The sequence below is a fragment of the Capsicum annuum genome, chromosome 1 (assembly GCF_002878395.1).
Source record: "Capsicum annuum cultivar UCD-10X-F1 chromosome 1, UCD10Xv1.1, whole genome shotgun sequence".
Lineage (NCBI taxonomy): Eukaryota > Viridiplantae > Streptophyta > Magnoliopsida > Solanales > Solanaceae > Capsicum > Capsicum annuum.
Genome location: NC_061111.1, coordinates 46,089,881 through 46,145,721, shown reverse-complemented (window position 1 = coordinate 46,145,721; position 55,841 = coordinate 46,089,881). Strand labels below are relative to the sequence as shown.

The following is a 55,841-nucleotide window of genomic DNA, read 5'->3' as shown; positions in this document are numbered from 1 at the left end:
GACTATCAGATACAGTCACTCAGTTTAGTACGGAACTCAGCTAGTTCCATTAGAATCAGGACTATCAGAAACAGTCACTCAGTTATCAGTTATTAGTAATCCATGTTATCAGTAAACTCAGTATTCAGAATTTTTATTATTTTAGTTACAGTTATGTATTCATGTATATATCCTCACATAGTCATGTTTATGTTATCAAGTCAGTTTAGTTTATGCATATGAACCCTTGCATTTATCCTTACCTCACTTTGCTTACTAGTACATTCACATGTACGGATGCATACTTTTCTTTTGTGATATGGTGTTTTATACCATAGGTTTGGATGCTCAGGTTCTCTATCGTGCTTAGCAACTCAGTTATCGGCAGTCAGAGTCAGTGGTGAGTCCTCATATTTTGAGGACACGATTATTTCATTCTTTCAGTATTTCAGTACTTAGTTTGTTTTAGTAGATGGAGTTAGTTGGGGACATGTCCCATCAACTCCTTATTCAGATGGTTTAGAGGCTTTCAGACTATAGCATGTTCATACAGTTATTTCAGTCTTGGTATTATCATACCTTGTTCAGACATTGTTTTATTCAATATTGTTTAGTATTTGAACCTTACTGCAAATTTTTTGCTAGATTTCTGCATTTATTTCAGTTATATTGTTATTACAATATTACTATTATCTAGTGCTCAATTACAGATATCAGTCATAGTTTAGCTAGTGGTCCTTCGGGATTGTTAATACCATGTAGTGTTTGGGGTACCAGACTTGGGGCGTTAGAACAACCGAGGTTAAGATTTTCAAAGTTCATGTTATGCCTTATTCCCTACCCAAGCATGTCATATTCTATATACATGTATATGTATTTTATATGACGTTATGCTTTGGATGTTGTACTGGCTTTGAAATATTATCATGGTATTATTTTATTCCTATATCCCTGAGTTACATACGAGCACTCCAACCCCTAATCGTCTCCGAATATTGTATCCCCATGCGATGCAGGCATCAGAACTTCTTCTACTTTTCCTACGTAGTGATAAAGTGCTCGAGTAGTTCGGAGGTTGACATTGAAATGGTGAGATTTCATACTTTAGAAGGCTTCATTTCATGGTCCTTATTTCTTATGTCTTAGACCTTTTTTAGACTTTGATTTGGCTACTGTCGGAGGCATGTCCCAATATTTTATTGACTTTGATTTTGTAGAGGCTTTGTTGGATTACACTGGACTTGGGTGGTTTGGTTGATTATTTGACACGGCTCAAGGCTACCCCCTAGTCGCGACAATGGTGTTTACGGTGACAAGTGATTACAAGCTAACTTGTAAGCTGTTACCTGCTGTAAGCACTGAATATCATTATAATAAAGGACATATATGGAAAATAACTGATAAATCCATAAGGTTAGAATACTGAAAATACGATAAATTCATAAGTTTGTAACGTCTGATAAAATACTAAAACACAACTGATAAGATTGATAAACTGACTAGCTGTCTATCTGAGTGTCTGAATATCTGAAAGCCTCTAAACTGACTGAGGAGTTTATGGGATAGTCCCCAACTGACTAGATAAAAAGAAATGTAGAAATAACTGAATAAACATAACTCTTCCTTGATAAGTGAGGACTTACCACTGTTATTATTGCTGAATCGCTGGACTATCTAAGTACATTTGGGAAACTGAGCTTCCGAACCTATGATAAAAGACATCACATCACAAAGAAGAGTATGAGGTTAGTACTTTGAATGTACTGGTATATAAGATGAGGTTAGGCTGATATACATGGGTTACTATACATATGGAATATGGAATAACTGAATAGCATGAGATAATAGAATATGAATGCATGGAAACTAAAATATCTGAGAATGCAAGACCAAGCATATATATATATACACACACACACACATTGCTGAAATAATCTATAAAATGAAATACTAAAATTTGATAACGGAATGACTGATGATCTGTATGCTTTGGTCAAGCAAACCTAAATTAAATTCTGGAGTAAGTACTACACTAAGACTGTGTAATGCCCTGAAACTTGGTTCCGAGAGGTCATCTAGTGCTCAAGACTACGAGTAGCCTTAAGCTAACCCTGACTACCTTTTTCTAAGTCTGAATCTCAAAATAAGGGAATATAGATATAAAATCACACTAAATGCATAAAACTGTCTGAGTTAACTGAGAATATCTGAAAATACTAATTTTGAAAGTTTGATAAATCAATACTAAAGATCTAAATCAAATCTAGTAGTCTGATAAGCCTCTACTACTACTGCTAGAGATTCACTGGGAAAAACCCCTAGCTGACTCAAAATATATGAACAGTACTGAAATCGTCTATACTAGAAAGCTAAAAATCTGAATGAATAAGTCCCCGGATTGAGAAGACTCACCAACTGTCGGGATGTAGATGGAGATGCTCGAAATCACTCATGCTACCAAAACTGAGCACTTGAACCTACATTATGACATAATGTAGCATATAGACATATATGTTGATCAGTACTTTGAGCATGTACTGAGTATATGGGGGTGAATGCATAAGTAATACATTATCTCAATATTTATATCAGTTTGTAAAGGAATGCATGCTAAATGTAAATAACTCACATAAGATGGAATATCTGAAAGAAAACTGAAATTTGTAATCATGAATAGCAAATCATAATTTATAAATCTAGTGAGTTATGACATTTAGTGCAAAATTTGTCCTTGTATTCACTTTTTGAATCATACTGTTTAAGTGTAGAAAGGACTCACTCTTATATCTAAAATTTGAAAACTGAAATTTATAGCTAATAACGTTCTTTAAAGCATAGTCTAAATAGAGTTGTGAGCCTTACACTAAGTTTTCTGAAAACTTTTCTGTCATTCTTTTCTGTTAGGATTACTCTATTTTGTAGGTAGATTTACTTAAAGCTGTTTATTTACTTTTACTAGTAGGGAAAAAAATACTTTTTGAAAATCTTATTTGTATGGGGGATTCTTCTGACCGACATAAATCATATGAGCTATGATGGATTCTAGCGTCTTATTCTCCTATGGCAAAAACCTCACTATCGAGAGAGGTGTCATATCGAGAGAGGTGTCATACTCTTGCCAAGGAGTATAACCTAATCTAAGTGATCACATTTGTAACTGTCATCCATATAGAAATGGTAATAATCTGAATCTGTACTTATGTTGGCTCATAGTTCTGTGGAAGTAGGATGCGCTAAACCCACACTTCCTGCTCGGTGCTAAATACTAATCTCTTTAATCTATATGCTCATTCTATTGGAAATCCACTTTTAAAAACTAGCATAAGTGTTTATTATGAAACCAATTATGCATTTGTCTGATTTAAATTTGTAAATAAAGCTAATCTAATTCATGTAAACTGTAATAAATATGTTAAGTGGATTCCAAATCTTATCTGAGGATCAATGGTCAAATTCTTATTGAAAACCTAAAATTAAACTGACCATATGATACTTAAAGCATAATCTTTCTTGGAATAATAATATTCAATCTAGGGGTAATAATCCATGCATCAATGTCATGTACAAATATCAATAATATTCATGCTTGGTAATGAAAATAATGGTAATTCAACCCAAAATCTGGAATTTAATGCAATACGAATGAAAATATGTAAATAGACATGCAATTCAACATCAAAATGTCTCAAAAACTCAAAATCTTGCAATTAACCATAATGGGTAAGAATCCTAATTTAAATCTCATGTATATTCATACAAAATCATGTAAATTTGTAGTTAAAAGCTAGTTTTGGATACAAGGATGAAAGAGGAACCTTGTCCATAAACCCCACATTCCTTAATTGATGAAATTTCTAAGGAAGCTTGAAGTTGAATCTCTATATATGCTCTTAAAGATGAACTCTTAAGTATCTTGATTTGGGAACCCTCAATTTTGAGTTTTCTTGGAGAAATAATGGAGGAAATTGGATTTCTTGGAGCTTAAGTTTTGAGCTCTAGGGTTTTCATTTAGAGAGAATTGATGAAAATATGCATAAAGTTCTTAAGAATGAGTTTAATTCTTTGTTTTTGACGAATTGGGGGCTTGAGGATTGACCTAATTGGCCCTTTTAAATTTTTAATCGAAACTAGAATAAGGGAAAAAATCTCATTTTTACATGCCACCACAACGCATCGCGGTGGCTCACTGGAAAAGGGGCAACTAGGAAATTGAGCACCATCGCAATGCGGGCCAATTGAGTTGGGCTACTGGATAAGGGACGAGTCCCATTTTGGCCATTAATATGACGTGCCACCATCGCGGTGAGCCACTAAAAAGGACGACTGGTACCTGGGACTTTAACGCGATGTGACACAATCGCGATGGTCTACTGGAATCGTACAATTTCCAATTTTGTCTTCTCCACGATGCGGTGCTTGCGTAAATGGCACACTGTTTTACTAAAAATGCCATAACTTCTCAACCGAGTATTAAATTTAGGAGAAATTGGTATCGTTGGAAAGCTAATTCAATTTTCTACACACTGGAGGGTCTAGAACTAGAAATTCCATATGTATCAAAGGTTATTCATTTTTTTGAAGCTAAACCTTGACATTCTAGAAGCTAAGGTATCATCTAACTCTAAGCTAATCGGGGTCCAACCTGTAACCCCAGTTAGAAGGGTGTCAGTACCGTATCATGGTTACTAACACTGGTTGTATGGATCAACAAACTAATGTCTCGAAGGACTAAGGAGTCACCCTATAATGGCAGGAAACTCATGTGATAAGTGTCAACCTTAAACTAGCAGGAAGACATCTCAAACCTACACTAGCTACGTAGTTCTGTAACTCAGGGATTACTACTAAGGATCAAACCCTAAACTGGCAGGAATGCCCCTATCCCTAGGTTCACTCGGTGCTGAATCCTACTCTCGACTCTCAACTGAATGACACTGTTTAATGGACTGAACTAAGCTTAACTGAGCAAACAACTAACTGAATGACAATGCTCATGATTTAACTGAAATCATTCTGAAGATACTAAAATTATATAAACAACTAGGTATCGGGTATTCATAACCCACCAGCACTAAATGAAACTAACAATGATGACATATAAAGCATTAAAATCCATAGCAGAGGATCATTGCTCAAAACCCAAGATTTAGATATTTCATCAAACACATGAGAGTCATGAATTTAAGCATGGTAATGGGTAACGCATGCAGGGATAACATGACTACAATACTAAAACCATGAATTAGAGATTTCCATATGAATATTTCAACATTCAAAACATGTAATGGCTCATCCCATCGAAAACACTTATAAACATAACTCCAAATCAAAATCGATAATAGCTTCATGGAGATAATCAACTTGAACATGTAAAAACTCATAATTTAAGAATAAAAAGGAATTCTTGGACTCCATTGGTGAAAAGGACCCATGGATGCACATCACACATACCTTAAACCCTTAAGTTTGAAAGAGAAACACCAATCTTGATGCTTTCTTGAAGGTTCTTGGATTTGGAAACATGAATTCTTGGTTTTCTTGGAGAGAAAGTAATGGAAATTGATGTTCTTGGGAGGTGAATAGGGTTTCTTTGAGAGGAGAATTGAAGAAGATGGGCAAATAATACCCTAGATAACATTATAATTCGTGAATTGATGAATTGAATTGAGAGGGAATGACACGATTGCCCCTCATATAATTAAATTTGTCACTGAAATACGGTTTACAGGATTACCTCGACACGACCCTATCGCAATGAGCTGCTGGAATCATCATCTAAACATGATCCAATCCTCACCCAAAAAATCCAAAACTTCTCCGAGACATGTACCTTACACCCCTGAACATGAATTAACTAAAAAACCAACGTATCAAGGTTGGGAAGACCAATGTAAAAATCCTTGAAGTTAAGAGGCCCTAAAAATGACTAAGTCCCCAACACTTAATGAAATTTTCAGTATTAAGCCTCTTATGCATGCAACTACGAGTTGAATTGAGATAAGAATAATATGGGGTATTACATTATTTCGGAGAAGGACGGTTGTCCGATTACCGGTGAATGGTATAGACATTTCATGAATTAATATTAGCCCTACTTTACACTATCTTGTTATATGTTTGGAATACATCTGACACTTGAGGTTGTTGTGCTTATTAGGTTAGGTAAAGAGGGTGGTCTTCGGTCCATGTGGGACTTGAGATACCTGTCACAGCCAAGCCCTGATTTGGGTCATGACACTTATATAGAGAAATTTGGTCTATTTATCTTTCGGAAGTATATTTATTCACTTGTCAATATTTAAAAATTCAAAACTTTGCATGTAATATCATAGGATTTCTTTCACTTAAAATTCGATTTGACCCGAAGACGGAGATTTGAAGGTTATCAAATCATACATAGAGCCATAAAATATGAAATGGTAGACCAACAAATAAAAATAACAGAGGAAATTTTATTATTAAATTAAGCTTCTTCGATGAACTTATCTTGTGCAAAATTTGATCATGAAATATGAATTATAATGAGTAATGTAATTGATAGTGCATGGTTTTTCATACATTAGATTAGTACAAGGTATAATATAGCATAGAAAAGATTAGGTCAACTTAATTGATCGTCGTATTTCTTTTATTCTTCTGTTTTAATTATTTAGTGAAACATTTTTTTATAATTTATAGTGTAATTCAAATAATCTAGTGATGCGAAGGATTAAATGAATGTAAGAAAAGGGTATTTCAGAATACCTTATATCTGGACTAATTTTCATTGATACGGATTTTGAACCCTTGACTCAGCGAAAAATTTAAAGTATTTAATCTACCACTAAGGTCAAGAGAGGCTCGTTCTCAATATCTAAACATTAATTGTGAAAAAGGCCACACTCAAAAAAGATTAAAAAAAAGACTTCACATAAATGTTAGGACTAATCTTCGAATAAAAATAAATAAATAAAAAATATCAAAAATACAATTATTTGATTTTAAATTTGTAATCAAATATTTTTTTATTTATTTAGCAATCAATATGGTGAAATTTCCTATATATTTTACATAATTACATGTAAAATCCTCATATTAATTTTTTATTTTTGGTGTATTTTTAATGTTTTACCCTACCCGTTAGGTCTAGGCATACAATATTGAAAATTAAATTACCAAAATGAATGAGTAAATATGGTAATTTGGTATTCGGTACTATAGTCAAGAGTAAGATTTCAAAATTATGATATTCATGTTCATATTTGATATGACGTATTAATATCATTTGGTTATCGATATTTATGGAATATCAAGCTAAGTACAATAGTCGTCAAGAGTACTTAAGGCTTCACAAACTAAGCTAAAGGTAAAGACTATTACGGGTTTAAGCTATGTAATCGATGGTGTTCCAAGAGGGATAAACAAAACCTGTTACTATTTATTGGTAACTTCTCATTTTTATTGGTCAATATATCTAGGAATTCACTTCATTTTGGGAGACAATGGAACTCGTTCCTGGAGACAAGATAGAGACATCTACACAAGGTGGATTTAGTTCTTCTGTAGATCGTAGAGCTAAGAAGGTAGGATGGACTTCATGGTTTTGTCGATGTGTACCGACTATTATTTTTAAGGCTTGGAATTATATAACTCTCAAGCTTTAATTCCTTTAATTTTTGCTGAGATTGTTGCTAAGAACATTATGTTATTTTAGATTATTCGTTTCAAACGTCAAAGAGTTGCCAAGTCGAAACTACTTGAGATGACATAGAGAGTCGTGGGCGATCAACTAAAGGAGCTACATTGTCAAGTCCTGTTGTCACTGTAGAAGATGACATGTTGGATGACGATGGCGAAGAAGAAAGGGAGGTTAGTAATTCCCCAAGTTGTGTCATGGGCATTTGTTGGATTACGGGTCATGGGTTGCCCATGTGGACCGACCCGACCCAACACGGAATTTTGTTTTTGGATTATCTCAGAAATAAGAGGGAAAAGAAAAGATATGGAAGAATTTGAAAAACTTGGAGGAACAGTTACTATTCCACTTCCCCATATCTCTTCCTTCCAAAGATAGAAAGACCAGTGACAAAAATAGAAAACAACAACACTCAAATTAAAGGGCATTTAGTTTGTGAATTAACATTTCATTTCCAAGAGGAATGAAATCGACTTGGACCAATTCTTTCGGTGGCAAAATCATCTTCTTCCGCTGCATCAGAAAAAGGTAAACACTGATTTTGCTCCGTAATTTACTAACAATAGCATTAGTGCCTAGGTTTAATTGCCATGTTTTTAAAGTTATTTCTCTAGTTAAGTGTGCAAAAACTCTTCAAAATATTGTAAATTAACAATACCTAAAAAATTTAGTTTTCGGTCAAATACGTCGTCGGTCTCTGGTCAGACACACCGCTAGTCCGGTCAGACACTGCTAATCCGATCAAACGCGTCACTACTCCTATAAGATGTGTCATTGATTCAATCAGAAATTCTACCAAGATCTTGTAAGATGCATCGGTGAATTATTTTTTAAGAATCCCAGAAAGAGTTAATCGTTTTGCCGGCGATGGGTGGTGCTGAGGCGGGCTACACTGGAAAAATGGAGACGGCGGCTATTGGTCACTGATTATGGTATTTAGACTATTTTCGAGGATGGTTTTTGCATTGGTGGGTGGATCCAGTGGATCGAAGTGGATTTCGAGTTTTGGGGATGGCTGAATCCGGCAAGGAACGGATGATTCCGACAAAAAATTTGTCGAAAATCTTAAAGACTGTTTGCGTGAAAATTGGTCCTTTACTTATTTTTTGTTGGTTGTTGTATAGTGCTTTATAAGTAAGGTATATGAAAAGGGTATTGTTGCTCAATAGTCTTTCACCTTTTTTTTAAATTAAAATTAAAAAAGACTTTATAATTTCTTTAATAAAAGGTGTGATGTTTTTCCACTAGTATAGTCACTGTATAATGAGAAATTGTATAGTGTATAAATTAGACTTGATATAACCCTTGTCTAAATTAATTCTTAATTATTCGTAAAAATATTTTGTCTTCTACAATAATTGTGACATAAGTGTCACATTGATTGGTTAATTCATTCTTATTGTTTCTTGGTTCCTATTTCAGAAATGGCTGAACAGGGACAAAATCGAATCACTCCAAGAGGAAGTTTTGGATGTCGAGCAAGGAGACAAAGTGGAAGAGCACACAGTCAGAGAATATGTTTTTGAGGTCATGAGATCATACGAAATGGTGTCCCCGAGGCGACAAAAAACCTTTTACGGAATGAAAGGGCTATACGAAGGGAATGAGTGAAGAAACTAAAAGAGTTCAAGTCTTTTAAGATGTCACCTAGTATTTTAGTTGCTAGTTTTATACATTTGTTAGAATTAAAACGTGTAAAACTAGAAAACTATAGAGAAATCTCAGATTGGGAAGCATTAACAATTTTAGCAAATTCTCTCCGTGATCCTTGGGGCAAGAGATTAATTGATGTTTACCACGAGATTTATCCTAGAAAGCCTTTTTGGGTGTATATAAGTCGTCTAGAATATTTTTGGAATGACTTTTATCTTTAGATTGATTTGTAAGTTATTTATTAACTTTATATATATATATATACATTATATATATATATATATATATGTTGAGTTGTTTATATCAGTTTATGTGAATTCATTCATTTATTTGTGTTTAAAACGACTTAATTAAAATCTACCATTCTAATACACATTAATAAATTAATTTCTATTTTTTGTCAAATGTTTAGTTCTTAAAAGATGATTGGATTCTTAAGTATCCTTTCGATTATACACTGAACATGAAACCTTTATGTGAAATAATTTGCTTGAATGTGTAACTTTTATGTATAATTGATAAAATACTTGTGTGATTATCCCTAAATAATAGACATAGCATAGAAAAGCATAATTTCTGACTTAAACAAAGGAGAAAAACTTAATGGTGAAAATTATGACATTTGGAGTTTTAAAATGTGGTATGTGCTAGAACAGAAAAATGCTCTTGAAGGTATTAACATATCATATGTCTACCAGAAAAGGGTAACACTGCATAACACAGAAGAGACCTTGAAGCTTATAAGGCTTGGAAAAAGATTAATTCCATTGAATGTGGAATCATTGTAAGTTTGGTGGTTGATGACCTCATACATGAATGTGAGAAATTTCTTACTGACAATGCCATCTGGGCACATTTACGAGGAACATATCAGGGTACTTATGTCACCTACCTCAGATAGCTGACTATCAAGTTTGACACTTATAAGAAGTGTCATGATCAGAACATCAAACAACACCTTAGGGTGATGTCGAGTATGATAGCTTAACTCAAAAATGTTGGTCATGTTCTTTCGGATGAGTAGAAGGTTCAAGCAGTGATCTGATCACTTCCCAACAGTTGGGAACATTTGAAGGTCAACTTAACCCATAATGATAGCATCAAAACTTTTTCTGATGTTGCCCGTCATGTTGAACTTGAAGTTGAGTGGCTTGGCACTGCTAAAGCTACTTCTAATGCCTTTATGGAAAATCAAGTGGTAAGAACTCTTCAGGATTCAAGAATAAGAAGAAGTGGAAAAAGCACAGAAAAGGTAAAGAGACCAAAGAAAGACCCTCTAAGAAAAAGAATAAGCCAAATTCCAAGAAGGGAAAAAGGTTTTTCAAGAAGAAAGACAAGAGCAAGATGAAGTGCTATAATTGCCAAGTTCTGGGGAATTTTGCTTATGAATGTCCTGAGTAAAAAAATGTAGCATTTCTAAATGTAACTCTAAGTGCTACATAGGTTTCTAGCACTGCTTTATAAACTGAATCTTATCCTATGTGGATTGTAGACTCAGGAGCCACAGACCATGTGAGTCGAGATCGAGAAGAATTTATGGAGTTTCGTCGAGTTTCACCTGGATCAAGGTGGATCTATATAGGAAATAATGCAAGACTGTAAGTCAAAGGAATTGGCACTTGCAAAGTAGATTTGAGTGGAGGCTGATCTTTAATGTTGCATGACGTCCTATGTGCTTCAGAAATTTGACGAAACTTAGTGTCTGTGTCTGTTTTTTTAGATGTTGGTTTTCATTTGTTTATTATTCGTGACATCATTATAATCTCTTTATAGATTTAGATTGTAATCCTTTAACTTATGACTATTATGTTGACCGTTGTGTAATGTCATGTTATTCTAGTAATAATGATGTTGATATACTTACATGGCATGCTAGATTAGGTCACAGGGGGCACGACCGAATGATGACATCTAGGTTCTTTCTCCAAGATTGCAATGCCAACTTGTCAAAATTGTCTTGCCGAAAAGCTTACACTTAAACCCTTTGGGAAGGATAAAAGAGCTGAATTCCCATTGCAGTTAATCCATTCTGATATATGTGGTCGAATGAATATGAGGGCAAGGACTGGTGCTTCATATTTCATTACATTTATTAATAATTTCACGCGAGTTGGTTATGTTTATTTGATATCTCATAAATCCGAAGCACTTGAATGGTTCAAAATATATATGAACGAAGTTGAGAATCAATTTGACAAAAGTATAAAGGAATTAAGAACCAATAGAGGTCGTGAATATTTGTAAAAATAGTTTGAAGAACCTTGTATTAAAAAATGTATTATCAGACAATTAACTACTCCTTATACACCTCAACAAAATGGTGTAGTCGAAAGAAGGAATAGAACATTATTGGATATGATAAGGTCTAAGATAGCGCAGGCAAATTTACCAATCTCTTTTTGGGGAGATGCATTATTAACTACGGCTTACATATTGAACAAAGTACCTTCCAATCAGTATCTTCTAATCCTTATAAACTATGGACTGGTAATAAATCAAGCTTTAATTATCTACAACCTTGGGGTTATGCTGTATATATTAAAGACCATTTTGGTAAGTTTGTAAAACTAAGTCCAAAAGGAAAGAAATGTATCTTTATAAGATACTCAGAACACTCCAAAGGATATGTGTTCACTGGTGAATTAGAAGATAAAAGTACTATTGAAATTGAATCACGAGATGTCATATTCCTGGAAAATGATTTTTCAAAAAAAGCTGAAATAAAGAAAAATAAGCCTTTTTACAAAATATTGAATTCAGATGATCAAATAATGTCGTCGGATATGCTTGATAATTCAATAGAATAAGAAATGATTCTTGGTCCAAGTAGGAGTTGTGAATCCCAAAATCCTATTGAGGAATTTGAACTTCCATTATGTAAGAGTACAAGAAAAGGTGTACCTAAACTATCTTATGACACTGAGGATTATATCTTCCTAGTACCTTCCACAGAATTGGATGAACCTAATTCCATGACTGAGGCTTTATCAAGTCGTGAAAAAGATGAATGGACAAAAGCAATAAAAGAAGAATTAGAGTCCATGAAAACCAATAAAGTCTGGGATCTAGTTGACCTTACTTCTTTCCATAAAGCCATTGAGAATAAATGGATTCTCAAAGTTAAATGCAAATCAGATGGGTTAATAGAAAGTCATAAAGCACGGTTGGTGGCAAAAGTTTTTACTCAAGAAGCTGAAATAGATTATGAGGAAACCTTTTCACCAGTAGTAAAATTTACCTCAATTTGCTTACTTTTGGCTATAATTGCACGTTTAGATTTATAATTACACCAAATGGACGTGAAGATCGTTTTTGTCAATGGAGAACTAAATGAGGAAATATACATGGAATAACCTGTAGGTTTTGTTGTTAAAGGTCAAGAAAAGAAGGTTTGTAAATTAAATAGATCAATATATGGCCTTAAGTAGTCTTTAAGATAGTGGTATCTGAGATTTCATAAGGAAGTGATTTCATTTGATTTCACCATAATCGATGAAGACGATTGCATCTATGTGAAAAATTCCAATGAAATGTTTTTTATTCTTTCGCTCTACGTGGATGATATTTTATTAGCTGGCAATATTTTGGAGTATGTAAAAATTGTTAAGTTATAGCTTTCAAAGTCATTTGACATGAAAAAATGGGTGAAGCAAACTATATATTGGGTGTTAAAGTCCAAAGAGATTGTTCTAAGAAAATTTTGAGTCTATCTCAAGAAACATACATAATGAAAATTTTCAAACGTTTTTGAATGAATAGTTGCAAATCCATGGATACTCCTATAGCAAGAGGTTAAACTTTAAGCCTTGACATGTGTCCAAAGACTGAAAAAGATAAAAAAAAGACATGTAATACCCCACACTTTTTCTAGCTTAATTTCGCTCCTAGAATGTCCAAGGTTAGCTTCAAAAATGAATAAATTTTACTATATGTAGAATTTTCTAGATTTAGACCCTTCATTATGTAGATAATTGAATAATCTTCCCATCGATACTAATTTCTCCCAAATCTGATACTCGGTTGAAAAGTTATGGCATTTTTAGTAAAGAAGTATCCCAACTAGAGAAGCATCGCCCCACGGTGAATTGTAAAATTGCAATTTTCTGATTCCATCAGACCTCCGCGATAAGCCCACATTACGGTGAAGCCTTATTTCATAATTGTCAATTTATAGTGGATCACCGTGATAGTGGCGCATCGTGGTGATGGCCAAAATGGCATTTCAGTAGTGCACCGTGATAGCTCCGCATCGCGTAGAATGTCCAATTCCCAGTTGTCGAATTTCGGTGAGCTACCGCGATTGTGGCGCATCACGGTGGCATGCAAATTCAAAAAATTTCTCTTGTTTCCAGTTCTGATTAAATTTTAAAAGGGTCTCATTGGTCAATTCTCAAGCTCCCAATTCATCCAAACTAAGGAATTAAGAATATCCTAAGCACTTTATGCTTATTTTCATCCATTCTCTCTCAAAGCAAAATCCTAGAGCTCAAAAGCTTACTCTCTAAGAAATTAAATTTCCTCCGTTGTCTCTCCAAGACCACTCAAAATTGAGAATTCCCAAATTAAGATAATCAAGAGTTCATCTCCAAAAGCACAAATAGAGATTCAAGTTCAAGCTTTCTTAGAGATTTCATCAATTAAGGTATGTCGGGTTTATGAACAAGGATACTTCTTTCATCCTTGTGCCCAAAATCAAGATTTTATTTTAAATTTATATAATTTTGAATAATTATACATGAGTTTTGAATTAGGATTTATACCCATTACTGCTATTTTCAGGATTATGAGATTTCAAGTGTTTATGAAGTTGAATTGCATGTCTATTTCTATATTTTTCGTGCCTATTGAAGTAAATTTCAGATTTTGAATTGAATTATCATTACTCTCAATATCAAGCATGAACATGGTGATGTTTTGACATGAACTTGATGCATGGGTTATAAAGCCCAAGAGTATATGTTACGGTTTCAAGAAAGATTATGCTTTAAGCATTCTATAATCAGATTATATTTAGATTTTAAATAAAGTTTTTATTTTTCAATCTTCAGATAAGTTTTAGAATCCATATTATAGATTTATTACAGATTTCAAAAATCAGAATAGTTTTATTCACAGATTGAATCAGATAAATGCATAATTAGTTTCGTAATAACCTTATGTTAGCTTTTTAAAGTGAATTTCCAATAAAATAAGCGTGAGTAGTATTTAACATCGAGTGGGAAGTGTGGGATTAGCATGCCCTAACTTCTACAAAACTACGTAGCCAATGTAGGTACAAATTATCAGATTATTTCCATTTTGTATATGGATGACAGTTATAGATGTGATCATTTAGATTAGGTTATACTCCTTGGAAAGAGTATGACACCTCTTCCCATCGTGAGGATTTCCCCGTAGGGGAACAAGATTTTGGACTCCATGTTAGCTTACATGATTTATGTCGGTTAGAAGAACCTCCCTTCCAGAACAGTTTTTAAGAGAATTCCCTACAAATAAAGAAAAGCTTTTAGAAAACCAATTGTAAAGGCTCTCAATTTTATTCAGATTATGCTTTACAGAAATATATTCGCTACAGACTTCATCTTTCAGATTTCATATATAAAAGTGAATCCTTTCTACACTTAGGCAGCATGATTTATAGAAAGATCACTAGTACAACTTTTAGAACTAAATGGTATGACTCACTAGATTTATAAAGTATGATTTAGTACACATGAATTATGATTTTCTACTTTCAAATATTCCAGCTTATGTAAGTCAATTATATTTAGCATGCATTCTTTTACAAATTGATATAAATAATGAGATAATGTTTTACTTATGCATTCACCCCCATATACTCAGTACATCCTTAAAGTACTGATCCACATATATGTCTACGTGCTATATTATCTCATAATGTAGGTTTAGGTGCTCAGTTTCAGCAGTGAGAGTGATTTCGAGCATCTCCATATATATCCCAACAGTTGGTGAGTCCTCATAGATCGGGGACATAGTTATTCAAATTTTTATCTTATCAGTTTAGATGATTCAGTGTTTTCAGACAATTCGAGTCAGCTGGGGGTTGGTCCTAGTGACTCTCTAGATATTAGTAGTAGGTGCTTGTTAGACTACTAGTTTTGATCCAGATTATTCAGTATTGAGGTTTTGAATATTATTTTTAGATACTATATTCAGTCATTTTCTTGCATATAGTATGACTTTTATGTCTACGCTTCCTTTATAATAAGATTCAGACCTAGTAGAAGGTAGATAGGGTTAGCTTAAGGCTACTCATAGTCTTGAGCACTTTGTGACATCTCAGGGACCTATTTTTGGGGTATTACAAACTTGGTATCAGAGCCTAATATTTATAAGAGTTCTAGGGAGTCTAACAAGTCGCGTTACATAAATTCTTGATCATGGGTGTGAAGCACACCATATTTATGAGCAAGAGTCTATGGGATGTCCTTAGGAAATCATCCTTTTCTTTCATGATCTATCATGCTTACAGTATCTCTATCTGCTTTTAACTCATGCTATTATATGACAGTTGAATAGACCTCCTCACCAAGCTAATGCCCATAGAAATAGTAACCAGCCACCCTAGCCCACCGATTCTCTAAATGGGAACGTATCCCATGATAAGTTTTGGGTTGCCTTTTCTGCATTGGCCCAGGCAATGACTACTAATGTTCAAGAAAACTATTAGGTTGTAGTCCCACTTTAGCAGAATGGTGATTTAACAGCAATCAGAATTCAAAAATTCATGAGAATGAGTCTGCCAGAGTTCTTTAGGTTAAAAGCAGGTGAGGACCCATAACTTTATTTAGATAAGGTGAAGAAGATCACCCAGACTATGCATGTTTCTGTAGAGGAGAGTATAGAGTTAGCATCCTATAGATTGAAGAATGTAGCGTATGATTGGGTGGTTATGTGAAAGAATGGTAGAGGTGAGAATGCAGCTCCCATAAGTTGGCAGGTATTCTGAGATGTATTTTTAGACAAGTTCTTTCTGCTTGAAATAAGAGAGGCTAAGATAGAGAAGTTTGTTAACCTGAGGTAGGGCTCAATGATAATGAAGGAGTACTGTCTTTAGTTCAATCAATTGTCTAAGTATACCCCTGATACGATGGTTGATGTTAGGGTAAGTATCAGTAAGTTTGTTATTGGAGTATATGGTTTGGTAGTTAAGGAGTATAGGACTGCCATGCTTATTGGATATATGGATCTTGCTAGATTGATAATCTATGCTCAACAGATTGAGGTAGAGAAGTTCAAAGAAAGAGAAAGAAGGAATAAAAAAACTAGAACTGGTCAGTTTGAGTATGGCTAGACTAGTCTTAAGGGGGAAATCGTTCGTATTTTTAGAATTGTTCATCTATGAGAACACTATCTTTAGCTAGTTCTCCCACTCCTAGAGCTAGGTAGAAGCAGTGGGGTAAGTCTTCTATGTCTAGATCTCAAAATAGTGTGAGTGGAAGTCCCAGTTATCCTCTGGGTGCTAAGTGTGGTAAGAATCATCCTGGTGAGTGTATGTTGGCACAAAAAGTTTGTGATGGTTATCGTAAGTTAGGTCATGGAATCAGAGAGTGCCCGTATGCTAAGTAGGGAAACAGATATATTCATTCCCAGACTCAAGGTCTTAGTGCACTAGCTCCTCTAGGTCGCCCAGTTCCTTCTCAAGGCGCATCATCCAGTACTGGTGGTAGTTAGCACCAGAATTAGTTTTATGCTTTACCATCCCGTCAGGAGTAGGAGGATTTACCAGATGTTGTTACTGGTATGCTTCGTGCCTTTTATCTTGATGTACATGTATTGTTAGAACCCAGGTCAAGTTTCTCTTATGTTACCCCATTAGTTGCAGTCAATTTTGAAATAGGTCCAAAAAAGTTCCTTGAGCCCTTCTTAGTTTCTGCCCAGTGGGTGAGTCATTTGTTGCCAAATAGATCTATAGGAAGTGTCCTATCACTATCTTTGATAAAATCATGTTAACAGATCTAATAGATCTAGATATGGTTAACTTTGACCTTATTCTTGGTATAGATCAGCTCCATTCTTGTCGCACCCAAGTGGTGAAGCTTTGTTTTCTAGAGCCACTCTTTGAGTGGGAAGAAAATTCAGTGTCTCCCAAAAGTCATTTTAGATCCTATCTTAAAGCCAGAAATTTAATTTTCAAAGGGTGCATCTATCATCTATTTCAAGTCAAAGACACTAAATCTAAGACTCCAACAATTCAGTCAGTCAGTGTAGTCAATGAGATTCCTGATGTCTTTCCTGAAGATTTTCCAGGGGTAACTCCCAATAGGGAACTAAAATTTGGTATTGACCTTCTTCCAGATACTCAGCCTATCTCTATTCCTCTTTATCATATGGATCCAGTCTAGCTCAAAGAGTTGAAAGAGCAGCTTAAATATCTCTTAGATAAAGGTTTCATAAGGCCTAGTGTTTCTCCATGGGGCACTCCTATCCTATTCGTGCGAAAGAAGGATGGTTCTTTGTGAATGTGCATTAACTATCGTCAGCTAAATAAAGTCACCGTCAAAAATAAATATGCCCTTCGTAGAATTGATAACTTTTTTGATCAACTCCAAGGTTCCCGTTATGTCTCCAAGATAGACCTTAGATCCGGATATTATCATCTTAGAGTAAGGGAATATGATATTCCAAAAATAGCCTTCAGAGCCCATTATGGTCATTTTGAGTTTCTAGTCATGTCCTTCAAGCTAACAAATGTCCCAGCAGCTTTCATGGACTTGATGAACAAAGTATTCAAACAGTATTTAGATACGTTTGTCATTGTCTTTATAGATGGTATTCTTGTCTACTCTCATAGTGAGGATGATTATGAAGACCACCTTAGAATTGTATTGCAAACTCTTAGAGATCACCAGTTGTTTGCCAAATTTAACAAATGTGAATTTTGCTAAGGTCAATAGCTTTCCTTGGTCATAGTATTTCTAGTGAGGGTATTCGAGTTGATCCCCAAAGGACAAAAGCAATAAGAAACTAGCCTAGACCTATTTCTCTGTCAGACATTAGGAGTTTCTTGGGTTTAGCTGGCTATTACAGACGTTTTGTGGAGGGTTTCTCATCTATTACATCTCCCATGTCTACATTGACCCAGAAGAAAGTTATGTTTTAGTGGTCAGATTCCTGGAAGAAGAGTTTTCAGGAGCTGAAGACTCGACTCACTTTATCCCCAATTTTAGCATTACCTGATGGTACAGATGGTTTTGTAGTGTATTGTGATGCTTCTAGAGTCATTCTAGGTTATGTTTTAATGGAGAAAGGTCAGTTCATAGTCTATGCCTCTAGACAGCTTAGGCCTCAGAAAAGAATTAACCTACCCATGATCTTGAGTTAGTTGTTGTTGTGTTTGCTTTGAAAATCTGGAGACATTATCTTTATAAGGTACATATTTATGTGTTCACGGACCATAAAATCTTGCAGTATGTGTTTAGTCAGAGAGAGTTAAATCTTCGTCAAAGAATGTGGTTAGAATTATTGAAAGATAATGATATGAGTATATTGTATCATTTGATCAAGGCCAATGTAGTGGTTGACGCCCTTAATAGATTGTCTATGGGTAGTGTTTCCCATGTGGAGAATGATAGAAAGAAGTTAGTTTAGAAGTTCATCGTTAGCTAGATTGGGTGTGAGATTGGTTTATTCAATGGAAGGGAATGTTTGGGTTCAGAGTAGTTTAGAATCTTCTCTAGTTTCTGAAGTGAAAGAGAAGTAAGATGAGGATTCTAGTTTGGTCAAATTGAATGGGTCAGTTAGAGACCAGAAGGTAGAGGTTTTCTCCCCAAGGGGAGATAATGTATTAAGGTACCAGAGTAGATTGTGTGTGACATGTGTTGATGATTTAAGGCAATAGATTATGGCAGAAGTGCATGGTGTGCGTTATTCCATTCATCCAGGTGCTACCAAGATGTACCGCAACTTGCTGGAAATCTATTGGTGGATGTAGACACCTAATTTTGTCCCTCTCAACATTGAATTTTTTCAATTTTTAGCTCACCTTACTACATACACTCACCCATGTGATTATACCCCACAAATATACAAAAATTAACAACCCTTAACAAACTCAATCCCCAATTATTCTCTTAGTAACAAATTTTATCTTAACCAACTCACACCTCACTACCCCATACCCCTACCCCACAGACCACCTCCTTTTCTTGGCCATAAAGGAAAGATACACTCAGGAAACATCCAGGAAGAGAGATCACAACAACTAGAAGGGGCCCATAAGGAATTAGGGACCGGGAGATTCATTACATATGCTCCCATTTTTCATCTTTTCGAAGGGGAAGACATACGCACATAGAGAGGGGGATAAAAAGATGTTTTTCTTTCTTCTCCAGGGGAAATGGGAGTCATCAACATACCCAAACACTCTTCCATTTTTTCCCACCAACATACACGTTTATATACACTAAATCGCACACACACACACTAAAAAATAGAGAGTTGATTGAGATTAATGAGAGAGAGAGAGATTCCAGGTCGAGAGCTTAAAAATAGAGAAAAGAAGGGGTTCGAGTTAAGGTTATCTGGAAATGAGTTTTTGCGGGTTTAGTCACTGTTCTGGCGACTACTTTGCCGGAATCTCTTGGTTTTCTTTCAATCGTGGGCAAATCTAGTTGGGAACAATGAATTTCGTCGGAACCAGTGGTTGTCCGACGAATTTAGGACCAGTTGATCCTAAATTCATCTTTGGTTCATGTGTTCTGCCATTGTCTTATCGGAGCTCAGGTGACACTGATTTGATTTTTCATCGGGTTGATTGGGGTTTTTGGTACATCTGTTTTCGCATCCCATCGTAGAAGTTAGGCTTTGGGTTCATCGGTTTTTGGGGTAGAAAGTTGGTTTTTTGTTTGTCTCGACTAGTTTTTGGGTTTCAAATTCCTTGATATCGGAGTTGGAGTTCGTCACTGTTGAGGTTCTATTCGTAATTCTATAGTCTGGGCTTTCTTAAACCTTATTATCAATGCAATTGGTTCTTCAAAGGTCCATCTCTTAACTCTACTTTTTTAATGAATCGAAGTTGGTTAATATCGTGATTTTGTGGTATGGTCTTGAATATATTGAGCAAAAAATGTTAATTGTTGTTGTGGATATGAATGATCGGTATGAGTGAATGTTTTGATCTTCGTTGGGGTATGTGTTCGAGGTAGGTGTCAGATTTTGGAAAGTGATTTGATAGTCAAATTGGTTTAATCATGTGGTTAAAAATAGATTTGGGGTGAGAATTGAAAACTTGATATAATTGGTGATTTTTGGTTAGTTTGATTTCATTGGATGTTTAACTTGAAATGAACGTTAATTGAACTTGGTAGTATCATGATACATCAATTCGTTTAGGCAAACATAGGTTGGGTAGGCAAATGCTTAGAATTGGTGTCTTTGGTTGAATGTTGAAAATTTCGAAATGTTTGACATTTTGTTGAATAGTGTAATTTTCTCGCACTAAAAAAATGTATTCATTTGGCTGGGGAATGCCTTGAGGGATTTTGCTTCGAGGGACTTGTATTGATTTATCTGGGGAATGCCTCAAAGTATCTTGTACTTGAAGACGACGCACGATCAAGGCCCAGAACATCAGGTAGAGAAAGCAATGGAGTATAGTTTAGAATTGGCATCGAATAGAGTAGGTTTATATTTTTGCATTTTCTATTTCGGGATTGTAATAATCGGACTGGACACTATAATTTTGAATTTATTTTGTTTGTTTGTTTGATTGATTGTTTTGTGTGATTTTTTGTGGTTTATATATTCATAATGTCAAATTAGCCGATATGTTCCGCCAAGCGACCGTGGTCGAACCACGAGACCGAGGAGTGCCTAACAACTTCCCCTCGGTCAACAGAATTTCTTAACCGGAATCTATGTTTGTAGATCAGTTTTTAGGGTCAAACTGTTTTGAAAAGGATCTTTCAAAGGTGACTTGGCACACCGAATTATGTCAAGTGGCAACTCTGAATAAAAATGTAAATAATCCTTTTTCAAAAGAAATTTTCAATCTTTTGTCACTTTAATAATAAAAACCCTTTCAAAACTTAAAACATATTTTCTTTTTGAGTTAAAAAAGGGGTGTGACAGCTCTGGCGACTCTGCTGGGGATGCTTTTTAGAATTCAAGATTATTTTTAGAGTTATATCGGCTTAGTTTGAAATTATGAGTGTATAAACATTGTTTGTGTTTATTTTATCATTGTTGAGTGCTTACGTGCTACGTGTTTACAGTTTTTCTCTTGTGTGCTACCACTTTATATCTGGCATCATGTGCATAACCCGAGTTAATTCTTTCTGCAACAAGTCCTAGAGTATACGTCGTGCGCACAAACTCTAGTTGAGTCACCCTTATTTTAGGAGGGGGAGCCGTCGGATGTATGGAGTGGGTAGAAAGCAAAGCAGCCACTATCGACCATATGCTCCCCCAAACGGCCTTGTTAGTAAAACTCAACATAGGTTAGTCTTTAGGTCATGTTTATCTGCATCATATTGAAACCTAGCGGGACCCACTTGGTCCTTTGTAGAAGACTCACCTCTGAAGCATCCCTACGTGCTAAATGTTGCATCTTTGAGGGTAAAGTGGTCATTTGATGGACCGATTTGGGGAAAGCATGTGTTAGAAGTAAAGTGTGTAGACAAGAAAGTGTTGAAAAAAGAGAAAAGGAATAGTGAGTCGGAAAAAAAAGAGTTTCGTAAGTTTTTAGAGTTCTTTATGGTTTTTGATTTTTTTTCTTCACAATTCAATAATTCAAAAAGATTTTTTACCTTTCACACTTATTTTCTCAAAAAGATTTTCCTTTTGTTCCTTTATCATGCATTCATAATTCAAAATTTTTAAAAAGATTTTTTTTCAAATAGGAGCTTTTTATAAAAGAAAAAATCAAAAAGATGGTAGAAGTTTTGTATATTTCATAGCAAAAATATCAAAATGATTTTTCGTTCATGGTTGTTGGTGTCATTTTTGTATGAAGTGTCAAATTAAAAATCCAAAAAGATTTTATTTTCATCGAGTACTCGTGTCTCTCAAGTCAAGGTATTGTTTGTTTTATAATCCTTAATTGTCCAATCTGGACAAACTACGCACCCCTGATTCTCCTCTCGAGAGAGTGTTGTTGGCTCGGGCATCTTATTTGAAAAATTCAAAAAAAAAGGAGATTTTCTTCACTCTTTATTAGAGTAGGTGTTTCATATACATCTTTAAAAGAAAACTACAAAAAAGATTTTTCCTGTAATAGGTTCAAGTTTCATTTTCATATGAAATTCAAAATCAAAAACCCAAAAAGATTTTTCTTTGGTAATCATAGGTTTCATTTTGTATAGGGAGTTTAAACTTGAAAAATACAAAAAAAAATCGATTCTTTTGACAATTTGTTATTTCTTTTCCTTTTAAAGTTTCGAGAGAAAAAAAGAAAGGAAAAAAAATTAATTGGCCATTTTGGAAAGACTTCATGAACTACGCACGCCTGATTCTCCTCTTTTGGGGGTGAGATACGTATACGACCTTCTTGGGTTCGGTGATCTTTTCTAAAAGAAAAAAAAGGGTTTTGAAGAAAATGTTGAACTCTAACATATTTGTTGCCTCTTGTTCAATTAGTTTAAGGTGGTTGGTTTGTGGCATCCTAGCTGGTCCTTCACATCACACCAAATCTAAATAAGGTTTAGCTATGTTCAACAAGGATACGGAGAGTGACCTCATGGATCAAACAAAGAGGCACAAAAATAAGAGTTTAAAGGAACAAAAATTGAGACTAAGACAACAAATGATGGAAATGTATCGAGCTTGGTCTAGTGGGCAACCTTCTACTCCATTCCCCACTATTGATACTTCCAATATCTTGAGTTTTCCATAACAATTGAAAAATCAGTTCCCTATTGTTTATTGACGCACCACAACATGCCTCGAAATTCATGCCACGTCAGCTATATCTCAATACATCCACCACTCATTCTCTAGCTCCTCAGGTCACAGTGTTGAAGGTTGTAGTGCTTTGAAAAGAGAAATGGAAAGTTTGATTCAAGAAAATTTGATCATACTATAAAACATTGACACTACGAAGGTCACACAGAATCCTTCACCCATACACGGTAATGCATGATATGATATGTGGGAAGCAATGAGTCAAGCACAGAGATCCAATACTTATTTGTTAAAGTGATGGAAGCTCTAGTCATGCTGATATACAAACCAATGGCTTAGTTGTCAGGCTGACCAATTGAGAAGACACCCCTCTCCCTACAAGGAAGAGGTCTGGTAGTTTGTTTTATTTTATTTTTTGTTATCCGAATTATTTCAGGGTTGTAGTTCGGGATCTATATTGTTTTATTTCTCTGTCGTCTTTGTTTAAAACCTTCTATCTTTTCTTTCAATGAAATGTGATGTCCCTTGTCGTTTTGTCTCATTTTAAGTCATTTTTTTGTTTTCTTTACATAGTACATTTTTATGTTGGCTTTAGTGATATGATATACTGATAGAACTTTCAGCTAGATCTTAAAATCCAAATTTGAGCATGAACTTTGAATCAGAGGGCTCAAGTTAGAAAAAGAATCTGAGAAAATAGGTAGAGTGCTGAGACATTTGGTGATAAGTTCAAGCCTTCTTTGAAAATCAAGGCAATTATGTTGAGAATCATAAGAATAACTTGGTCATCAATTGAAAAACATAGATAAATTAGGTCAAATAGCAGATGTGTGATTCTGAGGAACAGAAAAAGCAGCTCCACGAAAGCATGGGTCAGTCGATGTGATGGATCTATAACACAAGTGGAGTTATATGTTTGACAAGCCCAGAAGAAGTAGTGGCACACAGTTAAAGTTAGTAGTGTGAAAGTGTCACAAATGATCTTCATCTTTCACTTTTATATTGCATGATCTGTACAGACATTTTCAAGGTTTGATATGACGAAGGCATTTCATTCTGTTATTCAAACATTGTGTCATCCTTTGTTTACCTCATTTGAGCTTTAGTCCTATTTTCTTTCATACCCCTCTTTTGGAATCAATATAGAGTCAACAAAGCTCAAAAGAAAAGTGTCGAGCAAAACAATAGAGTCAAAAAAAAGAAAAAAAAAAGAAAATATGTCCAAAAACAAAAAAAAAAAGGTTCAAGACAAATAGAGTCAGAAAAATCCAAAGAGAAAAGAGTGTCAATAAAAGAAAAAAAATCAAAAGTCTAAATCATGCAAAACAAGCTTCCAGAACTACGCATGACCTGATTCTCCTCTCTCGAGGGTGAGATACGTAGGCTTCCCTACTCAGGGCTTGATCCAACCAAATAATAATGTAGACTTGCCCAATCAAAAACTGGGGCATGAGTTAATCCTCATTGTTTGAGTCGATCCCAAAAGTCAAAAGAAACTGGGGCATGAGTTAATCCTTATTGTTTGAGTCGATTCCAAAAGTTGTAAGTCCTACCCCACTTTTAGTATCATTTGGGCCCCATACCATCCTTTCTTTCCAACCCTATCCAAAATCTAAGTTACAACCAAAGAAAGACCTTCAGATCAATCTCTGAGAATGCTAAGGCTAAGCATGCAATAAATGTGATGATGCATTTTGGGAACTACTTGTCTTTCTTAGCATAAGAAATCAGGAAAGAAATAAAAATGAGTCTTATTAGTGAAAACTCTCACAGGCTCCGTAATACGATGGTAAGTTGAGAGAGATAAAAATGAGAGTCTTATTGGTGAAAACTCTCACGGGCATCGTAATACGATTGTGAATTAAGGTAAATAAAGATAAGAGAGTCTCATTAGTGGAAAACCCTTACAGACACCATAAGGCAATGGTGATCTAAGGAAAAGAAAATGACAAAAGCTTGTTGGCAAAAACCCTTCAAGGCGCCACTACCCGAATGGGCCTTAAATGAATTTGACCTAAGGAAGCAACTCAATTTTAAGGTCATTAAATCAACAACAATGGGTAGAAAGTTTGGATAAAAAGATCAGGCAGCTTAATCCAAATACATGGCATAATCATTAGAGTTGATTGTCATTTTAGATAAAGTTTTTGTTTCTTTGTTTCAAATGGAGACATTCATTGTCTTTTCTTTCTTCTCTTTATCTTTATTTTGATTTTTATTTTATTGAGTCAGTTGTCCAAATAAAAGTCATCATTATTTTTCTCTTGTCTTTGAGTCAAGTCCATATCAAAACAAGTGAGAAAAGATTTCAAAATTGGCTACCAGCTTCTTCAATTACACAAAGCAAGACAAAAGGTCAATAAATGAAAGAGACATGATTGTGAGTAGAAATAAGACATGCAGAAATTTTTGTCAAACTAACAAGTCTGGAAACTCATGGAAATACCAAGGTTCAAATGGTTTATCTAAGAAGCACGGCAAAGCATAGATACTATCTTTGTTTCAGAGTCACTCTTAATAATCTGAGTTTGGGTCAATGATGCAGCAAGTCAGTGACATATGCTAATGGTCGAAAGCAAGGTTAAATGTGACGAGGACAAGAGCAATTGCCGCAAAATCTAAAGCCACAAACCAGTCACCATGTTTTTAAACTCACAACTTTTCTTTGTATGAATTAGGAACACATGTTACATTTAGATCAAGGATTTCGGAGCCTAAACATCAAAGACCATAATTTCTCACTTCTACAAATTCAAGAGGCAATGTTGTTGCACAAGTTTGGTAATCAAAACCATGGTAAAACTCATAATTCAAGATCTCTAGGAGACACACTTCCTTGTCAAGGAGACGAATTTCCTTGGAAAATTCAAGTGACATTGGTAAGGAAACGCATTTCCTTGTTTGTATAATTCAAACAACATTTGTAAGGAGACGTATTTCATTGTTTGGTAATTCAAGCAACATTTGTAAGGAGACGCACTTCCTTGTTTGGACAATTCAAACAACATTTGTAAGGAGATGCACTTCTTTGTTTGGGTAATTCAAGTAACATTTGTAAAGAGACACACTTCCTTGTTTAGTTAATTCAAGAAATATTTGTAAGGAGACGCACTTCCTTGTTTGGGTAATTCAAGCAACATTTATAAGGGGACACACTTTCTTGTTTGGAAAATTCAAGAGACATTTGTTAGGAGACACACTTCCTTGTTTTGGTAAATCAAGCGGCATTGGTAAGGAGATGCACTTCCTTGTTTTGTAATTCAAGTGGTATCATAAGGAGACACGCTTCCAAAGGACACGCAGTTCCTTGTTTAGGTAATTCAAACAGCATTGGTAAGGAGATGCACTTCTTTGTTTCGGTAATTCAAGCAGCATTTGTGAGAAGATGCACTTTCTTGTTTGGTAATTCAAGCAACATTTGTAAGGAGATGCACTTTCTTATTTGGGGAATTCAAGCAACATTTGTAAGGAGATGCACTTTCTTATCTGGGTAATTCAAGCAACATTGGTAAGGAGACGCACTTCCTTGTTTGGTAATTCAAGCGATATTTGTAAGGAGATGCACTTCCTTGTTTGGGTAATTCAAACATTTGTAAGGAGACACATTTCCTTGGGTAATTCAAGTGGCATTTGTTGGGAGATGCACTTCCTTTTCAGTTTTCATTTGTTAGGTGCCCGCCTAAAAAATAGGGTGAATAAATGAAAAATCAAGCAGCATGGTGAAGAAGTTGACAGTCAAAAAACAAGGTGAAGAAGTTGAAAGTCAAACATAAAGGTAGAGAAATTGAAACTCAACAGATTGAAAAATATCAAGTCAGGAGCCCACCTGGAGAACAGGGTGAAGAAACTGAAAGTAGTCAACAAGTTGAAAAAAAAATTGTAAAGTCAGGAGCCCACCTGAAGAATAGGGTGATGAAACTCAAGTCAATAGTCCAAAAGAAGCTACACAGCTAGGATTTTGTAATTGCATTTATGTTTTAACTTGTAATTTTCATTTTTGATATAATGGCAGAGCGGCGGATCGGAACCTCGACGGGACCTCACTTGACTCTCCAACTCGGTTTAACTCCTTCCTTTTGTTTAATTCTCTTTGAATAATGGTCGGAACAAAATTCTGTCTCGTTGTCTACTTCTTTGTCTGAAAACACTTCGTGTTTACATTCGAAGGGGGCATGCTGTAGACACCTAATTTTGTCCCTCTCAAAATTGAATTTTTTCCATTTTTATCTCACCTTACTACATACCCTCACCCATATGATTATACCCAACAAAAATACAAAAATTAACAACCCTTAACAAACCCAATCCCCAATTATTCTCTTGGTAACAAATTTTATCTCAACCAACTCACACCTCACTACCCCATACCCCTACCCCACATGACCCCCTCCTTTTCTTGGCCATAAAGAAAAGATACACTCAGGAAAATTCTAGGAAGAGAGATCATAACAACTAGAAGGGGCCCACAGGGAATTAGGGACCTAGAGATTCATTACATATGCTCCCATTTTTCATCTTTTCAAAGGGGAAGACATACGCACATAGAGAGGGGGATAAAAAGATTTTTTTCTTTCTTCTTCGATTTCTGAATTAACATTCCGTTTCCAAGAGAAATAAAATTGACTAGGAGTAATTCTTTCGGTGGAAAAATCATCTTCTTTCGTTGTATCAGAAAAAGGTAAACACTGATTTTGCTCCGTAATTTACTAACAACATATTAGCATGTACTTCATTTTTTCTTTTTTATGAAGTTTTAACTTTTATGGCTCTTAATTGGTCTTCATCCTTATCATTTAAGAAATAAGTCAAGACAATTTCATAAGCCGTTGAATCGTAAAATAATGAGCTAATATAAGATATAAAAAGTTATAGATTCTGTTGGATGATGCTGGTAAGCATCAAGCAGTTGCTACAATGTTCTTCTGGTGGTTGACAAGTGATGTTCATAAAATGGGAGCTTATGTTCAGTGGATTTGTGGATAGGCACTCATTATTTGTTTTTATTTGTCCATACAAGATGTTGACTGTCACCCTTTTGAACCTATCACAATGATTTGCATGTGACATAAATGGTTTCTTGGATTAACCTATATTTTTCTTCTATGATAAACGTAGCTGCCGAGGCTCCATTTGAAATAGCCTCCCAACCTGCAAAAAGTAGGGGTAAGGTCTGCGTACACTTTACCCTCTTAAGAACCCACTTGGGGGATTATCTGGGTATGTTGTTGTTGTTGATAAACATGTTGGGTTCATATATGAATGAAGTGTGAATGGAAAAAATGGAGAAAAATTGTGGAAGGAAGGAGATAACAATTTAGAAGGTATACTCCTAAAGTGGAAAGTCCACTAATTCTCCCACATTGGTGGGAGAAGGAAACTTTGTAGTGTTTATATTAATGAAAACTTACTCCACATGATAAGTGAGGCAATAAAATAGAGATGCCTCGCTCCTTCATCGTTGTCGCTCGCTTGGCTCGACTTCGGATTTGGATTTGGATTTGGCAAATGATAGATCGATGAGATCTATCTTTTTGGACTAATTTTATTTGACAAAAATCTGATCTAAATATATGTAAAATGCAGTAAATATTTTCTGTTGGACTCTATTTATATTCCAAAACAGTGTTTCAAAATTGTGCAGTGAACAGTGTTTCAAAACTGTGAAGGCACTGTTTGAACTAATGCTGCTCCAGAACTATTGTATTATTTTTGAACTGATGTACTGGTTGAACAAACTAATGCAACCATTCAGTAAAAGGACACACTTATTCATGAAACTAGATGACTGTTCAGGAAAAGATACAATCTTTCATGAACAGACATAAACTTACAGTAAAGGTACAACCTTTGGGTTAAACCATTGCCTCTCTTCAGAAGTGACATGTTGTGGCTATAAATAACCTTCTTTCTTCCATAGGTTTAGAGAGAGAAAAAATAAGGATTACAAGTTTCTTCTTCTTCTTAAAAATACTCTAAGTGTGATCATTAAAACCGTGAGTGTGTTCAAAGAATTTGCCTATTTGAGGTACCGCTATAGTCAGATTGAAGGCCATTTTATCCTGGGAGGAAGACTCCGTAACCTCGGGTACAGTGAGGTGAATTATTCCTTAAGGAAAGTCCGTGAATTCAGATGACTTGGCCTTAACAATTTCTGTTTCATATATATTTCTGAAATATAAAATACACCTCTTGTAAAGATCATTTTGATCTTGTGTTAAGGGTATTTTTTCAACTTCATTGTGTTATTTTTCATACTTGAACTCGAGTCGAAGTTGTTATTCTATAATACAAATTCTACATACCCGTATTGTGGAAAATAACAATCTTAAGGAATAACATACAGAATCTGTATTGCTTGTTTTTGGAGATTAAAGCTTAGGCTTTATACTCCGCTTGAATTTAACTAGTGATTAGAAGACTTAAATTCTTCATCACAAGTTAAGGTTCACTCGGTCGACGATTCAAAGTAATAAAATCTTCATCGTTAACTAGAAACAAGAAGAAGAAGAGTTTAAAGTTATTTAACTTTATTAATAGTATTCTAAAAAAATACTAATTTTCCTGTCTTGTGGGGATAGGAAAAATGACAACTAAAAGTCAAATGATGGATGCGACAATGTCTATGGGGGCAAATAATATTGCCACATCAAGTCGCACAAATGCTCCGCCAACGATGGCACCGGCGGAGAAGCCCAAAAAATTTTCTGGCATTGACTTCAAGCGGTGGCAACAAAAGATGTTCTTTCACCTCACCACTTTATTTCTACAACGGTTCACTAGCGAAGACGCTCCCGAGGTGCCCGAGGGAACCTCGGACAAATATCTCTTCATTATTGTAGAAGCTTGGAAACATTTGGATTTTCTTTGCAGGAACTATATTTTGAGTGGTCTCCACGACGACCTCTACAATGTCTATAGTGGAACCAAGACATCAAAGGAACTGTGGGGGCCACTTGAATGGAAATATAAAATGGAGGATACGGGAATCAAGAAATTCCTTATTTCACGGTTCCTGGACTTCAAAATGACTGATAGTAAATCTGTTGTCTCTCAAATACAGGAGTTGTAAGTTATCATACATGATCTTCTAGCAGAAGGTTTAATTGTGAATGATGCTTTCCAAGTAGCAGTGATAGTTGATAAGCTACCACCTTTGTGGAAAGACTTCAAAAACTACTTAAAGCATAAATGCAAGGAGATGACTGTTGAAGATCTTATGGTCCGACTTCATATTGAAGAGGACAATAAAGCTGCCGAAAGAAGGTCAAAGGGAAATTCTACAATGAATGGAGCACATATTGTAGAAGATGGCCAAAACAACTCGAACAAAAGAAAGAAAGATGAACATGGAAGAAATCAAACCAAGAAAAAATTCAAGGGAAAATGCTTCAATTATGGTAAAATTGGCCACAAGTCCACAGATTGTCGAGCCAAGAAGAAAGGCAAGAAAAAGGACCAAGCGAATATGATTGAGTCCAACAAAGAATATGATGATTTGTGTGCTATGTTCACGGAATGTAACTTGGTGGGGAATCCACGCAAATGGTGGATGGATTCTGGTGCCACACGCCATGTTTGCGCAAACAAAGATTTGTTCTCATCATTTTCTCTGGCTCAAGTAGAAGAAATTCTCTACTTGGCCAACTCCGCTACTGCTAAGGTGGAGGGAATAGGAAAAAATTGCTTAAAGATGACTTCCTGCAAGGTCTTGATACTGAACAATGTGCTATATGTTCCAGAGTTACGTAGGAACTTAATTTCTGTTTCACTCCTAGATAAGAACGGATTCAAATGTATAACCGTTTCTAAAAAAATCGTAGTTAGCAAAGGAGAAATGTATGTAGGAAAAGGCTATCTCATGGAGGGCCTTTATAAGATGAATGTAATGACTGTTGAAATGAATAAAAGTTTGAATTCGTCTTATTTGCTTGAGTCTTATGATTTATGGCATGAACGTTTAGGCCATGTTAATTACAAAATGTTATGAAAACTGATTAACTTAGAAGTTTTGCCAAACTTTGAGTGCAATAAATCTAAGTGTCAAACATTTATGGAATCGAAGTATGCAAAGCATCCTTATAAGTCCGTTGAAAGAAATTCCAATCCCTTAGACTTAATATATACTGACATTTGTGATATGAAGTCAACACCATCTCATGGTGGGAAAAAGTATTTCATAACTTTTATTGACGTTTGCACTAGATATTGTTATGTTTACTTGCTAAATAGTAAGGATGAAGCAATAGATGCGTTTAGGCAATATAAAACTAAAGTTGAAAATCAGTTAGACAAAAAGATCAAAATGATAAGAAAAAATAGGGGCGGAGAATATGAATCTCTCTTTGTGCAAATACATGTAGAGAATGGAATAATTCATCAAACTACGGCCCCGTATTCACCCCAATCTAATGGAATTGCTGAAAGGAAAAACCAAACTTTGAAGGAAATAATGAATGTCTTACTTATAAGTTCTGGTTTACCGCAAAACTTATTGTGGGAGGCTATCCTTACGGCCAATCGTATACTCAAAAGAGTTCCCCATAGTAAGACACAATCAATATCTTACGAAAAATGGAAAGGCAGGAAACCTAACTTGAAATATTTCAAAGTGTGGGGGTGTCTAGCAAAGGTACAAGTTCCTATACCTAAAAGGGTTAAGATAGGACCTAAAACGGTGGACTGCGTGTTCATAGGATATGCTAAAAGTAGTAAAGCATGTCTATTTTTGGTTCATAAATCCAAACATTAGGATATCAGTGAAAATACGGTAACTAAATCAGACAATGCTGAATTCTTTAAAAACATTTACCCGTATAAAATTAGACACGAACAGTGGAGGTTCCAAATGTCCTCGAGATGAACCAAGTGAGAATGTACATAATGAACAAAATCCAAGATGTAGTACACGTCAAAGAATGTCAACTTCGTTTGGATCAGATTTTGTAACATTTCTCTTAGAAAATCAGCCTCAAATATTTTAAGAAGTGATGTCTTCGTCAGACTCATCCTTTTGGAAAGATGCAGTAAATAGTGAGATAGATTTAATCTTAAGCAACCATACATAGGAATTGATTGACCTTCCTCCCAGAAATAAACCTTTAGGTTCTAAATGGATCTTCAAAAGAAAAATAAAGGTGGATGATACTATTGACAAATACAAGGCAAGACTTGTAGTAAAAGACATCAAACAGAAGGAAGGCCTTGATTACATTGATAAATACTCGCCAGTAACAAGGATAACCTCGATTCGAATATTAATTGCCTTAGCGGCGGTATATAATCTTCAAATCCATCAAATGGATGTGAAAACCACATTCCTAAATGGAGATTTGGAAGAACAAATTTACATAGAATAACCTAAGGGTTTTGTAGTTCCAGGAAAGAAAAACAAGGTGTGTAAACTCACCAAGTCATTATATGGACTAAAGCAAGCACCAAAACAAGTGCATGCGAAGTTTGACCAAACCATGTTGGCAAACAAATTCAAAATAAATGAATGTGATAAATGTGTTTATATTAAAGACACTCCAAATCACCAAGTCATTGTATGTTTATATGTGGATGATATGTCGATCATCAATAGAGACATTTCAGATATAAATGTAACAAAACGAATGCTAGAGAGCAAGTTTGATATGAAGGACCTTGGAGTTGCAGATGTGATCTTAGGTATAAGAATCCATCGAACTCCACAAGGTTTGGCATTGTCACAGTCTCATTATATCGAAAAGGTACTTAACAAGTTCAAGTATATGGAATTCGGTATTGCCAAGACTCTATTGGATGTGAGCTTTGCACTTCAAAAGAATGAAGGTGAGAGTGACTCGCAATTGAAGTATGCAAGAGCATTGGGATGTTTAATGTATATAATGAACTGTACACGACCAGACATAGCATGCGCTATCAGTAAATTAAGTCGGTACACGAGTAATCCCAACAAAACTCACTGGATGGCAATGAAAAAAATTTTGGGGTATCTTAAGTACACTCAAAATTATGTTTTCCATTATAATAAATATCCTTCAGTACATGAAAGATATGGTGATGCAAATTGGATCACCGGATCAACCAAAGTAAAAACCACAAGTGGATATGTATTTACTATCAGTAGACGAGCAGTTTCTTGGAAATCATCCAAATAGACTTGTATCTCTCGCTCTACAATGGAATCTAAATTTATCACATTGGATAAAGCCGGTGAAGAAGCAGAATAGCTCTGGAATTTCTTAGAACATATTTTTTATTGGCCCAAGCCAGTGGCACCAGTATGTATACACTGTGATAGCCAAGCAGCAATAGCTAGGGCAGAGAGTATGATGTATAACGGTAAATCTCTTCATATAAGATGAAGACATAATATCATTAGAGAACTTCTCTCTAGTGGAATTATCACTGTAGACTATGTAAAGTCAAAGAATAATGTGTCGGATCGACTTACAAAAGGACCATCTAGAGAAGGAGTAGAAAGGACATCCAAGGGAATGGGTTTAAGGCCTAGGACAAGTCAGCATGGCGGTAACTTTACCTAGCAGACTGGAGATCCCAAGAGCTAGGTTCAAGGAGATCAAACAAAGCTTTGTCTAACAGGTTCAACATTGTCAATTGCCCAACCCATTCTCATGATGTAGACAATTTATAGTAAACAAGGATAAGACTTAAGGTGAAAAATCTTTTAATGATTATCTAAATTTGGCAGATTTGACCAAATAGTTTAATCTATAGAATTGAATGTTTAGAAATCACCTATGTGTGGGCGAAGTGGAAGCCGCTTCAAAAAGAATATTAGTAAAGCCCTATTCTATAAGCTCTCATGAAAACCGAGACGTGTTCATGGGTGAAAAGAACAAAACCATAAGAACCATAAACGGTAAAAGGATGGTTGTGTGACATATGTTGTCTAGGTGTACATTAAATCTCGATGGTTTAAAGATATCAAATCTACCGATTGACCGAGTGCATCCGATGTATGTTTACTACGGAAAGTTCAAAGGGAAACCACTTATCCAGATGCAATCAGTCTTTGCTTGATGATCACATACTTGTCCTTAAAAGTTTTATGAAAAAATATCCATTCCCCATTCATGTGGGGGATAGTTGGGTTCATAGTATATTAACGAAGTGTGAATGGAAAAAATGTAGAAAAATTGTGGAAGAAAAAGAGATACCAATTTAGAAGGTATACTCCCAAAGTGGAAAGTCCACTAATTCTCCCACATTGGTCGGGGAAGGAAACTTTGTAGTGTTTATATTCATGAAAATTTACTCCACATGATAAGTGAGGAAAGAAAATAGAGATGCCTCGCACCTTCATCGTCATCGCTCGCTCGGCTCGGCTTCGGATTTGGATTTGGATTTGGATTTGGCAAATGATTGATCGATGAGATCTATCTTTTTTTGTTGGACTCCCCTTATATTCCAAAACAGTGTTTCAAAATTATGCAGTGAACATTGTTTTGAAACTGTGCAGTGAAAAGTGTTTCAAAATTGTGCAGGCACTGGTTGAACTAATGCTGCTTCAGAACTTTTGTATTGTTTCTGAACTAATGTACTGGTTGAACAAACTGATGCAACCATTCATCAAAAGGACACACTTATTCATGAAACAAGATGACTGTTCAGGAAAAGATGCAATCTTTCATGAACAGATATAAACTTACAGCAAAGGTGCTACCTTTGGATTGAACCATTGCCTCTCTTTAGAAGAGGCATGTTGTGACTATAAATAACCTGCTTTCTTCCACAGGTTAAGAGAGAGAAAATTTCAGAATCACAAGCTTCTTCTTTTTCTTAAAAATACTATAAGTGTGATCAATCAAACCGTGAGTGTGTTCGAAGAATCTGCCTATTTAAGGTACCTCTATAGTCAGATTGAAGGACATTTTATCCTGGGAGGAAGATTCCATAATCTCAGGTACAGTGAGGGAATTATTCCTTAAGAAAAGTATGTGAATTTAGACGACTTGGCCTTAACAATTTCTGTTTCATCTATATTTCTGAAATATAAAATACACCTCTTGTAAAGATCAATTTGATCTTGTGTTGAGGGTATTTGTTCAACTTCGTTGTGTTAGTGTTCATACTTGAACTCGAGTTGAAGTTGTTATTCTATTATACAGATTCTACGTACCCGTATTGTGGAAAATAACAATCTTAAGGAATATCTTACAGAATCTGTATTGCTTGCTTTTGGAGATTAAAGCTTAGGCTTTCTACTCCGCTTGAATTTAACTAGTGATTAGCAGACTTAAATTCTTCATCACAAGTTAAGGTTCACTCGGTTGACGATTCGAAGTAATAAAAACTTCATCGTTAACTAGAAACAAGAAGAAGAAGAGTTCAAAGTTATTTAACTTTATTAATAGTATTCTAAAAAATACTAATTTTCCTGTCTTATGGAGATAGGAAAAATGACAACTAAAAGTCAAATGATGGATGCCACAATGTCTATGGGGGCAAATAATATTGCCACATCAAGTCGCTCAAATGCTTCGCCAATGATGGCACTAGCGGAGAAGCCCGGAAAATTTTCTAGCATTGAGTTCAAGAGGTGGCAACAAAAGATGTTCTTTTACCTTACCACTTTATGTCTACAACGGTTCACTAGCGAAGACACTCCCGAGGTGCCTGAGGGAACCTCGGACAAAGACCACTTCGTTATTGTAGAAGCTTGAAAACATTCGGATTTCCTTTGCAGGAACTATATTCTGAGTGGTCTCCAAGACGACCTCTACAATGTCTATAGTGAAACCAAGACATCAAAGAAACTGTGGGGGGAACTTGAACGGAAATATAAAATGGAGGATGTGGGAATTAAAAAATTCCTTGTTGCACGGTTCCTGAACTTCAAAATGATTGATAGCAAATCTGTTGTCTCTCAAGTACAGGAGTTGTAAGTCATCATACATGATCTCCTAGCAGAAGATTTAATTGTGAATGATTCTTTCCAAGTAGCAGCGATAGTTGATAAGCTACCACCTTTGTGGAAAGACTTCAAAAACTACTTAAAGCATAAATGCAAGGAGATGACCGTTGAAGATCTTATTGTTTGACTTCATATTGAAGAGGACAATAAAGCTGCCGAAAGAAGGTCAAAGGGAAATTCTACAATGAATGGAGCACATATTGTAGAAGATGGCCAAAACAACTCAAACAAAAGAAAGAAAGATGAACATGGAAGCAATCAACCCAAGAAAAAGTTCAAGGGAAAATGCTTCAATTGTGGTAAAATTGGTCACAAGTCCACAGATTGTCGAGCCCCGAAGAAAGGCAAGAAAAAGGAGCAAGCGAATATGATTGAGTCCAATAAAGAATATGATGATTTGTGTGCTATGTTCACAGAACGAAACTTGGTGGGGAATCCACGCAAATGGTTAATGGATTCTGGTGCCACACGCCATGTTTTGCAAACAAAGATTTGTTCTCGTCATTTTCTCCGGCTCAAGTCAAAGAAAATCTCTACACGTCCAACTCCACTACTGCTAAGGTGGAGTGAATAGGAAAAAATTGCTTAAAGATGACTTCTGACAAGGTCTTGACATTGAACAATGTGCTATATTTTTTGGAGTTACGTAGGAACTTAATTTTTGTTTCACTCCTAGATAAGAACGAATTCAAATGTATAACCGTTTCTAGAAAATTCGTAGTTAGCAAAGGAGAAATGTATGTAGGAAAAGGCTATCTCATGGAGGGCCTTTATAAGATGAATGTAATGACTGTTGAAATGAATAAAAGTTTGAATTCGTCTTATTTGCTTGAGTCTTATGATTTATGTCATGAACGTTTAGGCCATGTTAGTTACAAAATGTTATGAAAACTGATTAGCTTAAAAGTTTTGCCAAACTTTGAGTGCAATAAATTTAAGTGTCAAACATTTGTGGAATCAAAGTATGCAAAGCATCCTTTTAAGTCCGTTGAAAGAAATTTCAATCCCTTAGACTTAATACACACTGACATTTGTGATATGAAGTCAACACCATCTCATGGTGGGAAAAAGTATTTCATAACTTTTATTGACGATTGAACTAGATATTGTTATGTTTACTTGCTAAATAGTAAGGATGAAGCAATAGATACGTTTAGGAAATATAAAATTGAAGTTGAAAATCTGTTAGACAAAAAGATCAAAATGATAAGAAATTATAGGGGCGGAGAAATTGAATCTCCCTTTGTGCAAATATGTGTAGAGAATGGAATAATCCATCAAACTACGACCCCGCATTCACCCCAATCTAATGGAATTGCGGAAAGGAAAAATCAAACTTTGAAGAAAATGATGAATGCCTTACTTATAAGTTCTAGTTTACCGAAAAACTTATGGTGGGAGGCTATCCTTACGGCCAATAATATACTCAACATAGTTCTCCATAGTAAGACACAATCAATTCCTTATGAAAAATGGAAAAGAAGGAAACCTAACATGAAATATTTCAAAGTGTGGGGGTGTCTAGCAAAGGTACAAGTTCCTATACCTAAAAGGGTTAAGATAGGACCTAAAACAGTGGACTGCATGCTCATAGGATATGCTAAAAGTAGTAAAGCATGTCTATTTTTGGTTCATAAATCCGAACATCCGGATATTAGTGAAAATACGGTAATTGAATCAGACAATGCTGAATTCTTTAAAAATATTTACCCATATAAAATTAGACACGAATAGTCTAGTCGAGATTCAAACGACCTCGAGATGAACCAACTGAGAATGTACATAATGAACATAATTCAAGACGTAGTACACGTCAAAGAACGTCAACTTCATTTGGATCGGATTTTGTAACATTTCTCTTAGAAAATCAGCCTCAAACATTTAAAGAAGCGATGTCTTCATCAGACTCAGCCTTTTGGAAAGAGGTAGTAAATTGTGAGATAGATTCAATCTTAAGAAACCATTAATGGGAATTGATTGACCTTCCTCCCGGAAATAAACCTTTAGGTTCTAAATGAATCTTCAAAAGGAAAATAAAGGCGGATGGTACTTTTGACAAATACAAGGCAAGACTTGTAGTAAAAGGCTTCAAACAGAAGAAAAGCCTTGATTACTTTGATAAATACTCGCCAGTAACAAGGATAACCTCGATTCGAATACTAATTGCCTTAGCGGCGGTATATGATCTTCAAATCCTTCAAATAGATGTGAAAACTGCATTCCTAAATGGAGATTTCGAAGAACAAATTTACATGCAACAACCTGAGGGTTTTTTGGTTTCAGGAAAGATAAACAAGCTGTGTAAACTCACCAAGTCATTATATGGACTAAAGCAAGCACCAAAATAATGGCATGCGAAGTTTGACCAAACCATTTTGGCAAACAAATTCAAAATAAATGAATGTGATAAATGTGTTTATATTAAAGACACTCCAAATCACCAAGTCATTGTATGATGTGGATGACATGTTGATCATTAGTAGAAACATTTCTGACATAAATGTAACAAAACGAATGCTAGAGAGCAAGTTTGATGTGAAGGACCTTGGAGTTGCAGATGTGATCTTAGGTATAAGAATCCATCAAACTCTACAAGGGTTGACATTGTCATAGTTTCATTATATCAAAAAGGGACTTGACAAGTTCAAGTATATGGAATAAGGTATTGCCAAGACTCCATTGGATGTGAGCTTTGCACTTCGAAAGAATGAAGGTAAGAGTGACTCGCAATTGGAGTACGCAAGAGTATTGGGATGTTTAATGTATATAATGAACTGTACACGACCAGACATAGCATGTGCTATCAGTAAATTGAGTCGGTACACGAGTAATCCCAACAAAACTCACTGGATGGCAATGAAAAGAGTTTTGGGGTATCTTAAATACACTTAAAATTATCTTTCCATTATAATAAATATCTTGCGGTACTTGAAGGATATAGTGATGCAAATTGGATCACCGGATCAACTGAAGTAAAATCCACAAGTAAATATGTATTTACTGTCGGTGGAGGAGCAGTTTCTTGGAAATCATCCAAACAGACTTGTATCTCTCGCTCTACAATGGAATCTGAATTTATCGCATTGGATAAAGCCGGTGAAGAAGTAGAATGGCTTCGAAATTTCTTAGAAGATATTTCTTATTGGCCCAAGCCAGTGGTACCAGTATGTATATACTATGATAGCCAAGCGGCAATAGGTAGGAAAGAGAGTATGATGTATAACGGTGAATCTTGTCATATAAGACGAAGACATAATTCCATTAGATAACTTCTCTCTAGTGGAATTATCATTGTAGACTATGTAAAGTCAAAAGATAATGTGTCGGATCCACTTACAAAAGGCCTATCTAGAGAAGGAGTAGAAAGGACATCTAAGGGAATGGGTTTAAGGCCTTAGATAAGTCAGCATGGCGATAACTCTACCTAGCCAAGACCTAGGTTCAAGGATATCAAACAAATTTGTGTCTGACAGGTTCAACATTGTCAATTACCCAACCCATTCTCATGATGCAAACAATGTATAGTAAACAAAGATAAGATTTAAGGTGAAAAATCTTTTAATGATTATCTAAATTTGGCAGATTTGACCAAATAGTTTAATCTACAGGATTGAACGTTTAGAAATCATCAATGTGTGGGCGAAGTGGAAGCCGCTTCAAAGAGAATGTTAGTAAAGGCCTATTCTCTAAGCTCTCATGAAAATCAGGACGTGTTTATGGCTGAAAAGAACAAAACCGTAAGAACCATAAACGGTAAACGGCTGATTGTGTGACATGTGTTGTCTAGGAGTACATTATATTTTGACGGTTCAAAGATATCAAATCTCCGATTGACCGAGTGCATCCGATGCATGTTCACTACAAAAAGTTCAAAGGGAATCCCATTTATCCAGATGCAATCAGTCTTTGCTTGATGATCACATACTTGTCCGTAAAAGTTTTACGAAAAAATAGCCATTCCCCATTCATGTGGGGGATTGTTGGGTTTATAGTATATGAATGAAGTGTGAGTGGAAAAATTGGAAAAAAATTGTAGAAGGAAGGAGATACCAATTTAGAAGGTATACTCCTAAAGTGAAAAGTCCACTAATTCTCCCACATTGGTGGGAGAAGGAAACTTTGTAGTGTTTATATTAATGAACACTTACTCCACATGATAAGTGAGGCAAGAAAATAGAGATGTCTCACGCCGTCATCGTCGTCGCTCGCTCGGCTCGGCTTTGGATTTGGATTTGGATTTGGATTTGGCAAATGATCGATCGATGAGATCTATCTTTTTGGACAAATTTTATTTGATGAAAATCTGATCTAAATATATGTAAAACGCAGGAAATATTTTCTGTTGGACTCCATTTATATTCCGAAATAGTGTTTCGAAATTGTGCAGTGAACAGTGTTTTGAAACTGTGCAGTAAACAGTGTTTCAAAACTGTGCAGGCACTGTTTGAACTAATGCTGCTTCAGAAATGATGTATTGTTTCTGAACTGATGTACTAGTTGAAGAAACTGATGCAACCATTCAGCAAAATGACACACTTATTCAAGAAACAAGATGACTGTTCAGGAAAAGATGCAATCTTTCATGAACAAATATAAACTTACAGCAAAGGTGCAACCTTTGGATTGAACCATTGCCTCTCTTCAGAAGAGGCATGTTGTGGCTATAAATAACCTGCTTTCTTCCACATGTTAAGAGAGAAAAAAAATTCAGAATTACAAGCTTCTTCTTCTTCTTAAAAATACTCTAAGTGTGATCATTCAAACCGTGAGTGTGTTCGAAGAATCCGCCTATTTGAGGTACCGCTATAGTCGGATTGAAGGCCATTTTATCCTAGGAGGAGGATTCCATAACCTCGGGTACAGTGAGGCGAATTATTCCTTAAGGAAAGTCCGTGAATTCAGACGACTTGGCCTTAACAATTTCTGTTTCATCTATATTTCTGAAATATAAAATACACCTCTTGTAAAGATCATTTTGATCTTGTGTTGAGGGTATTTGTTCAACTTCATTGTGTTATTGTTCATACTTGAACTCGAGTTGAAGTTGTTATTCTATTATACAGATTCTACGTACCCGTATTGTGGAAAATAACAAAACATAGCCTGATTCAAATGTAAAATTTGCTATTGCTTCTTTGAAGTTATTTCTAACCTTAATTTTTGGCCTCTATATCTCACTTTGAGGAAATGTCTGATTCTTCAAAACCATTATGCATTGCAGGCATGGCTTACAGCTATTTACTTGGACCTTTGTAAGGTTTGCCAAGAACTTCTATACTCATAGGAGTTGAATCTTTATTTATTTCCTGTACTTGGTAATATAACTTCATATTTTCAAATCGTTGCCCCGCAGGCTTTCGATTTGCTTGAAATGCTGAAGAAAGAGGAAGAAATACTTTCTGCTGCCAGGGAGAAGCAGCTTCAGGTACTATTAAACTCAATTAGTTGATTTGGCTTCTTTTCCATGCTAATTTGCCATTCGGTTCTGGTAGCCTCTGATTATGTAATTGCTATTATACAGATTCCAATCTTTAATTATCTCCCCTTAAATGAGCTCATTACATTTTTTTCATTTGAGCCTGTGCTTTTCGCCCCAGCACACTCCAGAACACGAGTCTGCCTAAGAGAGACGTACACAACTATTACTCTAGAGTTTGTTGGAAGTGGTTAGGTACAGTAATGATTAGTTGATGCTAGATCAAGAGGAGGTGATGCAACTCCGAATGACTGCAATAATACTACTTCTTGTGGACTTCTCTCCATCTTCCTTCATTGTCTGCTTCAATAATTACCTCAGGATTTTACCATTTTTTCTCCTTTTGTGGGGGGTAGTCCTTCCCTCAAGACTACCTAAAACATCAACATTAAATTGCTATGCCTCTCTTCTTCAACTCCATGAACCTCTTACTCCATATCTTAAAGAAGGTTTTTGTCGCATTGCTCTCTAGATTGCACTTTTGCTTCAACACAATGCTACTGTACTTTTGTACGATGGGGAGAAAGAATTTTCTCAGCTAATACTTGACGAACGCACCCAAAAAGTAGAATCTTGGCATCGTAATGCTGCTGCACGAGCTCGCTATACAAAACCTGCAGCACCCATCACCTGTGCCACTTTTGCACAAGATGTCCTAGAAGGGAGGGCCAAGGTTTCAGAAGCGCATGAACATAAACACCAGCCTTTACTTTTTGGACCTGCAAGTCTTGTTGGTGTAAACCCTTCAACTGAACGGGAAAGGATAGCCGCCCAAGTCTTTCAGCCTCATTATAGGTACGCATCATCTCTTGAATTACAAAGTTATAATATCTACTCCAATCTTAGATCCTATATGGACAAGCAAGCCTCGATGAACTAGTTCTATGATCTTTATTCCAATGTTAGATTGCCAACCATGAGCATAGAAGAAGCTGGGTTAACGTAGACGAACATGATGAACAAATGGCAAGAAAGGAATGTCAAGCTCATGGAAGAAGCAAACTCTTCAAGGTACAAGGACGGCCCCAAGTCGAGGCCAGATGAAGATGAAGAAGAAGAAGATGACGACGCTGCCCAAGATAAAGCAAGAGCATGGGATGACTGGAAAGATGACAACCCTCGTGGCGCTGGAAACAAGAAGCTAACTCCTTGTGGCTAGTAGTTTCATCAGATTTCAATAATTCCAATCAGTTACCTTTCTGAGCACCTAAATTAAAACTTATGGTCATGCTGCACCAGTGCCAATTGGAAAACATTTTATTCTTGTTTTATATGTGCTACAACTTTTTGTCTAATGTCTTAAGTAGATGATGTGTTGTAAAATATTTATTATTTAAAGTTGGTAATGTTGATTGATATTTTTACACTTAGTCAACACCAAAGATTATTACCAAAGTGTGCCATGTTTTTTTTAGCTCTTACTTGAATTAGTGCATAAACTGTTGTTAAGTATTGATTTTGTAAGATTTGAGTGGTGAAAATTGAATTAGAGAAGTAACACACCATTGTTAAACAAGCATGAAGAAGTGAGTTTGAATTTCGAATTAAAGTTTTGAGAAGTTTGGAGATGTAAAATATTGTGTTGGACATTATATTTCTTAAAATTCCCTCAATTTAGATAGTAAAAGACTCCCTGGTTGCGATTGAATTTTGTGTAACTTGTGTTCAGTATTCATGTTGGGTCCGATTAAATTTGAATTCGTGTCGATAAATATTATTCTCTCCATCTTATTTTATGTGTCGTTATTTGATCGAATACAAAGTTTAAAAAATAAATAATGACTTGTAAAATTTCTTTTTAGTTATCTTTTCTTATTATGTAGAACCCAATAAGGAAAAATGAAGATGATATTATTAAATAGTTGTTAAATATAATATTTGTTTTTGAGATGAATTTAAAAAAATGACACAAAATGAGACAATGAGATGGAGAGAGTAATTTTTATTACATTAAAATAGTGAAATAGTAATTTTTATTACATTAAAATAGTGAAATATTTGCTAGTGCTGATTAACTGTGACGACATGCATTTCGGACTAGAATGTAAACCATTATTCCTACGCGTAAATATTTCAAATGCCATAAATACTATGCAAATTTAGTGTGTTAATCAATTATGTAGTGTGGGAATCTAGTTGAGCATGAATTGAGGTCATATAGATCCCTTAACTCAAGGACGAGTTGAAAGTCTTCCTATCGATCGAGTTTTGGTGAGTGTTTAAACTTGGGTCAACATCAATGAACCATAACTTTTTGTATAAAATGAATTAGAGAGCCCATTATATATCGAATGAAATTTATTTGAGTCCTCTTTTCAACTCCACCGGTTTTGCCTTAATCCGATATCGGGATAAAAACTTATGCCCATTTTACTGAGAGGTATCAGTCTGCCGAAGAGCGACGGCCAGACTGAGGACCGTCAATCCAGCGACGGCCCGTCAAGTTTCCCATCAGGTCTTAAGCATAAAGCTCGTTTTATGGCCATGAACTGACGGCTGGAGTGACGGTTCGACACCATACTGACGGTCCGTCAACCAAACCGTCAGTAAAAGCTGAATCGCGCAAAAAGGTGTATTTTAATGGGGTATTTTGGTACTTTTACTCCCAAAAAATTCTCAAACAAATTAAATTACTTTATACACGTTATTAATCAATCTTAATCAGTTTTTCAACACATCAAAATCCTCTTTTCACTCTCAAGAACAAGATCAAACTAGAGTTTCATCTAAGTTCAAGAATCCAAGAAAAGAGTCAAGACTAGAGTTCCATTCTTCGAACTAAATAACTTAAGGTATGTGTGACTATCCTTAAACCCCATGGGCATGAGTTTTAATGTTTTTACTAAATTTAAGGATATAAAATTATGATTATGAAAGGTTCTTGATAGCGTTTGAATGATATGCATCATGGTTTCGTTTTGATAAAAGTATATGTTGGTTTTGAACTCTTTTATATAGAATTGAATTACGACTATGAATACATGTATTTTCAAATGTATTTTGAAAGATTTGATTGAGAGCATGAACAATAACTTCCCTCTCTAGGTCTGACAATATGTTTTAATTATATTGTAGATTATTTCAAATGCATGAACTAGTGTTTTGATAGTAAATTTCTTATTGTTGTTCTAATTGACAAAGTTTATGACATGTTGAGAGGGAGTCTTCTTTCCATAACTTTACTCATTGAATTTAAATAAAGGATTACATGTTTTGAATAAGGTGGGCTGTGAAATTGATATGATATGAACGACTTGCAAGTTAGGGTATGACGATACCCAATGATGATAGGCCTTTGATAGAATAAATATTGAATGATTTGAAAGTATGAAGCATGTTTTCAAAGAACTAAAAAGTGGGCTTAAGAGAGCTAGTCGGTTACCTAAAGAAGGCATTTGAGTGTAAGGGCTCATCGCTGGAAACCATAGATGCTGATACGGGTATTGTCCTAAAAGGGGAATAATGTAGATGTCATGTAAGGGTGATGCCACGATATACTTGTAAGGGGGTGTACCAAAATATTAAGAACTCCAATCCTTGCTAAATACTTGAATTGGAGGCTTGGCTGTCGAGTCAAGGGCGGATTCCATATAGCCCATAGAAGTACAAATTTATAGGGTGTACCGATTAGCTTAGAATAGTAACAAAGTGTTGAGTCATGTTCACAAGGAAGCCTTAGAAAATTCTAAATTTTGTCCATGTGTTTACTTATCTTATATGTAATATTTTACGAAATGCTCTCATCTATATTGTGTATTAAAGATGCTATTTTTCTTTAATTTATTTCACATACCAGTACATGTGTATTGACCCCCCCTATTTCAGGATCTGAGGCATAGTCTCGGGGTCCCGTTCACCAGTAGACTTGTGTGTGTCAGAAGTTGTAGTTGGTGAGCCTTTTCTATTTTGGAAGGCCTAGTCTTTATACTTTGCTATCTCATTCTATGTTTATGGTCTGACTGGGGGCCTTGTCCCAGTTCTAGACAAGATGTTGGTTTTGATGTATTAGAGATTTCATAGACTGATGTTTGATGGTATTGGAGGCTTATGGATTTTATTTCATATTATTTGTTTGAATTAAAATAATGACCATGATTCCGTATTAATATGTATTTCTGCATTGTCCTTTATAGTATATGAATATGTGCATGATTTCTAGAGAGTGAAGGGCGCTCGGGCTTTCATAGTTTGGGATGCCCATCGCGGCCAGGGTCTCGGCTAGGGTTGTGACAAACTTGGTATCAGAGCACGATTCATGGTCCCGGGGTCTCTATGAAATTACGTCAGGTAGAATCCTATTTATGGGTGTGTAGCGCGCCATACTTATAAGTAGGAGGCTATAAGGCATTTAGGAATGCCTCTCTTCTTTTATGATTTAGTTCATGTTGTAAAGTCTGAATGTTTTCTAACCAATGATTTCTTGTATTTCAGAAAGTTATCATGCCTCATCGTTGCTCCAACGATTAGAATACCCAAGCTGAGGATGTTCGCCCTACCCATGGGATGAGGACACATAATCGAGCTCATACTCCTAAGTTTGTTGCCACTTCGGGAGTCTCTCCTATTCAGACCAGACCACCAAAGGAACCTAGGGCTCCCCGGTCTGGAACTAATCGTACTCAACCTCCCCAAAGAGAAGTATCAAATGTTGAGTTCAGACAGTAGATACATATGATAGCTCAGTTGGAGGCTTCCGAGGCCCGACCGTCTGAAGATGTGGGGTCTACATCTGGTGCATCTAAGATTACACGGGTTGATCAATTCATGAAACTGAACCCGCCTAAGTTTACGGGTACAATGGTTGAGGAGGACCCACAAGGGTTCATTGATGAGCTGGAGAAAATCTTTTAGGTCATGCATGCGAATGAGGTGAAAGGAGTTGAACTGGTGGCCTATCAACTGAAGGATGTGGCCAATCATTGGTACAACGAATGGGAAGATTTGAGGGGAAATAATGTTGATCCTTCTATATGGGGCGAATTTATGAAAGCTTTTCTGGAGTGATTCTTTCCCCTGGAGTTGAGGGAGTCCAAGTCTAAAGAGTTCATGAATTTGAAATAGGGAAAGATGAGCGTCAAGGAGTACACCCTGAAATTCAACCAGTTATCTTGTTATACTCTGAAATTAGCGTGAAATATGAGGGCCCACATGAGAAATTTTGCATTCGGTCTGTCGGATAATTTGGTATTGGAATGCAAAGGGGCAATGCTAAACAGAGATATGGATTTCCCCAGATTGTCCGTTTGCATGCAACAGGTTGAGGAGCAAAAGAAGATGGCTGTTGAATCAAAGGAGAGAGACAAGCAGGCTAAGAGGGCCAGATCTATGGTGCAGAATAAGAGTCAACAACTGGGTGGTAATTAGGGAAATAGATAGACTAAAAAAAAGTTTTAGAGTAATGCTCAGTCTTCGGCTAGTGTCCCAATGCCCAAACCTCCTGTTGATCAGAGATTTCAGAATTTGCAGCCTAACAATGGGCCCAGAGTGCAGAGTGCTCAATCACAAGGGAGTGTGGCCCAGTCATTCAGGCACTATCCTCGTTGTGGTACTTGTGGGAAGAACAATCCGAGAAGGTGCATCTATAGTGATCGTGTGTGTTATACTTGTGGGCAGACAGGTTATTTCAAGAGGGATTGCCCTACTGTTAAAGGAAATGCTGGGGGCGTTAAGTCCCAAGAAAATTCCTCAGCACCACCACCACCCAAGGGTACTATTTCAGCTACCGGGAGCGGTCGCAACCGGTTATATGCTCTGACTAATCGCCAGGATGCAGAGGCTTCACCAGATGTTGTCACGGGTACGTTATGAATTTTCTCCTGTGATGTGTATGTGTTACTTGATCCCGGATCTACTCTGTCTTATGTGACCCCATATGTGGCAGTCAGTTTTTGCTTTGAGCCCTAAAATATTCTGGAACCCTTCTCTATTTCTACTCCTATTAGTGACTATTGTGACTAGGAGGATGTACAGAAATTATGTTGTGTCTATCTATAATCGTGATACTGTGGCAGACCTTGTCCAGCTTGATATAGTGGATTTTGATACTATTTTAGGGATGGATTGGCTCCATTAGTGCTATGCGACACTAGATTGTAGAACCTGAAAAGTCACTTTCTCTTTTCCGAATGAACCAGTGATAGAGTGGGAGGGGTATTCTTTAGCACCTAAGGGGAAATTTATCTCTTATCTCAGAGCCCGTAAACTTATATCTAAGGGTTATTTGTATCATCTAATTTGGGTAAAAGATTCTAATACTAAAAGTCCTTCTCTCCAGTATGTCTCCGTGGTTAATGAATTTTTGAAAGTTTTTTAGATGATCTCCTAGGGATACTACCTGATAGGGAGATAGATTTTGGCATTGACTTGCTGACGGAAACTCATCCTATTTTTATCCCGCCATACAGAATGGCTCCCACAGAATTGAAAGAGTTGAAAGAACAGTTAAAAGATCTTCTTGACAAGGGCTTTATCCGTCCTAGTATTTCTCCCTGGGGTGCACCTGTACTCTTTGTGCATAATAAAGATGGTTCCTTTCATATGTGTATAAACTACCGTTAGCTAAATAAGGTTACTGTTAAAAATAAATACCCTCTTCCCAAAATTGATGATTTGTTTGATCAACTCCAAGATGTAAAATTTTCTTTACGATAGACCTTCATTCAGGGTATCATCAGTTGAAGGTTAGGGAGGCTAACATTCCCAAAACAGTTTTCCAAACCCGATATGGCCATTATGAATTCTTAGTCATGTCCTTTGGATTGACTAATTCCCCTGCAGCTTTCATGGACCTAATGAATAGGGTTTTTCTTCAGTTTCTAGATCTGTTTGTCATAGTCTTTATTAAAGACATTTTGGTTTACTCTAAGAATAAGGAGGACCATGCCAGTCATCTCCAAATTATCCTTCAAACCCTAAAAGATCATAAATTGTATGCAAAATTTTCCAAATGTGAATTCTGGCTTAGTACTATTACTTTCTTGGGGCATATTGTGTCTAGCGAGAGAATCAAGGTTGATCCCCGAAAGATTGAGGCAGTGATGAAATGGTCCAGACCCACGACTCCAATCGATATTCGGAGCTTCTTGGGTTTGGCAGGTATTACAGAAGGTTCGTAGAAAGTTTTTCTTCCATAGTTGCTCCACTTACCAGGTTGACACAGAAAAAGGTGAAATTTGTGTGGTCTGACTCATGTGAAAGTAGTTTTGAGAAACTGAAACATAAGTTGACTACCGCACCTGTTTTGACTCTTCCCGAAGGTACAGAGGGTTTTGTTGTTTACTGTGATGCATCCCGGGTGGGACTTGGGTGTGTACTTATGCAGCATGGTAAGGTGGTAGCTCATCTAGGCAGTTAAAGGTGCAGGGACGAAATAATCCCACTCATGATTTAGAGTTGGCAGCAGTGGTGTTCTCACTTAAGATATAGCACTATTATTTATATGGTGTACACGTTGATATTTTCACTAACCACAAAATTTTACAATATGTATTCTCGCTGAAATAACTGAATCTCAAGCAGAGGCGTTGGTTGGAACTGTTGAAAGATTACGACATGAGCCCGCATTATCATTCGGGCAAGGCAAATGTGGTGGCCGACGCCCTTAGTAGGTTGTCAATGGGCAGTCTTGCTCATGTTAAGAGAGGAAAAAGGGAGATGGTGAAGGATATTCACCGGCTTGCAAATCTAGGGGTTCGACTTTTGGATTCCAAAGATGGAGAAGTAATGGTTCATGAGATAGCCAAATCTTCCCTATATGCTGAAGTTAAGGAAAAATAGGTCGAAGACCCCATCTTGATGCAGATTAAGAAAGATATTTGTCAATACAAGGTGATGGCTTTTGAAATTGGAGGTGATGGGATTTTACAATATCAAGGTAGGCTATGTATGCCAAATATGGATGGATTGCGGGAAAGAATTCTTGACAGGCCCACACTTCGAGCTATGTTGTTCATCCAGGCTCTACTAAAAGGTATCATGACCTTAAGGCAATTTATTGGCGGAACAATATGAAACGTGAAATTGCTAATTTTGTTTCTAAGTGTTTAAATTGTCAACAAGTCAAAGTAGAACATTTTAAACGAAGTAGTACTTCCCAGGAGATAGCCTTGCCTATGTGGAAATGGGAGATGATCAATATGGATTTCATCATGGGGCTTCCAAGGTCCTGAAACCAATAGGATTCCATTTGGGTAATCATAGACCAAATGACCAAGTCATCTCACTTTCTGCCTGTGAGGACTAACTACTTGGGAGATTATGCCAAGCTGTATATTGAGGAAATAGTTCATTTGCATGGGGTTTGGTACCCAAGTGAACTTGAGTACTATCTTCCACCCCCAGACGGATGGGCAAGACGAATGCACCATTTAGACCCTTGAGGATATGTTGAGGGCTTGTGTAATTGACTTCAAAGGTATTTGGGTAGATCATTTGTCATTATAGAGTTCGCCTACAATAATAGCTACCATGCCAATACTCAGATGGATCCTTTTGAAGCACTTTATAAGAGGAGATGTAGATCACCAATTGGGTGGTATGAAGTGGGTGAAACTCGATTATTTGGGCCTGACCTTATTCATCAAGCAATGGAAAAGGTGAAGATCATTAGAGAATGACTTAAGATAGCCTAGAGTCATCAAAAATCCTTTGACGGCGTTCGGAGAAGAGATTTAGAGTTTGATGTAGATGATTTGGTATTCCTAAAGGTCTCTCCTATGAAGGGGGTCATGCGATTTGGGAAGAAAGGGAATCTTAGTCCTCGTTATATAGGACCAAACCAGATTTTGAGGAGGATAGGTGGGGTGGCCTATGAATTAGATTTGCCCACGAGTTTGGCTTCCATTCATCCCGTATTCCATGTTTCTATGTTGAAGAAGTGCATTGGAGATCATTCCCTAGTGTTACCTGTAGAGGAGAGCAATATGAAAGACTCTATATCGGACTAGAATGTAAACCATTATTCCTACGCATAAATATTTCAAAATCCATAAATACTATAAAAATTTAGTGTGTTAATCAATTATGTAGTGTGGGAATATATTTGAGCATGAATTGAGGTCATATAGGTCCCTTAACTCAAGGACGAGTTGAAAGCCTTCCTATCGATCGAGTTTTGGTGAGTGTTTAAACTTGGGTCAAGTTCAATCTAGCATAAACTTTTGTATATAAAGAATTATAGGCCCTATTATATATAAAATAAAAGGTCATTGAGTCCTCTTTCCAACGTCACTGGTTTTGCCTTAATCCGATATTGGGGTAAAAAGTTATGCCAATTTTACTGAGAGGCATCAATCTACTGAGGTGCGATGGCAAAACTGACGGACCGTCAAGTCAGTGACGGCCCATTAGGACTTAAGTAGAATGCTTATTTTATGTCCATGAACTGATGGTTGGAGTGACGGTCCATCACCAAACTGACGGTCCGTCAACCAAACCGTCAGTAAAAGCTGAATCGCGTAAAAAAGTGCATTTTAACTGGGTATGTTGGTACTTTTACCCCCAAAAACTTGTCAAACAAATTAAATTACTTTATAAACCTTATTAATAAATCTTAATCAATCTTTCAACATATCAAAATCCTCTTTTCACTCTGAAGAACAAGATCAAACTAGAGTTTTATCTAAGTTCAAGAATCCAAGAAAAGAGTCAAGACTAGAGTTCCATTCTTTGAACTAAATAACGTAAGGTATGTGAGAATATCCTTAAACCCCATGGGCATGATTTTTAATGTTTTTACTAAATTTAAAGATATAAAATCTTGATTATGAAAGGGGTTCTTGATAACGTTTGAATGATATGTATCATGGTTTCGTTTTGATAAAAGTCTACGTTGGTTTTGAACTCTTTTATATAGAATTGAATTACGGCTATGAATACATGTATTTTCAAATGTATTTTGAAAGATTTGATTGAGAGCATGAGCAATAACTTCCCTCTCTTGGTCTGACTATATGTTTTAATTGTATTGTAGATTAATTCAAATGCATGCACTAGTATTTTGAAAGTAAATTTCTTATTGTTGTTGTAATTGACATGGTTTATGACATGTTGAGAGAGAGTCTTCTTGCCATAACTTTACTCATTGAATTTAAATGAAGGAATTCATATTTTGAATAAGGTGGGCTGTGATATTGATATGATATGAACGACTTTCAAGTCAGGGTATGACGATACTCGATGATGATAGACCCTTGATAGAATAAATGTTGAATGATTTGAAAGTATGAAGCATGTTTTTGAAGAACTAAAAAGTGGGCTTAAGAGGCCTAGTCAGTTACTTAAATAAGGTGTTTGAGTGTAAAAGCTCATCGCTGAAAATCGTAGATGCCGATACGGGTATTATCCTAAAAGGGGAATAATGTGGATATCATGTAAGGGTGATTCCACGGTATACTTGTAAGGGGGTGTACCAAAATATTAAGAACTCCAATACTTGCGGCATACTTGAATTAGAGGCTTGGCCGCTGAGTCAAGGGCGGATTCCATATAGCCCATGGAAGTACAAATTTGTAGGGTGTACCGATTAGCTCAGAAGAGTAACAAAGTGTTGAGTCATGTTCACAAGAAAGCCTTTTAAAAATTCTAAATTTTGCCCATGTGTTTACTTATCTTATATGTAATGTTTTACGAAATGCTCTCATCTATATTCTGTATTAAAAATGTTATTTTTCTTGGAATTGTTTCACATACCAGTACATATGTATTGACCCCCCCCCCCCATTTCAGGATCTGAGGCACAGCCCGGGGGTCCCATTCAGCAGTAGACTTGTGTGTGTCGGAAGTTGCAGATGGTGAGCCTTCTCTATTTCGGAAGGCCTAGTCTTTATACTTTGCTATCTCATTCTGTGTTTATGGTCTGACCGGGGACCTTGTCCCAGCTTTAGACAAGATGTTGGTTTTGATGTATTAGAGATTTCACAGACTGATGTTTGATGGTATTGGAGGCTTATGGATTTTATTTCTGATTGTTCGTTTGAATTTCAATAATGACCATGATTCCGTATTGATATGTATTTCCGCATTGTCCTTTATAATATATCAATATGTGCTTGATTTCCAGAGAGTGAAGGGCGCTTGGGCCTTTATGGTTCGAGACATCCGTCGTGGCCAAGGTTTTGGCTCGGGTCGTAACATTAACTTGGTTATATATAATTTTGGCAGAATGACTCGATGGACCCTTGTACTATGTCTATTTTGTAGTGTGGATACTCCTACTTACATGTTTGTCATCTGGACCCTTGAACCTACTAAAAAGCAACATTTTAAATCCTTTGTCGATCTATTTATTTGAACGTGTTGTACAATTGCGTACACGTCATCAAATATTTTTAAAATAATTTCCACGTAGGAAATAATGTGTTCAGGGTATAAATAGAAAAGAATGTCCAAAAAATTAGGTCATTCCAGACCCTTCAACTTCGTCTCTTTTATCCGAACTTCAAAATTTCTTCGAAATTAACTTAATTTAGGTCGATGGTTGTTTCAATCCATGTAAGTATTTAATCTTATTTGATATTTGTAGTATTTTGTAGTTTATTTCAAGTTTTTTGTCGATTTAATGGAGTCTGTATTAGTGATTTTAGGATTTTCGTGATTATGAACTTTTTTCTTCAATTTTTTGGGTGTTTTTGCTCTGTTTTGTGTCTAGTGTTGTTGTAGGTAGTATATGTAGTGGTGATATGTCTTCAATGATATATTTTTGAATTTTGGTTAGAATTTAGGATTTTTTCGTAAAATGATAATTGGGTCCAAAAATTTTGGGGCTTTTAATTTTTTTGTTGTCTAGTGCTCCTATTATACCTATATATTGCAGTTTTGTGCCTTCAATGGCATGCTTTGTTATTTCAATTACATTTTAGGGTTTTTGGGGTAAATTCAGAATTGAGTCCAAAAATTTTGAAGGCTTTTGATTTTTTTTGTTGTTTAATAATCCTATTAGACGTATGTGTTGCAGTTTTATGCCTTCAATGGCATGTTTTGTTATTTCGATTACATTTTAGGATTTTTTTTTTTTATGGTAAAATCATAATTGAATTTTTTATTCCATTATTTTTTCTTTAAAAGTTTGGGCTTTGTGGATAATTGACTAATTGTATATGTTATATTGTCATTGTACAGGTTTTCAAACTAAATGTGATACAATTGTAACACTTCAATTCACCTATGAGGGGGTCTTTTTGTCAGACCATATTCTAAGGTATGTAAATGGAGTTTGTATTCCCAAAAAAATTAGAGTAGATGCTGATGAGCTTCAGATTATGTTATTCATAATTTAGCACTAGATTTGGATGTGGAAAAAGTTGAAACTTTTGGATTTAGAGTTAGCAAAAAGGGTTGTTATTACAGGTTAGATAGTGATGTTGGTGTTTTAAGATTTACCAATAGTTTAAAAGCTGGAGATTTTGTTGATGTATATGTTGTTCACCAAATTAGTGAACCTATAGTTGTAAATGATGATGTGGCAGCCACTCCACCATTATTACTACTTAGTAATGGTGATGTGACAGCCCATTTTGAAACTGATAAGACTGATGTGTCTTCATCTCAACCATTGGATATAAATGAAGATGAATATATAAATGAAAATCAGCCTCCTTGGGCAGACAAAGGAAAAGCCAAGGTTTCTTTAGAAGACTTAGAGGAAGGTCAAGTTAATGATTTCTCCACATACCATCTTCAAACATCTGATTCTGAAGTAGATTTTGATATCACTAATTCTGATGGTGATTCACTTTATGATTTTGATGAAAATATTAAAGATTTGAGTGATTTTGATGAAGAGTTGCTTCAAGCTAGAAAGTCTAATATTGAAAAACAACTAAAAGAAAAGGCTAATAGGGTGAATCTAGATGAGATACCATCTGGACCAAAAGGTATAGATGCTGGTTTTAAGGAAATTTGTAAGAACAATGGGGTTAGATGTGAAGGTAAAATGGGTAGGGATGACCCTTATTTTGATAGTTTAGATCCGAATAGTGACATTAGTGAAGAGGAAGGAGATCCTGTTGATGATGATGAACTGGTAGAACCACTGCCTAGAATTTCATCTAGCAAGATGTACTTTGATAAAACTACAAAGAAGGTATGTTTTCATATCACGACCCAAAATAGGATCATGACTGGCGCTAAAGAGTTTAGGACTCCAAAGCAAGCCTCGTCGGAATTTTACATAAAATCGGACAGAGTTTTCCCTGTTTTGGGGCCTAACAAGAAAATTTCCTGTCTCAAATCCATAATACAATAACCCAACATCACAACCAACACACCAAATACCAATACAATCCACCAAAATCACCAACAATGTACTAATACCACCAATATCAATACGAAATCCATCTCCAAAAATAAGAGGAACTCAAATACTCCACAAATCCAAAATAATGAAAGAATACTCAAAGCTCTAAATACATGACTATGGATCCAACTAAGACTTTTCAAGAAAAAGAAACATAACGAACAAATAAACTATAGCCCGCGCGAACAATTGCAGGGCTCACCAGGAATATACTATTCGAATCCTTAAGCCAACAAGATCCTCACCATCACCTGCGTTCTTTGAAAAATAATAGCGAGAAGTGAGACTCTATGTAACACCCTGTATTCAAGTACGTGTATTGGCGTATTCAAGTACGTGTATTGGTCTTATTTATATGAAATTAATTTTTTTTATTTTGTTTTATTTATACCGAAATTTTCTTGTCGATGGTTCCATGCGAAGGTTATTGAATAAGCTTTTCAACGATATAAAGATTTCCAAAAACAAATAGGTTTCGGATATAATCGAGCACGTTCAAAACTATAAAACGATGGCAGGGATATTTGGGAATAGTAAATGTGCAGGAAAATTTCCTGCACACAAACTACTGAGGCCAGCCGAATTTTTGGGTCAACTTCAAACGATCATAAATCCCTTAATATAATGAACTGGGAGAGATTCGACCTATGAAAAGAAATTTCTTTGAGTCTTATTTCCAATGCAATTGGTTTCATCCAAATCCAACATCTGAGTAAGGAGTTATACTCGTTTTACTTCAGCCTATCAAAATAGATTTTTAGGGTCAACTTCAAACAACCATAACTCCTTGTACAGGATGAACTGGGTGGCCTACTTTATATGAAATGAAATCCCTTTGAATTATCATTCCAACGATACCAATTTCACCTAAATCCGATATCAGAGCAAAGAGTTATGGTCGATCAACTTTAGCTTAACAAAACAGTACACCAAAGGACAGATTTGACATTATTTAAATTTTAAAGGCATTTTGGTCATT

The 55,841-nt window shown here is 35.8% G+C and overlaps 1 pseudogene; it reads left to right on the top strand.

Moving 5' to 3' along the window:
- The first annotated feature begins 7,152 nt into the window (after positions 1 to 7,152).
- On the top strand, positions 7,153 to 42,727 carry LOC107845842 (annotated as a pseudogene).
- Positions 42,728 to 55,841: the final 13,114 nt, after the last annotated feature.